Below are 68,318 nucleotides of genomic sequence, written 5' to 3'. Positions count from 1 at the left end.
CAAAGGGCCTCAGATGTGCCCCAGCCTGTGTCGGTGATTCTGCCCTGAACATTGCTGTGTGCATGCAGTGCCTCTGATGTCTGTGTCAGCCCAGGCCCGGAGTCAGAGAAGACTCCGGGTAAAGGGAACTTGCAAAGGCATGTGGTCCAACAGCTTAGGAGAAAAGGGTTTTCACCTCCTGTGTGAACATCCCTATGCATTGCAGGCCCTGCCCGTGACTTGGGGGCCAGGGCTATCATCCAATTGTAAATTGGTGTGAAGATGCTTTTGGAGGCATTAATGGTGGGTGGTCAGCAGCCTCCAGAACCTGGTGCTCTGGGGTTCTCACCACTTCCCTGCTCACACAGAAGGCTGGTATCTCCATCACATGTCTAAGAAGTGACTTGCCTAGCCAACTCCAGAGCAGAAAGCATTGAGGCTCCCAGACCCTGGATAGAGCCCTCTGCTAACCAGGATACCCAGGCTTTTAGGTGACAGTGCTTGAGAGTGGGAGCTCCTCTGGTGGCTTCGTATAGAAGGGATTGGCTTCAGGTTCCTTGCAAAAATTCAGGCTCTAATCAGTAGAAGGTATGTGGATGACTGCCAGGAAAAAGTCACCAGGTCTGTGGTAGCCATGGAGACACACAGCTGTTTCCTCCAAAGAACCTTTGGAGCTCCCCTGACATTTATGCTAAGACCACACTTTCCCCAGACTGCTCCCACACTATCACGGAGCACAGTTGCGCAGCTAGAGCTGGGCCATTTCTGCTCATTGGACGATTCCTTTGATCTTTGCTTGTACTCTCCATTGGCCTGGTACAGACTTTCTCCTTATTGCACTACAGTCTGGGACTCTTTCTGCCTAATCCTCCCTCCTTACTTCTCTTTTCACAGGTGTGAGATAGACCTGACAGTCTAAAGGCTCTCCCCATCTCCTGCTCCTTCTCCTTGTATCTTTCATAGGTGTTTCCCCCAATAAATCTCTTGTATGTCAACTCTTGTCTTGGTATTTGCTTCCAGGAGGGCCTGAACTGGTGACAGGGTCAGGGTCCTTTCACAGATGAGATTTCAAGTTTCACATTTCTCAATAGTTGTACTATTTTTCCAAGAGGCAGGCTAGTATAATAAAGAGCTTAACTAACTGTGCTTGAGTCCCAGGTCTACCACTTTTAGCTCTGTGTCCTTGGCTTCTGTGCCCCTTTTCTTAAAAGAGTATAATCACATTACTTTCTCTTAGGGTTGTTGTGAGGTTTACGTGATTTATTATACAGACCACTTAGTGTCTCTCACATATTAAATAACATCAGCTGTTTTACATCTTTGATTGATTAAGGCAGAAGAGGGGAAGGGTATTACCAGGTCCTATAGCTATTGATGAGTTTGGCACTGAACTCTCAATCTAAAGTTCTGGAGCTCGAAGTATGTATGCTTTATTGATTTTCAACCTAGAAGTTAAAATTCAGGTTCAGGAAAACACATGAACCAGTTCAATGACATGATTATGTCCCCTACCTTCAACTGCATTAGATGGGTAACTCCCAAAATGAGAATGGTATGATCATATTGTCCCTTTTCCTATACCGTATCCATTAGACAGCTTACTCTGGAATACAGAAATGGCACTGAAGAGCATACCTGTATCTCCCCTTGTTACATTTACAAATGTTCTTTATGGTAGAGAGTGTCAAAGCTATGTTTTTCAAGAAAGGGAAAAGGCAAGATGGGAAGGAACCTAACATTTGCTTGAGTGCCCACTAAGGGCCTGATGCAGTGTTTGGAGTTTTGGTTTGAGTCTCTTAAAACCCTATAAGAGGGACGCCTGGGTGGCTCAGTTGGTTGAGTGTCTGCCTTCAGCTCAGGTCATGATCCCGGGGTCCTGGGATCGAGCCCCATGTCAGGCTCCCTGCTCAGTGGGGAGCCTGCTTCTCCCTCTCCCTCTGCCTCCGCCCGCAGCTCGTGTTCCTTCCCCACCCCTCTCAAATAAATAAATAAAATCTTAAAAAAAAAACCCCTAAGAACCCTGTAAGGCAGGTAGCAGTATTTCCTTACATGAAGAAGAAACAACTCGGGGAGTGTATTTTCCAAGGCCCTAAATCTAGTAAGTTGTGGAGCCTATATTCTAACCTAGGTTCATTATACTCCAAAACCCATACTCCTACCATTTAAATTTTTTTAAACTTTAGATGGTAACCTTCCAGGACTGGGAGATTGGTTGGTGTAAATATGCATGAGGAATGTTAAGTTGGAAGTTTCCTCTTTTGCACCAAGATTTAACAGATAGGAAAGTCTAAAGCCAGGTTTTCAAAGAAAATAACGAAGCAGCTCTAAAACTTACAAGGAGGACTAAAAGGGTCAAGAGAGAGGAGATATGGAGAAGGAATTTTTGTGAGGAGGATTTCTTTGGAGTGGGTGTCCAAGGGGGAAGAGTTGGGGTGCTTTCTCCTTCATCCCAAGGCTTTCGGCTGGGCCCCAAGAAGCTTGATATGTATCTCCTGGAGTTTGGAGGCACAGTGAAATGGGATCCGAATCCAGCATGAGAAATCTTAAGGGCTAAAGAATGCCACTGTGGTGATGGTGGGAGCAAAGGAGAGGTGACTGTATTAGGATGTCTATACTACCAATTTGTTGGGGGCAAAAGATATATGGGCGTTTCTCATGTATCAAAAGTGGGTCATGCAGGAGTATAATGTTTAGTATTGAGGGGCCTGCTGAAGAAAACTGTTTGGGGGTGCTAAGGATTCCATCAGAGAAACTGTATGGAATGGACAGCTGGAAAACCCAGAGCTGAAGAGGAAACAGCAATAGAATGTTTAGCTTTTGACACAAAAGTTGCAGTGGGGGAGCCTCACATAAGAGTCTGCTTTAAATGTCAGCTAGACCCAGAAAGCATGAAGCCAACTTACTACACAACCATAGCTTTCTGTTTACTCCCTCCCTTCAACCCTAGACAGGCCTGAAGTCAAAATTAGCAAGCTGGGGAGGATGGGGAAAGAGAAGAAACCCAACACATCCCTTACTCCAAAGGTGGGAGGTCCACCTGAATTTGATGCTAGCTGAGTGAGGAGAGGTTTAACTTTGAGTTCAGAGGGTTCTTCTTCTTCTTTTTTTTTTTTTTAGGGACTGGGGGTTCTAGTCACTGAAACGAAGCTAGATTTATTATTTAAAGTGACTGTAGGGCTCTTTGGAGTGAGCAGCAAAGCCATGGGGCCTGGGCAAAGCTTAAAGTATTAGACAAAAGTAAAGTTGCATTTTGGTTATATCTCACAGTTGTTCTTGCTCAGTAGATTGACTACCTCTGCTTGGTATGATGTTTGTGATGTGCCATGCTACTGTGTTTTTGTATCAATTTTCCTACACCAGCTTTCTTTTGCTTAGTATTTACCTAATACATATTCTTCCATCCTTTTATTTTGAACTTTTCTGGATAATTTTAAGGGCATCTTTGAGAAAAAGCATAAAACTAGATTCTGTGCCTTGAAAAAAAATCCAATCTGAGATTTTCTTTTACTATGAGTTTAATCTATCTGCATTTATTATTATTGATGTAGATGTACTTCTGCCTTCCTATTTTGTGTTTTCTGTTTATCGTGTTTTTTTCTTTGCATTTTCCCCTTTCTCTCTTTTCCTGCCTTCTCTTGGACCAAGGGAGTTTTCTTTGGAAATTTGGAATTTACACATTCTATTTTTATTTTTTAATTTGATAAACACATTCTATTTTTAATCTTTTCATGCTTATCCTAAGACTTTTTCTAAATTGGGGCGCCTGGGTGGCTCAGTCATTAAGCGTCTGCCTTCGGCTCAGGTCATGATTCCAGGGTCCTGGGATCGAGCCCCGCATTGGGCTCCCTGCTCCGCGGGAGGCCTGCTTCTCCTTCTCCCACTCCCCCTGCTTGTGTTCCCTCTCTCGCTGTGTCTCTATCGAATAAATAAATAAAATCTTTAAAAAAAAGACTTTCTAAATTGTTTAATTATATTTTTAACAAAATATAGACTGTCTCCAACTTCTGTCCTCTTCCTTAAACACTTTTATATTTTGAATTTTTTTCACAAAAACATAGGCACAATTACTAATAACTGAAATTTCTATATACAGACTGTTAACCATTATCATTCATAGCTCATGATGCACGTTTAAATATATTATCTCATTTGATTCTAGAGAAAGCTCAGCTAAGTGTTATCTTCATAATGAATTAATGAATTAAGAAAAAAAGAAGAAAGTCAAGAAAAGAGCTCTTCAATTCCTTTTTTTTTGAGAGAGAGAGAGAGAGAGCAGGGGGAAGGGCGGGGGGAGAGAGAGAATCTTTTTTTAAGATTTTTATTTATTTGACAGAGAGAGAGGGAGAGACAGCGGAAGTGCGAGCTTGAGCACAAGCAGAGGGAGCAGCAGGCAGAGGGAGAAGCAGGCTCCCCACTGAGCAGGAAGCCCCATGCGGGGGAGCTCAGGACCCTGGGATCATGACCTGAGCTGAAGGCAGACGCCACCCAGGCGTCTCATGAGGTCTTCAATTCTTTTTTTTTTTTTTAAAGATTTTATTTATTTATTTGAGAGAGAGTGAGAGCTAGAGAGAGAGCACACACAGAAGGAGAGGGAGAGGGAGAAGCAGACTCCCCGCGGAGCAGGGAGCCCGATGCGGGACTTGATCCCAGGACCCTGGGATCATGACCTGAGCCGAAAGCAGACACTTAACCGGCTGAGCCACCCAGGCGCCCCGAGGTCTTCAATTCTTAATGGTATCCTTAAAGTCCCTTAGAAGTCTGGAGACAAAAAAAAAAAAAAAAAGTCTGGAGACCTCAGGTTGAGAACCACAGATCTTAGGAATATAGTCTTCACCCTTTCCTTTTGGGAAGGGAGAGAGGAGAGAGAATTACTATCCTTGAACTTTTATGCTGTGCCAGAAATTTGTCTTAGGCAAAACAAGCCTTCTATTTAATGGCTACCTTCTTTGCTTTCTAGGTGTTTGATGGGTGTCATGAGAGTCATTTCACAACATGCTTCCGTACCAATCTGCATACATTCTCCTGGGTGGGAAACGGGCCTATTTATGTTGATAATGATATTGATGAAAACAATAAATAACAATTATAATAACTATTTATTATGGAACCACCACTTTAGCTAGGTGCTGAATCTCATGGGAGAAATAAACTCTCAGATCCACCCTTCAGTTTCAGAAGGAAGCCATTTAGTCATCAAGATGGCTAGATGAAACTACATCACCTGTGTGGCTTCAAAATAGAGACACTTGCTAAATCAACAGAGATTCTGGTAATAGTTTGCATACATTTATTATAATTGCCCTCTGTTTTTTTTAATCAATGAGATGGCCTGTTTTAGGTCCTAATAAAGTACTTTAGGCCTCTCCTGAATATTCCTAAGGTGTTGTCTTTAAAAAAATAAAGCAATTAACAAGAAGAAATCAGCTAAAGTAAAAAGAAACCACATATGAACTTAACTGGAAATGACTGAATTATCGGTCATTGGGATATTAACATGTGTGTTGGGTTCTTAAATTTTTCTCTCCTCCCATTTCTTACAGAGATCCAGGAGAGGGAGATTTGTGGCAGAGCTGGAAGTAGAAGCTGCTTGAAGCCGGTGGCTTTTATGTCTTGAAAAGAATTGTATTACTTGATAACATCAAGCCAGATGTCTCTGGATGGGAATGGAGGGCATTTGAAGGCAACAAGAGAAGAGAGGTCAGGGTTTGTGGGTCCTTCCAGTAGTGGGGACATGAGTAGTTTTCCGAATCAGGATCCAAGGAAGACTATGGTGGGCTCAGGAAAGCTGCGCACCTAGTCTTACCAAAGATTCCCCTAATCCAGAGGCCCGGATAGAAGCGGCAGGAGCAATGGATCTGAAGAAATCATGCCAATTCAGTAAATGAACATCTGATCCCTAACCAATGTGATCAGGTATCTGATGACAGTGGGAATCTCATGCTAGATCAGACCATAGCATGTTTGTACAACTAATGGAGATAGGGAATCCCTAGTAACAACTTAAGTGGGCATCCCAGCAACGTGCTACATTTGAATCTCAGGATCTTATTTATGTTCATTTATTTATTTATTTTTTTTTTAAAGATTTTATTTATTTATTTGAGAGAGAGAGAATGAGAGACAGAGAGCACGAGAGGGAAGAGGGAGAAGCAGACCCCCTGCTGAGCAGGGAGCCTGATGCGGGACTCGATCCCGGGACTCCAGGATCATGACCTGAGCCGAAGGCAGTCGCTTAACCAACTGAGCCACCCAGGCGCCCCTTATTTATGTTCATTTAAAGGCAATTTATTTTTTTAGAGATTTATTTACTTGAGAGTGTGAGTGCACATGCATGCACGTGCAGGGGGGAGGGCAGAAGGTGAGAATCTTCCAGCAGACTCCCTGCTGAGTGCAGAGCACAGATGTAGGACTTGATCCCACAACCCGTAAGATCATGACTTGGGCCAAAACCAAGAGTCGGACGCTTAACCAACTGAGCCACCCAGGTGCCCCTAAAGGCAATTTTAAAATGTGGTATTTCTAACATGTTCAAGTGTGTAAGCTAAGCTCCATCTGTTTGCTAGGCCTCCTATTCAAAGTTTCAAAGAACGAAGGAAACAAACTCTTATACAGTGTTTTCTGAGTGTTATGAACTATTACACAACTGTCCTCTGAATGTATGAGTCCTTAAGAACTTTTCTAGTTGGCCAGGCCCTAGGTCCCTCAGAGGGCATAATAGTTCTAAGACTATATGGCAAAGTATGAACTATGGTTATTTCAGGTGTGCGTATGCTAGAAATCTTAGCTGTCCTCTCTGATCCATTTTTCCTCCCTGCTCTGTGTCCCCCAAGCTTACCAAGGTAGATTACATCAAATGTTTTCCATGCCCTTTGGCTTCCAGTTTGGTTAAAGGGTAATGCCCAGAAGCATTAATTCAGGTATTTTTTATGCCCTCATCCTGGATTCTCTGAGGTCTCTGTGAGCTAACTGCATCCTGAAGATCACAGTTGTCAGGTGGCCCTTTCCATATAGTTGTCTACCAACCAGTAACCACTCCCTCCTCCCTCCCCCTTCTCACTGCTCCTACTTCCTCCCCTCCCCGTTCCTCTCCCACCCCTCCTCCACACTCTCCCCTTCCACTCCTTCCCCTCACCCTGCTCCCTACCCTCCTACTCTACTTTTCTTTGCTTATAGGTAACACCATATGGCAGGCTCAATTGTGAAATCTTAACCCCCCAGTACCTCAGAATGGGACTTCGTTTGGAGATGGAATCTTTACAGAGGTAGTTAAGTTAAAATGGGGTTATTAGGCCTCCTTAGAAGAAGCGATTAGGACACAGGTGCAGAGGTAAAGACCATGTGAAGTCATAGGAAGGCAGCCAACTACATGCCAAGGAGAGGCCTCAGAAGAAACCAACCCTGCCAATACCTTGATTTGGGATTTCTAGACTCCAGAACTATGAGAAAAGAAATTTCTGTTAAGTCACCTAGTTTGTGGTACTTTGATGTGGCAGCCCTGGCAAACTAATACACGCCATGATTTTACTCCTCTGCTGACAACTTGGGAAAAAAATTTCTCTATTAAACTTCTCAAATCATCTTATTTTGAGTCCCGTTTATTTCCTGCTGGGACCCTGACTGATCCAGTAGGATTATACAGGACTTTTTTTTTTTTTTTAAGATTTTATTTGAGAGTGAGTGAGAGCAGGGTGAAGGGCAGAACAGGGTGAAGGGCAGACGGAGAAGCAGACCCCCTGCTGAGCAGGGGGCTCCATGCGGGCTCGATCCCGGAACTCCGGGATGCTGACCTGAGCTGAAGGCAGATGCTTAACTGACTGAGCCACCCAGGTGCCCCTATACAGGACTCTCATTTCTAGATTTGTTCTTACTGTATTTTCCAAAATTTCTGCAGTAACATGGAATACTTTTTTTTTTTTTTTTTTGCACACTAAAGAAGTAAAAAACACTATCATGGGACAAAACCTGGTTTGGGAAATTTCCATATAGAATGGATTTATAATTATAGGCCTCCAACATCAACCCTCCTCCACAAATCCCCTACTCTGGATTCCCACTGTTATGTCTAAGGGATTATGAAAACAGAACAGGACCTCAATGTTGCAACCAGGGAAAGTGGCCATCCTTGGTCCAAAATCTCTAAGTATTTCTGATAGTGGTATTTCTACAAGTATTTCTGAAGGTGGCTGTCCATGCTTCCTTTTGTGGGAAAGAGCAAAGCTCTGCACAAGTGTAAGGGACTGTTAGAGTACCCACTAAATATTCTGTTATACCAGCCCAACTTACATAGGGGCAAGGTGCATCAGGAACAAAACCGCCTCTTCTAAGCAGCACTAGAAAGCGATCACACTTTGAGAAGCCACAGTGAGAGGGCAGGGGAGGGGAACTGGCATGACAGCATACTCCTGGCTGCCACACCCAACAGAAAAAGGAATTCTTTCACTGGAAGTCAGAACTCTCTGATACCATCTAGACCTTTCCTGAGCCTGCTGACTTGTCAGCCTCAGTAATATTAAAGGCACGCTGCAAAATACTTGCTTTGAAATTTAGAAACAAATTTTATTTAAGATCTGAAATACAATTCCTAAAATATCAACTTCTCCAGAAAACCGTGGCTACACAATAATGCATTGCCTCTATCATGTTAGAACGTGCATTAGACTCAAATACAAAAACCATGAAACAAATCACCATCCTTCAACAATTTGAGCAAAGATAGAATGCCTAAGGAACAACATAGATGGACTTGCAGAGGATGGGCTGTTTTACTTCAAGCACCATAAAAAAAAAAAGAGCACAAATGCATGGGTTTTCAGGTATATACATTAAGTTGAACCTTTGGCACTAGGAATCAGGGCATTTTGTCACGTAGCATTAACACATATTAGAAAATTGTGTAGTGTCAAAGGGATAGAACCACCAGCATTCAAGCAATGTTGTCAACTAGGCAATAAAATGTTCTACTGAATGTTTCTTCTTTGTCTAATTACTGCGTACACTGGTAGCAACTTTGAAATGAGAAAAGGAGCTTGTACTCCTTTCATTTTCTGTTTAAAACGAAACAGAAAACAAACTGAAACATAAGCCCTGTTATACATTAACAATTTTAAAGAACATCAATTATACAAGAAAAAGACTAAGAACAAAAAGAGTGTTTACAGATACCAGACGTTAACAGTGAGTGGTCAGTAGACCCTCACAGGGCTTTGCGGTGGTACTCAGCCGAAGCCACTTTGTAATCACTGGCAGTAAACAGAGATGCAGCATTCTTTGCCAGATATTTTAGGAAATCATGCAAATAGCCCAACAATAATGCAAGGCTCTTCTCATCAAGGGGCGTATATGCCAACATTGCTCCAATTCTCACAAATAATCTCAGTAGGTGTGGGGCTCCATAAACCTGGGACATTGGCGCATCAGGGTGAGCCAAGAGGATTTCTGCATACTGGGGCCTCTCAAATTTGTAGAGCAGCTGAGTGCCCAACATCACATTGAAATATTCTTTTATTCCGGCCACAACTTCATTAACCGCATATTCCTTATTATCAACATTTCCCTGCGACTTCTTACAATTTGCATACTCTTCCAGAATGGCATCTACATTTTTCTTAGCAGGGAGCTGAAACAGCTGCTTCTGCCTGGTAACTAAGTCCCAGTCCTCAACAAGCCATGGTTTTAATTCTTCAGGAATCTTCACTTTAACTTCCATTCTATTCTTAAATGCCTCCTCACTTTCAACAGTGGGATCTGCCCGGGCCCTTTTCTTCCGAGGTGGCTGGGGTGCTTCGCTGGTACTGCCACCATCTCCGTTTCCAGGAGTCTTCTGCTTGTTCTTTCTTGTCTTCCTCACAGATCCCGAAGGGGGGTTCTCTGCAGAGCGACCCCCCCATCTGCCTGGGAGAGCCGGTTCCAGATTCTTCTGCTGTGGACCAGCAGTCTTCTTTCCTGAGGAGGCCCCTCTCATCTTACTTCTTTGCATATTGCTTCTAGTTGGTTTTTTGAAGTTGTCTTCTTCTGCAGATTGTTGTCCACGAGTTTGAGACCCCTGCTTTCTGGAACTCATTCAACCCTTTTTTTTTCCAACCACTGTAATATATAAAGGATTTTACTTGGTTGTTTTCTCTTGTGACCTTTAACACACACTGCTTCTTAAAGGCCCACCAAAGTAAAACAGAAACTATTCTCTGAGAATTTGGATTTCAAATCCTAGTTCAGGATCATCTGTAAGTGACTTACTACTTCCACCCTCTCTTTGATCGTCACTACCAACCACTACTCTCACGCCCCCATCCGATCACTCATTGGACTTGCCCATTAAGTTAGTTTTTTGGTGCCACTCAAAAGACAGGAATATAATTTTAGAAAAAGAATGAATTAAATGGAATAAAACTGCAGAAGGCAGCAAAATTGAAATTAAAGACTCTGAACAGGAGAAATGACAAGATGAAAGAAATAAGAAAGATTGGTTGACTGGAGGCAAAATGAGTAACAGTAAATGCTTTTGTAGGAGTCCAGGTAGGCCTGAACTAGGGTGATGACAGAGTCAAGAGAAACCGAATACAGAACTTGGTAAATGAAGAGGGAGAAGTCAAAGGTGGCTCTGTAATTTTAAACCTAGGTAATTAATGAATTAATAAAAACACTGATTTTAATGGTTAGTTTAGAATCAGCAATAAAGTAATAGGAAAGAAATAATTCATCCATTCAATTAGTCATCATACATTAATGCATATTTGTTTTGGGACAGGTACTATGCTAGGTGCTAGGGATTCAAATATCTAAAGTGGCAATTAAAAAAATAAGGTTAGTACAATGACAGTTATAAGCACAGAGTACTTTGGAGCAAATGAGAAATGGTACATGACACCGCTTTCAGTATTAGCTTGTTGGAGGAGGTGATAAATCAGTGAGGGAGAAGTCAGTGATGATTCCCAGGTTTTGAGAATGGGTGATTAGGTCATTAGTATATCAACAAATGAGAGTGCATCTAAAGAAGGAGGAAGTGGATTAGAGAGGAAAGAAGTTCAGTACTGGATCTACGAAGTGTGAGGTATACAGTTAGACATTTAACTTTAAAGCTCAGGTGAGGGTCAGAGCCAGAAATGGAGATCTGAGAGTAATCATCATACAGCTGCTACTGGAAGCTATGAAAGTCATCAAAATCATTCATGGAGAGAAGAGGAAGAAAAACTGCACCAAAGTATGAAATTCTGGAAAAACCTAAAAAGAATGATATTTAAGGGGTGAGCAGAGAGACCAAGAACAAAACAAAAATGGTCAGAGCACCCATAGAAGCATTAGGAGAATGTTGTTTTGGAAGCCAAAGAAGTTGAGAGTTTTAAGATGGGCAAGGAATAATAGTATAAAATGCAGCAGAGAGAACTGTGAGATAAAGATGAAAAAATAGTGTTCTATGATTCTTATAGTGTGACAGATGAAGCAATTTTTTTTGACTTACATAATCCTCTTCCTTCTTTCCCTTCCAAGAACTCCTAGTGTTTTCCCAGATGGAACCTCCTAGATCTCCTGGGATGGTCTGGAAGGATGAGGTGGGAGACACAACCTAGAAAGGAAAACAGGTTCTGCAATGAAGATGAACTTTTATGAAATAATACAGAAAAAAAACCCCCGTACTTTTTTGACTGTAATATCAGAGAAATTATATATCTGAGAAATTAATATCAGAGAAAATATATGAGCTCCACTGTTAGACATACTTCTACTTCAGTTAGGCTCTGCCATTTATGAATTGTGAGGACTTGGGCAAGGTATGTAAGCTCTCTTAGCCTTTTTTTCCTCATCTATGGAATGAGGCAAAACTATCCCTTGACTTCACAGGTTCTTCTTAAAAACTTTATAAATACAATTTGGCTAAACAGCACAGTGTCTTGCAGGAATACGTGTGAATATGGACACAAAGATGTTCACTGCAGTGGTGCTCTTAATATTGAAGAACTGGAAACACCTATATATTCATAATACAGATTATGTATGCACACTCTGGAAGAACATTCAAATGAATTAAGCAGAGAACCACGAATGAATATGGAAAGATGCTTGAGTCTACATTATTAGGTAAACAGGCATAAGGCATAATATGTACAATAGGATACTGAAGAGATAGAACAGGTCGAGAAATAACTATCAGTCCTATACAGTTCTTACGTAGAGTGAGTGTGATCAAACTCCTGTTTTAAACTGATACGTATAAATGCATAGGAAAAGTATCTAGATGAATCAATACCACACTGTTAAAATCAGGGTAACCGCTGGGAAAAAATGAGGGATGGTGGTGGATCAGACTTAAACCAGGTTTCTCTGATAACTATGACTTTCACCCACATAAAAAGCTCCTCAGCCAATCCTTAGCCCTTAAAACGATGTAAGCAGGTGTCAGGGAAGCCCTAGGGGGGGGAAATAAGAGGTAAGAAATGCTAGACAACCAGAGCCTTGAATCAGAGAAAGCAGTTACTAGGGAGAGAGGCCTGAGTGCCAGAGCTTTCACTAACCAAATGAGATCCTCTCACTAAAAGGACACAAAGATCTGAGTAAAAAATAAAAGGGCAAAGGGCTCTCTCCCTCAAGAGAGCATCAAAATCTGTGAATACGGATACTGACCCTGTGGGAATCAGACACCTGCCTGAGAGGGATAAACAGACACATCCTGTGAAGGATCAGTGGCCAGTGTGTCATGGCATTACATTGTAAGCTATCGAAGCTTACAAAAAGGATGTTTCTAAACGAACATTCATTGTGCCCCCGACAGAGGGGACATGGTATATGAGGGTATCAGAGAATTAAGTAATATAGGCAAAATTCAGAAAACCCACCTCAGAGTTAATACAGTGCAGAGCTTCCACTAGGATAGTTAAAATACCAACTAAAGAAACCAAGATGGCTCAGTGCCAGCCAGACTGTGTATAACAGAAGTGAGGCCAGGCTGGATGGGAAGTATTTTGGAAGTCTTACAGTCATCAGCAATTCCTTACTGAGAAGGAACTTGAAAATGATAGCTGAACCTACTGTACATCCTTGGCATTGATCTCATATATTCATTCATAGGAAAACTACAAAAAGGAATTCTACCTGGTTCTAATTAACTGGGTGAGTTTTGTCATTCTCTACAAATTCTTCTATCACTCTTATAAAGTCTCCATGAAATATCTGACATTATACAGAAAAATACCTGCACGAGTCAAGGTTTGTGACCAGTGAATAAAGCCACGGAAACAGCCTTTATAGAAGTTGTCTCAGTACCTTTATTTTCATCTGAGTATCCTACAGATCAAACAAGCAACTATTACTACCTGGAAGTCAGAAACCAGACATCAAAAGAAGGGAATACCTGTCCTTTTGATGTTTGGCTCCTACTTGTAACACAAGTTTCTGGATAGCTTTCCACTTTGTACCTCCCTTCCCAGCTTAACACTGCTCCAAGATCAGTGACCGTGAAGTTTGCACTATAGATTACTTAATTTGGGGCCATTTTAAACTTTGAGTTTGCCAGCTTGTCTTCAGTTTCAGGCTTTTATAATGGTTGTTTACTGGCTTAGTATACCTACTCTTTGCTCCCATCATGCTCTCTCCCTTGTCTCCATCTAAATACCACAGAAGTCTTCTTTCCTCCTTAAATCTCCAACCCTAATCCATGTTTCTCTCCCATCTCCAATACCATACGAAGCGGATGTTACTTCAGAGTCCAATATTTAAATGTCTCATGTTAGTTTTGCTTATAGAACCACACCATTAATCTATTTGCCACAGGTCTTGTGTTACACATATAGCATATATTTTGGAGCAGCACTTAGGTCCCTGGTGGGTATACAATAGCGATTCAAAGTGAGGAAGTGATTCAACATATGAAGAAAATGGAGGCACAAATTAGGGACGAGTCATCAAGTATTTTCCCACTTGTCTTCTACAGGTCAGCTCTAGGGGTAGGCCAGACACTGAGAAAACACATTCGTAGGTTTGCCCTAGTTTTCTAAATTTCTGTGTAAATGCTTAAACAGAGGTGAGCTTATACTGGTTATCAAATCTTAACCTTCCCTTTTAAAAAACGTGGTATCACAACTAGTTATTTTTCCCATGTAACATAATATACGTAGATCTTGAGAGCTGTGTATTTCATCAATGGTCATACCTTAATCTAAACACCCTTAATGGAAAGTGATTCCTCTTCAATTTACCCTGCAGAAACTATTACAGCATTTTTGTCATTTCCTTTTATTATTTCCAGATGCAGATTTAGTGGGTCAAGAGATAATAACACGTTGCCAAATAACTTCCTCCCAAGCTGTACCAGTTTTGAACCTTACAAGTAGTGTGTAAAACTATCACTTGTACTCTGGTCAGCAGTGGCTAGGCTCATTTACAGAATTTGATAAAATGTTTAGTTGTTTTATTAGAGATGTTTAACATTTAAAAAGCTTCTATTGGCAACATACGCTTTTGTCCTGTGCCCATTCAGTTGATTCTTAGTGATTTCAACATCTATAGGAGCTCTTTATATACCAAGAGTTGTATTTCCCCTAGTGTTTTTTATAGTGCCTGATGTTAAGATTTTAAAGTTTTATATAATGAAATGTTAGTTTCCCCTTCCACTGTTAAAAGATGTCATTTTAATGGAGGTTTTATATTTTCTTAATCCACCCAGAATTTATTTTCTAAGTTACAAACTGAAAATCTGCATTATTTTCCCCAACTAGTTAATTCTGTGGTACCATTTACGGGTAATCTTTACATATGTATAAATTCCAAAATACATAAAGATGGGGGAATTCTCCCTTTACCTCCCCTCCCCAATCCCAGAATGACTGTGTAAGCTTTCAAATCCTATGTGCATATTCACACCATATACAACCTTTAAAACTAAATGTGTATTCTGTATTTGATTTGGTGAGACATATTGCCCCACACCTTTTCTCGTTTTGTCATGGGCATCTTTCTGTCCACACATACCTAGCTCATTCTTTTTAATATCCACATTACTCTATAATCTCTATGTGCCAGAATTTAGCCAGTCCCTTATTAACATTTAGGTTGTTCCCAATACTTCATTTTTACAGAAATGCTGTAATAGTCATAAGTGTACAAATATATTAGAGCATTAGGGATTTCAGGACTATTCTCAGAAGTGGAACTGTTCAAAGGATTGATATACTTATAACTTTGATGAGATAGAGGCAAATTCAATTTGTAAAGAACCACTTTAATTTGTACTCCCAGCAAAAATGTTAAAGTTCATTCACCTACACCTTCAGCAACATGGGATAAACATCTTCTGGAAAAAAATTTTTTGCTTACCTAGTATGTAGTTAATATCACTGAGCATCTTTCACACATTCATGTATATGTTTTGCTTATGTGAATATTTTTGTTCTTTTTTATACTAGGTTGTTTGCTTCCTTTACTGATTTCTAAGAATTAAATCCTAAGTATTCTTGGGTATGTTGGAAACATTTTTTCCAAACTCATTTTCCTTCTCTGGGTCTGTGTGTGTGTGTGTGTGTGTGTGTGTGTGTGTATAATCACACAAGTATGTCAACCTTTTCCTTTGTGAACTTTGGCATTTATGTCACATCCAGGGAAAATGCTCCCAAATCAATATTCTAAATATGATTTCCTGTATTTCTTGGTATTTCTATAGTTTCTTCCAAATATGTGACTTTTCCTAATATTAATTATTAAAGCGGTCATCCTTTCCCCACTGATTTGAAATGCTATTATAGAACATTCTAAATTCCTAGATGTACATGGGTCTTTTAAGGTACTCTCTTCCCAATGATTTCTGATTATTCAATTGTTAAAGGTTATCACTATTTCTAGGTCACCTGGTCTGTCATAGTGGTATCTGTTCTCACACCAGTATCACTTTGGTTTAATTATCATAAAGACATAAATGTTGCCCTAGAATAACACTTGTAAATGGTTTCCAAGGATGTTTGATGCATTATTTGAAGTAGCAAACACTGGAGTCAACCTGGAGGTCTATCACTAGTGATTTGGTGGAAAGATAAAATGTGGTTTATCCATAATATGGATTATCATGCTAGTTAAAACAATGCCACTGCAAAAGGAATCAAAAAGAACACTCTGAATGGACATGAAGACATCCAAGATAATTCGCTGAATAAAAACAGCAAGTTGCAAAAACAATACCTATAGCGTGATACCATATTTGTGTAAAAGAAAACACAAAACGTATTTTATATATATATATCCATGTATGTTTTTAAACAGGTACATAATTTAGAGATCTAGAAGGAAATAGAACTGAGAATAGTGGTTAACTCTGGAAAGAGTAAGAGATTGGAGGCGAAGAAATTGAAACCTGAGCCTACTCTGTAATATTTACACCTTTCATTATAAGGATAATATATTCACATACCAATTACATGACAAAATCTGTATTAAAATACACATATTCAATGATTTTCTAATCTATTCTTATGCTTAGATCTCACACATAGCTGGACTTTTCAGTAAATTATCAGTGTATAATACATTTTGTAGGCATACCATTCAGACTGGTTTCCCTCCCCCCTCCTAGGTTCTGCCCATTCTTGGAGGTGCAGGTCAAGGTCCTTTTCCTCTCTGAGGCTTTCTCCATTTCAGGATACCCTGGACCTTGCCTTCTCTGAGCTTCTACTGGCCTAACAGCCCCACTCCCTCCCTTTTGCCCTTAATCATTCTCCAAATGGCCTCCTGTAAAGGGGTTTTGTGCCTACCCATCTACTGCATCTTTTCCGCCAGGGCAGCGCCCTCCTCTGCAACCCAGCTTTCAGAAGAGAAAAAAAAAAAATTAGAAGGAAAATATAGTGACTCCATTGGAAAATGAAGCTCTCAAGTCACTGAAAAAACCTTCCTTCATCCCCTCATGCAAGTGATGGGCTACTTAGGAATGGAGACTCCAAAGGCTAACATTTTGGTATGGGTGTGTCACAAATGAAGTGTGAACAACATCTCCTATGGTTTGTTGGAATAAACCTTTAAATACACATATACCATGCCAGTTACATTTATATCCATTCTCTTCTGGATCTTGGAACACTTCCTTTATGTTTAACATATTTTTTGAGTCTGAGACAAAGGAGGAATGACACAAAAGCTGTTAGCAGACTGAATATGGTTATGATTTCCTAGTTAAAATTATAGCTCCTGGAAATTCCCTTGTAAATAAATACGATCAATATACTCAGTATCTTTCTAGATTGTTAGGACAAGCCAGAAGTCATAATTTCAGAATTCAGTTCTAGTGGTAACTGCTGCTTCTGGAAAAATCAGGAAAAAAACCAACAGTATTAATTTTTTTACATTTCCGAACAGAAGAATCCACTGCTTTTAGAAGTTTAAGAGTGTATGTGTGGGTAGGTAAACCAGGATGTACCACAAGGACTAACAGAACCATAATCATTATTAAAGCAAACACTTATATGTGCCAAGCACTGTCCTGGTACTTTACACGTAATCCCTTCAAAAATCCTATGAAGGAACTATTATCATCTTTATTTTACACATGAGGAAATTTAGGGACAAAAGGAGGTAAGTATCTTGCCCAGGATCACATAGTAAGTGGCAAAGATAGAATTCAAATTAAGGAAGTCAGTATTTGCTTTCAACCACTAAATTATGCTGTACATGAGATGCCACAATTTTTTTAAAAAAAAAAGAATTATACATATATATACACATATATATGGAACTAACTCTAGGGTATCAATTGTAGCATCTTTTATCAAAGAATGTAAGATTATACAGTCCTCTGTTGTTTGGGCACTTGCTATACTGGAAGCACCCATCCTTTCCTTCTTAGAATTTAGAGTGCTTTCCCAGATAGCCGCTTATTAATCTTCAAAATATTCCTGGACAGTTAGGAAGGTTATGTGGAATTATCTTGTTTGAGAATTGAGGCCAGGAGAAGGGAGGCACTTACCCAGATTCTGTAATCAGGGATGGTTCTGCAACCTGGATCAGATCTTCTGATCCTTACTATACAGCAAACTTAGCTTTTCTGATGATGGCCTGGAAGGTCAAAGAAGGGGACAGAAAAGGACATAAAGTAAAAAGATATGAGATCCTTTTTTTTCCTCCATTAACCAATGCATTTTATCACACACAAAGGACACCACAGCTGATAAACAATGTACAAATGTTTCTTTTTCCTTTCTTGTGGTTTTATTTTCAAAATTACTGTATTGTGCATTTATCTTTATTTTTGATAAAGTAACTGTCTTTTTTATACTTTTTATGAAGGATAATTTCAAATGAATAAAAATGTAGAAGAAGAGTATTATAAACCTATACCAATCACCCAGCTTCAACAATTACCAACTGAAGGCCATCTTGTTTCATCTATAACCCCACCCACTGCTCCCCCCCACTCCGATTTTTTTAGGCTCACCGAATAGCTGATTTTCTGCATTTTATTATGGAAAATGTCAAACATATACCAAGGAAGACGGAATAATATAAGGAACCCCATATGCCCCATCACTCAGCTCAAACAATTATTAACTTAGGGCCAGTTTTGTTTCATCTATACCCCTCCCCACTTCCCCCTACCGCTGAGATTATTTTGAAGCAAATCCCAGTCATCAACGTATCTTAAGTCATTCCCAGACATTTTATTACTTAATCCGCAAATATTTTCCTATCTCTACAAGATAATTTGAAAACATAACCATTAATGCCATTATACGTCTAAAATATCGACATCAATTCCTTAAAAAACCATCAAACCCGTCTTCAAATTTTCCCGACGCATCTTAGTTTTTTTTTTTTAGTTGGTGTGTTCGAATGAGGATCCAAACAAGGCCTACTCATCGCATGTGGTTCATCTCTTGATCGCTCTCGTTCTCCATCGCCCCCCAACCCCCGCCTTTTAAACTTTTCAATATGGAAAATTCCAATCCCCGCTATTTCGAGCTAATTCTCAAGTAGTAAATTATTTCACCGGCAAAGACTGGTGTGTCTCTTTTATAGGTCGAATTTCTTATAGGAAAGAATTTGATGGGCAGGAAAAACACTATAATGAACGATTTTACATAATTTATGTTTTTTTCTCATTCTGTTACGCGGGTTTTTCACTCCACAATAACAGCGAATAGCTTTCGGAACCAGGATTGGTATTAAGTGCCTTATACGCACTAACACACAGTACGAGCCTCTGAGGTACACGTCTCTGAGGTAGATACTATTATTATCACCATTTTACAAACATGGAAACCGAGACGCTGAAAGAACAGGAGCCAGCCCAAGCTGGGCGTTGGCGAGGAGGAATTTGAATGCAGCTCTGCCCAACTGTGAAACCATTAGTTAATCCTGTCAATATATGCGACGATAAAAAGAAATCGTCAACCCTTTCACCCCACCCCCACCCCGAAACCTGAAACGAGAATCCAGTTCTTTCCAGCAGCCGACGTGTGATCACTGCCGTCCCTCCAACCGCCATAGTAAAGCCAGGTTTCTCTGGCAACTGATATCCATAGGCAGACACGTCACCATGGAGGCGGGCTTATAGCCTCCAGCCAATCACAATCGTCTTGCCTAAGTTTTAGAATGTTCCATAACCAAATGATTGGACGAGGCCTAACACGTCAGCGATGACACTTCGCCGCAGTAAAGGCGGGTGCTAGCAACCTGCTTCTTCACGGTTAAGGCTTGAAGCAAGCCAATCATCTTTCTCCTTTAGTGCGGGCTCTGGCCAATGACGCTCGCCCTCTTAGGTTCTTAGCCCGCCCTCCAAAAGCGCGACAGCCGTTGGGTCATAAGTCTATAGGGCAGGGTGTTCACGTGGCCTATTTTCACGACCCAGAGTTCCCCTGACCAGAGGTTTTTTTTTTTTTTCTTTTTTTCCTGCACGGAGGCATTATGGGTTTTTTTTTTTCCACTGGGAAAGGAAGTGTCTACGTGGCCTGCGGAAACAGGATGGGCGGAAATGAGCTAAGGTTCCCGCGAGTGGGGAAGCGCGAGGTCAAATTTGGGGCCACGCCCCCCAACCTCTTGCGCAACTGTCGGAGTAAAGAAAAATAAAAGCGGAGCGGGGGTTTTAATGTGTGTGTGAGTTGGGGTGGTGGGTGTGTGGGGGCGTGGTGTTGGGGCCTGTCTGTGTGCGGGCGAGCTCGCGTAGCCTTGGGGTTGCGATGTATGCGCGGCAGCCCTCGTGGCGTCGGTGGTGGTGGGTGTGCGCAGGCGTGCGCCCCTAGCGTTGGGACACAGCGTTGGGGCCGGTGTGTGTCCCAGACGGGGGCGTGTATGTGTGTGCGCGCACATGTGTATGTGAGTGTGTGCGTGCACGCGCGCTGTGTACGGAATGGTCTCTACTTTTGTATAAGTTTGAAAATTGTTCTAATGAAAAGGAAAATAAGTCAAGGCGACCATAACCAATAAAGAGGCTTTGCCAGAAATATTTTGGCCTCTCCTAGCGGTTTAATTTCAGACCCTAAAAATACTCTTTCTTCCCACGTTTTTCTCTGTTGCCAAAATCCTGTTCTAAACCATAGCCCTCCAATAGTTAAGAGCCAAACGCTCCCATCCCCATGTTAGCAATTCCAAGGTGCAGCTTCTTTCCTGTTCCCTGGTATCCTCCCCCCCCCCCAAAGTGGCCTGCCATTCTCTTGGCACAAACACAATTTTCTGCCGGTAATATAATGTGATAGCTTTCCCCTCCAGTCTCTTTCTCTCTCTCTTTACACACACACACACACACACACAGACTCCGAATTTCTGTAGGGGCTTAGGCTCTCTTACCTTTTTGTCCTGATCTCCAAGCACAGTGTCCTTCAGGCAAGTACGCACACAGCTAGTTTTCCAGAAAGTTCTCTGGCTGAGGTTTATACCTCTTGAGTCTGCCAGTAGATGCCACCAAATCCCAGCAAAGGATTGGCTGTTTAGTCCCTGGAATTATGGGATTTTGTTTCCCCTCTTCCTGATTTGTTGAACTCCACAAACAATGTATAGGGATCATGTATACCTTTCATTGCTAAGGAAAAAATCAAATCAACTTTTGAAAATAGCCCAACCAGGCAGAGGACTATGGCCCTAGATCCAAATGTTTTTCCTTGCTTCTTCTTAAGAAAAAAATTCCCCCCTCCAGTCCTCTCCTTGCCTTTTTTGGGGGGTCAGAATTGATGAATGACCCCAGGCCCTGTTGCTGATGATCTGAATCCTTTCTGTGCATCTTCTTTTCCAATGCTAACAACATTCCCCAGTGGAAAATATAGGTGGCTGTTTAGTCAATAAAGACAGATAAAAACTTGGACCCTGATATGTAAAACTGATCTTTTTCTCTTGAAATTTTTATTAAATATGTGTGTTTGCACCCTATTTTTTGTAGTGGTACGGCTACACTTTGTTATGTCTTTGGAGTTAGAGACCTAATTTTGATTCCCCACTTATTAGCTGTGAGACCTTGGGCAAACGATTTATGTTCTGTGATACTCCATTTTCTTGCATGCTTTCTATATTTTAGATGCTGTGTTATATCCTTTACATGGATATTTTTTTATTCCTCAAAATCCTTATTAGATGGGTATGAATAAAATTCAAAAAACAACAATTAGTATATCTTTCAATTGCCAATCATACACATTTGTGTGCCTGCATATGTGCTCATGCACACACAGAGGGGAGGGGCGAGATCTGGAGCTGTGGTTCTCAAAGAGTGTTTTCGAGACACACCGCTAGCATTACTATCACTTTGGGGGAAGTTTTCAGAAATTCAGATGCTCAGGCCCCGCCTCAAGCCTAATGAATAAGAAATCCTATGGTTTGGTGATCTGTGTTACACTCTTCTGGTGATTCCAATGTACGCTGAAGTTAAAACCACGGTTTTGGAAGGCAGAAATGCCATGCTGATTTTTGTACACTCCACTAGAGGGTGCTACAGAATGTAAAGCGAGGTAATAAATGATATGTTTATTGAGACACCCTGCATATTTTATCAAAAATTTTTGTCCTTTCTCATTGATGTATAGTTGGCATACAATGTTATATTAGTTTCAGGTATACAACATCCTGCATGTTATCAGACCCATTTTAAGATTAAAAAACTAACGTATAGAGGTGTTCAGTTGTTTTCTTGGTGTGTACAAGAATGGGAGTCAGGATTTGAACTTTACCTGCTTCTCAAGCCCAGGCCCCTGACAGTACTCTGTTTTTCAGCTATAATAGCTTGTCTTTCTGGGCCTCAAAATATGTAACAGATACCTTGTTCCCTGCTTTGGATAACATTGACTAGAGCGCCAAGAACAGGGCAGGAAAGCAAACCAAATAAGTGGAAATATTTTGATGATTTCATACCCTCCCACATATCTGTTCTATAATAAGATATCATGTAAAGCTCATGAGTATTTTCCTTCTTGCTTTTATATTTCCCAAATGCTCTCTCTACTCTACACTTCTCTTTGTTAGTTTATGTCTGAACCTTATCTAAGTGTGGGAGAGAAATCAAGGTGGTGAGGAAACACAGTTGTTGAAAGCCTATTATGGGCCACACTGTATAGCTCTATACACATTAATCCCAACAATAGGCCTGTAAATTAGGTGATGATTATCATCATTTTATAGATGATGAAAGTGAGTTCTAGAGACTATAATTATTTTTCTTTGGTCATACAACTTGTAAGTGGTGGAGTCTGGGTAATTCCTTGTATATCTGACAGTATTACCTTGCTAAACTTTCTACTGCTCAGTTTTGAATCTTGTTTAGTTACTGTTTATGTAACTTTCATGTTATTTAATTTTTCTGAGCCTCAGTTTTACCATAAATTAAGTGGGAGCAAATATTCCTGCTTCATAATGTTAGAGTTGCAGTATCCAAAACAGTAGCCACTAGACACGTGGGTATTTAAATTTGAATTAAAGTTAAGTAAAATTAAAAATTCAGTTCCTCAGTTGTACTAACCACATTTCAAGGGCTCAATAGCTACTTAAGGCTAGTATTAGTACCATCTTGGACATCCACAGATACAAAACATCCCCACCATCCCAGAAAGCTCTATGGTACAGTGCTGATTTAGAGTATATAAAGTATGTAAAAGGACTTAGCATAATGTATAATTCATGGCAGGTGCCCAAGAAAAGTGATTTCCTTTGCTCTTTCCTTTCAGCATTAGGGCTAGGTATGTTCTGTTTTATTGACGGAGTCAGGAGAAGGGAGTAACTTACCCAATGTACTATAACAGAGGATATGTCTGGCATTGGGACCTACATCTCCTAACTCTCACTCCAATATTCTCTCTAACGGACCCATCCTTATGTGCTACTCTGTTGAATGAGATCTCAAGGCTGAGGATGTGAATAATGTGAATTAAGTTTGGAGTCAGGGTAGTAGCAGAAAAAGACAGGAGCTGAATGCCTTCTATGTGCCAGTCAGCACTGTGCTCAGTTCTTTACATTTATTATCTTAGGGAATCTTCACTGAAGCCCAGAGAAGTTAAATACTCACTTCAAGTTTCCAACTAGTAAATGGCAGAGCAAGCATTCACAAGCATTCAGACTTCTTTCTGACTCCAAAGCCCATGTTTTGTTTTGTTTTGTTTTCATTATGCAATGCTACCCTCTGCAATGTGAAAACTCTCCTGCCCCTTCCACTTACTAAGTAGGATAAAGCTTCAGCAGATTCCTGCTTCTTAGTGGGTCCTCAGAAAATGCAAGTTACTCTTCTTCCTTTTGCATTTATAGCTGAACCATTGTCTTCACAATCCGTTTCAACTGGAAGGGAAAGATAGCTGAAATTACTTTTTGTTTGGCTTCAAGACCCAAGTCCAGACAGAGAGTTTACAGTCCCAGCCTTCAGAGAAAATACCAAATGGCTCCAAGATCTCTCTCCGTTAATTTTCAAGATCCCCATTTGCTCATACAGTGCCTTTGTGCTCATTAGAAACCTGAGCCACCTGGGGGCAGACAAATTGTAGGGAAGTGTCCACTCCAGTGAAACAATGAGAAAAATATCTCTCTTTCTCAGGGGTGTTGGAGATAAAATATCTCTCTTTCTCAGGGGTGGTGCCCCACCAGGGCAGTGGAAGAATGAATTTCAGCCTCTGCGTGTTCCCTCTCATTGGGTACCCTTGTGCAGGGGGCACCCTGCCCTGCCTAACGGTATCTGTTGCCCTTACCTGGTGGCTAAGAGCCTTCCTAGGTCTGGAAGGTAGTGTCAGTCTTTTCTGGAGAGAGTAGATAGGGTCACCAGTATCCTCTCATGGCTTCTGGATAGTAGATGAAATTGTTGCATTCTTAGGTTATTTTGATATTTTTTCATTTGGTTCTTACTAGTTTATTGGATGATTTTTAAAAGACTTTGGTTAATTTATTTATTAATTTTTTTTTAAAGATTTTATTTATTTATTTGACAGAGACAGAGACAGCGAGAGCAGGAACACAAGCAGGGGGAGTGGGAGAGGGAGAAGCAGACCCCCCACCGAGCAGGGAGCCTGATGCGGGACTCGATCCCAGGACCCTGGGATCATGACCTGAGCCGACGGCAGTCGCTTAACCAACTGAGCCACCCAGGCGCCCAGACTTTGGTTAATTTAAAAGTTAAAAAAACTTAATATTTCAAGGCTAAGCAAAATGGTATTTCTTTAATAATAATGTTTTTCTATCTATTTATACCTGCCTCATTCCATAGGGATTTCACAAACCAGTTCAGCAAATTACTCTGCATCAGTCTAGTTTGCTAGCCTATGACAGGGCAAAGGATGGAAATAGTCATGGGAAAGTTTTATCCTTTTAAGGTATTCTCTTCTAGCTCTTGTCTCCTCCTACAATCAACCCACCCCTGCTTCCACTGACCCATCCATTTAGTAGAAAGAGGTTACTTCAAGTGACTGAGACCCTAAATCTAACCAATGTAGTCCTTGGGTGACCCTAAACATAATGCCTTGGTTTCCCCTTCCTGAGTCAGTAGTTTAGCATGCAATATACTGAAATTTGTGATTTTGTGAACCACAGGCTTTACTTGGAATCATCATGTTAAGTTATCCGTGTTACACATCAACCAACAGAGATGAGGACTGATTATCACCAGTGTATGTTGACTCCTACAATCTGATCATTGCCTCAAGAGGATGCCTTGAGCCAGTTTTCCAGAGATAACTTGTTTATGCTTATAACCTGCACCCACAGTCCCCATTTTATTGGGAATGAAGAAAGCTATGTCTTTTGAAAACTTCAGCTGCCATATTATTAAGGAGGACAAACCAGTAGTACTTAAAGTGCTGCATCTTCAAATTGTTGAAGCTTTATGATGTGTACATGGGGGTTCGTTATACTATTATTTCTATTTCTGTGTATTTTTTGAAGTCTTCCATAATAAAACATTTAAAAACAACAACAAAAAAGTGCTCCATCATTCAGGAGGAGGAGAACACACATAGGTTTCTCTTTAGAAGAGTACTAATTAACCTAGGGGTGGGGTGGAATGTACACCCCATTGGTAGTGATGTGCCATGTAAAAATCTGGGGAGGGGAGATTTTAAATTGAAAAGGCCTGTGCATCAGACACTCCGATAAGATCTTCAAGAAGGAGAATCTCCTCTGGCCCGTAGTCCCCCTCCACCAGACCCCTGAAGAAGCTGCTGTAATCAGCCACTATTAGTGAAAGAAGTGTATCATATCCCTTGGGCATTTGGGAGTAGGGGGAGTTTGAAAACCATGGAAAACCAGGCATCAGGTAATTGATGGAAGCTGTGTTAGCCAGCAGGCAGAGAATCACAGGCAAAGGGAACCTGGGGGCAAGAGACAGCTAGTAGTATAAAAAGGCTTCATTCTCATCCCAGGTGAGTGCTGGAGAGGGCAAACCTACCAAGAAAGGAGGGGCCCAGGGAGCAGAATATGTGGCAAAGAAGACCCCACTTAGAATCTCAAAAGGTATTCTTTGAAGACTCCAGAGTACACACACACACACACACAGACACATATGTGCACGCACGCATACATGCACTCATACCCAAGGACCTGGAACCTGTCTGCTGAGCTTGGAAAGGTAGGCTCCATAAAGTACAGATTGAAAACTATGTGGTTTGGTTCTTGTCGTTGTACTTTTACTGTGCCACTGAGCAAAGAAGGGTATTGGTACACTGCTGGGAGTGAGACATGGTTGGAGAGGTGGGGCATTGTTAAGGTGTGGGGACCTAGGAGGACATGTTCTTTCAAGGCCCTGAATGTTGAGGTAACATGATTAGAAACTGGGGACAGAGAAGAGAGCAAGGGCAGTTCCTAAAAAGGTACAAAGCCGAGATTCACCCAGCGGCTCCTAGGCCAGAGTTGTGGGTGGGACGTCAGTGAGACCCAGGCGGGTGCCGCCAGCTTTCAATAGAGCTGGTCTGTGAAACTTGGCTGGGAGGACAGAGGAAGATTGATGTTTGCTTCAGAGTGGGGCTGTCAGCTGTGCTCACCACCTCACCATGGTCCCAGCTGTAAACAAAAGTCCTGGCCCTTCATGGCACTGCAGAGCCGTCCAGGCTGGCGTAAGTCTCTGAGGACAGCTAGACCATTTTCTCATCCTGGCTGACAACCAGAAGACAGAAGAAACAATAGAAGGTGGTGGTGGTGGTGAGAGGGGGGCAGGATTGGAAGGGGGTGAGAAGCAGTGACCAGTGGGAAGGAGCTGTCGATTTCAAATCTTAGGTCTTTGGATGCAAGTAACAGAAATCTTTCAGAGAAAGCAGACCCCTTTCGATGTCAGCTTCACAGATAATAGTGAGTTACTAAAGGAGCCCTGCAGGGACTACAGTGCCTCATTCACTCATTCATTCATTCATTCATTCTTTTTTTTTCCAGTAGGCTCCACACCCAATATGGGGCTTGAATTCATGACCCTGAGATCAAGAGTTGCATGCTCCACTGACTGAGCCAGCCATTCATTCATTTAATAAGAGTAACTTAATGTACCCATCACTGGGCTAGGTACCCAGGATGATGCCAAAGTAATAGAAGACAGTTCATAAATTCAAGGATCTTACAGGGAGTTGGGGATATGTGAAAAGTTAAGTAAAAATACTAAATAGTGTATCTTTAAATGCTAAGTGACAAACATGGGATAGGAGTTTAGAAGCAAGAGAAGCCATATCTGGGCATGATCAGAGAAGGTGGGATTTGAGATGGCCTTAGAATGATAGACGTGATTTGCCTAGAAGGAAAAGGAAGTTGGCATTCCAGGCTGGGGCCAGAGCATTACAAAAATGAGGACTGCTTTGGCTAAAGCAAAAAGTTATTGTGTCAGAGACTTTCTTCAACTCCTCACCCCCGAACTCATCACCATAGCTAACCCAGACTTTGGGTACTCGAAATGTCACATCTTCAGGAAGATTTCCTTGATTTCCAGGTTAAGTACCCTTGCTTTATGTTCCTCTAGCACCCACTACTTTCCACTTTTTAAGCTATGACTATTTCCAACTAATGACTTACTCTTGTCTCCCTACAATTTTTTTCCCACACTGCACTCAGAATGTTCTTTGCAAAATGCAAATCTGTTACAACACTTCCTTCTTTAAAACTCTCTTCCTCGACCCTTTCATTCTCCTTTGCCTCCCTTTATGTCCTTCCTGCTTCCATTCCTCTTACTTTCCCTTTAGGTCATATCTTAAATGTCTCTGTCTCAGGGAAGCCTTCCAGGACATCCCTTCCCCAAAATTCAACCACAACTAGTTCAAGTCCCTCTCTTAAATATTTCCATAATACTTCCACATTTTCTCCATTTTATTATTCTCTAATAACAGTCCAAGTTTGTCTCCCCCACCAGAATATAAGCCCTCTGAGGCCAGGGCTATGTTTCTTCTTCATAGTGTGTTGCCCTATATTTAGTACAATGCCTGGCATATTGTGGTAGGTGCTCCACAAAAATTTATGAATGAATCCAAGGGAGATGAGGCAATATTGGTAGGTGAAAGCCAGCCTGAAGAGATTGTTCTTACATCTAGGGGCAAAGAGAACGCTTTAAAAGTTTTTGATTATGGAATGAAGAAATAATTACATAACACTGACTTTTAAAAAACAACAAAAAAACTATTCAAACAAAACCCAAAGAGCTCCAACCTCAGCTTACCCCAAGCCCTAGCCTCCTGATTATCTTGTGACTCATATTCTCTCATACCTGGTCCTGATACCACTTACTCCTCCAAAAACACAAGAAAACTTACTCATTGATTATTCCAACCAGAGAGATTTGGCACTAGAACCAAAAGCACTTACTTTAACACTTGCGTTTGTTCATTCAGCTGATATTTATTGTCCACCTCCATTGTTTTAAGCACTGTGCTCTTAGTTACAGAAGAAGAAGATATTCCTACCTTAATGGAGTTCACAACTGAGTGCACTCTTCATACTGATCACTCATTTCATAGCTTCAAATTTCTAGTGAGGGATTTTGCCTTACCTGGGCTCGATTAGGGAGACTTTTCAGGGCATTAAGAGCCTGAATCTCCGGGTTAGATCCTCTGTAAAACCAGGAGTCAGACTCAGAGAATGGATGCTTATGCCGACCTACACTAGACTTTTACCCTTCCATGAGGAGACTAAATGGCAGGGTGGAGAATGTCTGTAAGGGCATCCAGGGAATAGCCATTCCTTAACCTTATGAGGCTGGGCCTAATAAAGCAAACAGGTCTCCAAGGTGTACCCCTTGAGTGAACCAGAGTGGAGGAACTCAAGGAATGACAGGAAAAAGAATTAGATTTTCCCATAAAAATTGAAGAGTTGTTCTGTCCCCTGAGGGGATCTGAAACAAAAATATGGCTCCAAGAAACCTTCCAAAGATAATCAGAAAGTACCCACCGTCACCCTGGGGTAGATATGAATGCCAGGGGATGGCTGCTTTTCATCTTAGATTCATTTCCCAAATGGTTAGGAAGATAGCAAATGGGGATGTTGGAAAGGCAGTGCACCTCTGCCCTGCTCCAAGGAAGAGTAAAGGGAAGAAATGGAAACTGTTTTGTAGTTGTAGTCCTAACTGATTATCTCTTGGTTGAGGGATAATATCAAAAAATGGTATTAGTAACATTTTGAAAATACGTTCATTGGTTTTGACTCTCTCTCCCTTAAATCCTTTACCCTGAATATGAATCCATCACCAGGCTATCAGGGAGAGAGAATACGGAAGTAGCAGATAGACATGAATGAGATAAATGTCCATAATTCATTGCTCTTCTCTGTTAGGTGGCCTTGGATAAAGAGGGTTCATACATCTGGAATTTGAAATCCTAAGAGATGGGCAGGAAGAAGTCAGTAGAGTATATTTCATAGAAGGATAACAATGTATTCTGAAACCATATTGTATCCTTCCTTAAAGGACAAACCTGAAGCTTAAGCCACTCAAGTGGTCATAACAGGTTATGTTTCTTCTACGGAAAGGCTAAAAGAAGTATAAGCCTAAGGGATTCACAAATAAATTCACAAGGGAACCCCGGAAGACAATGAGTTTGTAGAATTTGGAGCTTGGCATGACCATTTTTAAAAATAATTTTATTTTTAGGTAATATCTACACCCAACGTGGGGCTCAAACTTAGAGCCCTAAGATCAAGAGTCACATGCTCTACCAACTGAGCCAGCCAGGCACCCCTTGGCATGACAATTTTATACCTGTCATATCCTAACAGGTGCCAAGATTTGAGCTATCCTCTTTCTATGGGGACTGTGGATATCTAATATGGGTATCAGCCAATGATTAACATGGCAGAGATTGAGGATTGAATGGTCATCACAAAGGCCATTTCTTCAGCTACAGATTACCTTTGGCCTTTATTTTTTATTTTTTTAAAGATTTTATTTATTTATTTGAGAGAGAGACTGAGAGAGAGAGCACATGAGAGGGGGGAGGGTCGGGAGGGTCAGAGGGAGAAGCAGACTCCCTGCTGAGCAGGGAGCCTGATGCGGGACTCCATCCAGGGACTCCAGGATCATGACCTGAGCCAAAGGCAGTCACTTAACCAACTGAGCCACCCAGGCGCCCTACCTTTGGCCTTTAAATCGTCTGTAGTCTATGTGTCACAGCAGTCTCAGAAATGTGCCTCTGAAGCTGATATGATATGACACACTTCGGTCCTTCGCTTTCTATTCCATTCTTTCCCTTTATAACTTAATTAAGTTGGGAAAAAAAAGGAATTACACCTAGGGCCTGGGGGCCCTCAGTGTCCCCATGTTGTCTGATAAGCAGACCAGACTAAATGATCTGAGAAGGCCCTTCAAGCTCTGTTGTGCCAGGTTCTGGGATTCCAAGACATTGTGATCCATTGACCCAGTTGCATTATGGGGAATCCCATGAGAGATTAGTTTTCTAAAAGAGCCAATTGTTTGTTTCTCTGTGTGGGAATAGTGGTAAATGCAGTCAAGATAGCAAATGTGCTGCTGTGACCAAAGTTCCCAAGCATTCTTGCCCTTCTGATGGTCAGGGCTGTCTTTATAATAATGATTCTCACTGCCTGAAGTAGTTAGGATTAATGCTAAATTGAAGACTGATAAGACTATGATCAGTCAGCAAAACATTATCAGTAAGTGAAAGGGGAGGGAGGCTAATAAAAATTCAGGACTTCTGTGGGTTGATAATTTGAAGGACAGCGTAGAATCAGAAAGATGCCCAATTGCTAGATTCCTTTGTCATGACTGTCTTTCATTTTGGACTATTCTCAAAAAAATAAGTCTTCCTATATACTATTATTCAAATAATACAGTTCTAACACCCCTTGACCTGTTAAATGAATTACCTCTGAAAGTTGTAGATGACGTAGTTTTGTTTCTCATATTTTTATAAGCAGGAGTAACCTCTCTTCTTGCTTCCCCTATCCCTACCCCAAACAAAATATTATGGTGAACTAAATATATCAGCCGAAAGTAGAGTTAGTCTGACTAAAATGTGTGTATAGTGTGTGGCGGGAGGAGAAGAGGGACTTCCTGTTCTTTTTTTTTAAAGATTTTATTTATTTCTTTGAGAGAGAGAACACAGAGGGAGAGTGAGAGGGAGAATAGACTCCCTGCTGAACAGAGAGCCCGATGGGGGGCTTGATCCCAGGACCCTGAAATCACGACCTGAGCCGAAGGCAGCCACTTAACTGACTGAGCCACCCAGGTGCTCCTGGGACTGCCTGTTCTAAGGTTTCTTGAAGCTGACTTTGAAAATCCCTTGCCCAGTAAATGGGGGCATTGAACTGAAAAATGGGAAACCTGTGTTTTGGTTTTGCCACTGTCACTAACTCATCGTGAGACTTGGGTAAGTCACTTGGCCTCTCTGAGCCTCATTTCTTCATCTCTTGCATGGATACATGGTTATTTTACCTCAAAGGTTTACTTTGAGAATGACATACCACCTAACTTCTTTGAAAAGAAAAAAACTACAAGCATGCTTGTTACCTTGATAGTATAGTCCCTCATGACAACCTGTGCAAAGTAAGTATAGTTGGTGAGAACTGATGCTGCAATTGGGTGCTTGAAAATTTTTTTTTTGAAGAACCACAGTGCTCACTACTTAAAAGAAATTATCTAGCAAACACTAATTCATTTCATGCTGTGAGCTTGGTGTGGGGAATTCAAAAATAAGTACATGATAATCCTTGACCTCAAACTCATATATATGTGTGAGGGAAACAGACAAGTAATATATAATCTTACAAGTATAAATAAATAGCTATGTACAGAGTGTTATTGGAGAACCCAAATTTGTCTGGGTGTGGAGGTGACAAGGGTTTGAGACGCTTCACAGAAAATGTGTATCTGGTTAGTCTTGACAGATGAGTAGGGATCTCAGGTGGAAGAGGTCATAGGAGGGCATTTAAAAGCCTAGGGAACAGCAAAGGCACAGAACATTAAACAGGATGAATTACTGAGTTCAAATAATTGTGGGTGAACTGGCATGGCCAAATGCAGGGTGCATTTAGGGAGCAAGGGGATTGATGAGAGAAGAGGCTGGAGGAACTGGCAGGGGCCAGAGCAAAAAAATCTCTTGGAGGTCAATTTAAGGAATGTGGACTTTTTTCCTGAGGACAATAGGGAGCTATTGATGGATTCAAAGTAAGGAAGTGTCATAAATAGATTTATGTTTTAGAAAGGTCAAGTTGGCAATAGTGTGAAGGATACAAAGTAATATTGGAATCAAGAGTTGAACCAAGATGAGTCAGGAGAATAGAGAAGGAGGGACAGACTTCAAAATATTTGAAAGGTAGACTCAACAGGACTTGGTGATTGATTTGATCTGAGGGCTATGGAAGAGGGGGTTGTCAAGGATAACTCCCAAGTTTCTGGCTTAGGTGACTGGGTAGTCCCACTGATCAAGATTGGAAGGATTGGGAGAGGAGTCGAGGAGGAAGTTTGAAGGAAATTGTGAATTGTTTGGCTGTAGACATGTTGAATTTGAAGTATTTGCGGGATATCCAGTAGAAAGATTAAATAGAGAATTGGAAAATAGGACTAGATTGATGGAGAGTCTGAACTGAAGGCAGAAATTCAAGAATCATTTGCATACAGGTTATCACAGCCATGGAAATAGTTGAGAACAGCCAAGCAGTAAGTGGGCAACAAGGAGAGGTGAAAGTCAAAGATAAAATCCTGGAGAATAAGGAACACCAAGAAGCAATGGCCAGAGGAGCAAGAGAAGAAACTGGAGAATGAAAGCCAAGGAAGAAGAGAATTTCAAAGAAGCCGTGACAGCTCTGACAAATCTTACAGGAAGTCATGAAACATTAGGACAGAGAAGTATTGACTTGACATAGCAATTAAGAAGGCAGAGTGAAGAACATGGGAAAAGCATTTTCAGGAGGGAGTTAAGGGGAGGAAGCAGAGGATAGATTACAGTGTGTTAAGGAGTAAATGGTAGTCATGAGCATGTGGAAACATCTAATAAGGATAACCCTTTTAAGAAACTTGGTGATGAATGGAAAGACAGCAATAGATCAATGGGTATAGGGAAACTCAGGGTCAAATGAAGGGTGGTTTTGATTTTATTTTTCATTTTTTAAAAAGATTTTGTTTTTAAGTAATCTCTACACCCAATGTGAGGTTCAAATCCACAACCCTGAAATCAAGAGTTGGATGCTCTACTGACTAAGCCATGCCCAGTGTGGAGCCCAACATGGGGCTTGCACTCAGAACATTGAGATCAAGACCTGAGCTGAGATGGAGAGTCAGACGCTTGGGGCACCTGGTTTTGGCTCAGGTCATGATCTCAGGGTTGTGAGATCGAGCCCTGTGTCGGGCTCTGAACTCAACACAGAGTCTGCTTGTGTTTATCTCTCCCTCTGCCCTGTTGTGCACCACCCCCCGCACCTCAAATAATTAAATTTTTTAAAAAGTCGGATGCTTAACTGACTGAGCCACCCAGGTGCCCCGATTTTTAATTTCATTATATTTTTAAAAGATTTTTTATTTTTATTTATTTTTAGAGAGAGAGAGCAGGGGGAAGGGCAGAGGGAGAGAGAGAATCTCAAGCAGACTCTCGCTGAGTGGGGAGCCCAAGTCGGGGCTGAATCCCTTGACCCTGAGAACAGGACCGGAGTCAAAATCAAGAATTGGATGCTTAACCGACTAAGCCAGCCAGACACCCCCCTATTTTTCATTTTAAATGGGAGAGATTTTCCCTCTTTCTCTTCCCTCCCTCCCCTTCCCTCCCCTCCCCTCTCATTCCTACTTTTCTCCCCGCTTTGCTCCTTCTTCTTTTCTTCCACCTCCTCTTCCTTCTTCTTCTCTCTCTTTGAAAAAGCTAAGGCTCAGAAAGAGATTAAGCAACTTGTCATGGTTACATAATTTGTAAGCCTGTTATATGCTAGCAGGAAGAACCCAGTGACAGTAGAGATTGAAAATATAAAAGAGAGGTGATTTTAACTTGACCCTTTTTGTGAGTGTGGACTCAGCAAAATGAGACACACAAAATGGAAATCTGAAGTTCCAATCTGGTCCATATGCTAGGAATTTGACAGGTATAAAAGAGAAACTATGATGATGTGGCCTGCTCATATAATAGCTAATCTTTATTAAGCGCTTACTATGTGCCAAGCACTGAGTTAAACACTTCGCCTGAGTTATCTCATTTTTATTCCCACAACATCCCTATGAGGCAGATACTATTAATCACCTTCATTTAACAGATGTGGACATTGATTAACAGAATGTTCAATGATTTGCTCAAGGCCACATAGTTACTGTGTGCTGGATCTTTCAGAGCCTTCAAATGACCTTCTAGAAGAGGAAACTGAGGCTGAGGGAGGTGAAGTCATTTGCTCAAGAGCCCTGTATCTAGTGAGGATTGGACCTGTATTGCAAACCCAGGCTCTGTCTGGTACCAAAACCATGCTTTTAATCACTTCACTGTCATGAATGGAAGCTATTAAAATAAAGAATATGTGCATATTTTTCTAGATCCAGATCTGTAAGGCAAAATGTTCCTTGAATTTAAGTGGTCCTAAGAATTGCCCTTATTCCAGGGAATTGATAGTGAGAGTAAGTACTTCCTTGTAATGTACCACACAGTATAATGCAGGCTGGGCATTTGTAGAAAGCCTCATGCTGAAAGCAGAGACTGAAAAAAACCAGAACTACTTAGGCAGAGTGGCAACAGCTGAGTTCTCATGTGACTTTTTCAGGTGGCCTTTTCAGCAGCCATACTTCTGTCCTTCCGTGCAGAGAATACTCTGAATGAGAAAGCTCCTGGCTCAGGTGTCTTTCCTCCTCCTGGCCTAAGATTTGCTAACAAGCTGTTCTGATGCCACTAGCCCAAGTCTATAGACTGTAAATGTTATCCTAGATGTGAAGTATAATAGAGCAAGCAGTGTGGGGCTGGGAAGAACATCCCTTTAGGGATGACTGGCTCTCTGGTGGGAACAGCATGTGGATCAGGAGAGGCATATTGTTGTACTGCCCAAATCCCCACTTCTGTACTCACTTGTCACTGCCAGAGTTTTCATTTGTTGGTTGGTTTTTGAAACATAGCTTGACACTAGTTTTCATATTTGGAATAGTATTTTTTTTTTAAATATTTTATTTATTTATTTGCATGAGAGAGAATGAGAGAGAGCACATGAGAGGGGGGAGGGTCAGAGGGAGAAGCAGACTCCCCGCCGAGCAGGGAGCCCGATGTGGGACTCGATCCCAGGACTCCAGGATCATGACCTGAGCTGAAGGCAGTCGCTTAACCAACTGAGCCACCCAGGCGCCCGATATTTGGAATAGTATTAATGTTTAATCAGATCATTATCATTCTTTATTCAACAATGCAATTTACCAGGTTTTGATGTTTTCTTAACTTTGGTTCTGTTATATCCAAGGACCAGCTTGGGTGTGTGTGCATGCACATGTGTGTGTGAATTCTCTCTGTTTTGATAAGTCCCCTTCCAGGTCTATTTTTTCTGTAATCAATAGGTTAATGGAAAGGGAATGAATAGAAATGTGGTCTCTAATAAACCGCGTGAGAAGTCATGTTTTCATTCTATATATACATATTGAGCATGCTATGTATCAGGAGCTGTGTGAACTAAAAAGCTGTATAAAATGCAGTCCCTGCTGTCAAAGACCTTATTCTACATTTCTTCCATTCAGCAAGTGATAATACTACCTGGGTTCCTAATCCCTTATTGTTCTCCTGGTTGGCTGATTTGTCTTTCATCAGCAGTGGAGCCTAGGAAGATCTTTAATCTCAACATAGTGGATTTGAATTTAAGATTTTGATAGCCAGAAATAAGATAATAATAATTACAATGTTGATAATAGTAAATTGAGAATGAAGAAAGGAAAGTGGGGACACATATAAAGATTCCCAGGAGGTGATAGGTTCTGGACAAAGTTGGGATATTTGCATGGCTCAGTGAAAAGAGAATATAATTTCAAGAGTCAACTTAATATTTCAACTAGAAGAGTATCAGTTCTTTGGTGATAGATGGGGGGAAAGGCTTATGGGAGAAAGTAAAAGGAATAAATTGTATTCACTACCTTTCTTCCACATGAAAAGCTCTTTTTGATTTGACTGTGAATTCTGGGAGAGCAAGAGGCCTTGCTAGTGGATTGAGGGGAAAGAGAAAGACAGAACACTGGTTTTCCAAAGAGTGGAGCAAACTGAAGGGAAGATGGAGGTGCAGATAGCCATAATAACAACTGAATAAAGTCTCTTCTCTGAAAAAATATATGCATAAAATATTTAACTGACATTAAAGATTAACAATGAATTAGTGAAAACACCCAAAACACTTTATTTATGTAGGAAGTTTTTTTTCCCCTTTAGAAAATATGCTGTTTTGGGGTGCCTGGCTGGCTCAGTCAGTGGAGCATGATTTTTGAACTCAGGGTCATGAGTTCAGGCCCCATGTTAGGTGGGAAGCCTACTTAAAAAAAAGAAAAAAATGTTTTAAAACTTAAAATCACTTTTATATGTGACTCAGTCAGAAAGTAGGTTCCAGTAGTTCCTCCAGGTCTCTGGAGGGGTAAGTACTATGAGGGTAAATGGAAGTGACCTTCAGGTGAGTCTCTTCTATCACCTCCTGCCAACTCACTGTGGTGAAAAGGGTCCAAGTTCAAGAATGTCACGATTGAATGGATTGCTAGGTGTCAGATGTTTCCAGTGGGACCCAGCTTTCCCATCTCCCCCCATGCATGTGTGGGAAGGAGGAGGAAAATGAAAGCCATTTGCACCTGATTCTGACGCCATGTGTCTCCCTTCTCCCCTTGGGGGCTCTGATGGGAAGGGACAGTACCTTCCACCTGGCATTGCCTCTGAGTAGCTTTGTGGACTCCTTTGGGCTATTATGTTGGTTGGTACTTTGGCTTCTTTGGCTCCCAGCACCAGCTGATGCCCTGATCTGAGTCCCAGTTGGGCAGGCTCTATTGCTCCGTGCTGTAGCTGTCTCCAGGGCATTGTTCTTGAGACTTCCAACAGGGCAGATTTGTGCAGTTTGGCCCATCTGGACAAGATCTATAACAAGTAGAGCTCTGTGCAGTAAGCTCATCTCCATAGTCCACCCCCCACTACCCCCGCCTTCGGGCTGCAGCAGCCTGACACTCCAGCCCTGCCATGGAGAGTATCAAAGAGATACTCTCTGCTCCTTTCAAAGGGGTATTGCTTGTAGCCTCTCATTGATTGGCACTACCTGGGCAGAAATGGGAAAACAGGGACTCTCTGCCCTCTTAATTTAATCTCCTCCCTTAAGCCAGTCCTTTAGTTTTGAATCTCATTGGCACCAGAGTTATAATTAATATCATCAGCAAGGTTAACTCCTGGTCCAGCTACCCTGGTCAGCCCAGAATTCTCTCCTCAAAGCCAAGAGATAGACAAGAGGAGTATCTCAGTGAACAGGAAAGAGCAGACAAGCTCAATAGGACAAAGGGGAAAGAAAGGTGAATGCTTGCTTTGACTACAGAATTTGCTTTGGTCATTGGATTTATTTACTTTCAACTTAGAACACAATTTTGAGGATGAGAGGGAGGAAATGGGAGGGAGGAATGAAGCAGAGGGAGAGAGGGAGAGAGGGAGGGAGAGAGATTGGACTCACATAGTTAATTATTCTAGGTCCAGAGAAAAGGGCAAGATATTTAAGAGATAATTTGATCACCTGTCTTCCAGCTGTTAGCCCTGTACTTTAATATTCCCTTTTTGAGTTCTTCATAGTTGGGTCACTTCAAAAGATTCAGCATACCAGACCCATGCTTCCCCATGTCCCAGTGGTATTTTAGGCCTGAAATGGGCTCTTCCACACCCTCTCTATTCTGACATTTCTGGTAGCTTCAACTGACTGCCACCCTTCTTCACTGTGGAATGAGAAGGGAAACAAGGGAAGGGTAAAGAAATAACTCCAACTTATGGCTCTTTAACTTCTACAACTACTGCCCTGAGGTTGGTCAAGCCAATGTTTGTCCAGGATAGGGGTCCTCTATATGCCTAGTTCCTTTCTGGGAAGCTTGAAACCCACTTTATCCTGGACAAGGTTGAATGGCACTATTATTTGCTCACTAAAAGAAGGTTACAGAGCAAGTTAAAAATGAGGGGCCCTGGGAAATAAGGAGACTTTGGAGAAAAAGAAAAAACAAACGAAAGTCCAGCCAACAAAAGATTCTCCAAGGATAGTTTCTATATTTTACTCCTCCTGGGTCCTACTACCTTGGATCTCACTTTTCTTGAAAGTTTTATAGCATTGTTGAGAAGTTTCTTAAAGAGTAAGCATTTTTCTCTTTTTACACTCCCCAACAGCCAAACACACTTTGTCACCATATTAGGTAGGGAACAAAACAAATATTTCTGAGACCTGGAAGTTCAGATGGATGTGGAAGGGTGGCTTTTTTGAGAGTCCAAGATTCCTGCCCCCATTCTGACAGTGTTGAGTATCCTATGAGATCTGAAGACCTCTCTGTTGAGTCATATACCAATGCCCTACCTCAGTGCAGCTCATGACTGTTCCAACCTTGCTGAGAGGTGGGGAACCTGTCACCTTGCCTTCCTCCCACAGTCAAGGAAAACTGACTGGGTCACACAGGGCAGCACTTGTGGATGGGAAAGACTCCCTATTTGAGCCTGTGGTAGTAGTGACAGAGAGCAGAGTAAAGCCAGGCTCTGGGTGGGGGTGGCAGGGCAAAGAATGGTGCAGGTTAAGATAACAAATGGCAGGATATAGTAGCAATGATCTGAATATTCTCCACTGGAGAGAATTGGAAAACAGAGAGGCCCCAGCAAGGGAAGAAGGTCATCCTTGCCCCAGGAACATGGCCAAACCTTACTCTCAGGAGAAATGGGATAGCATGGAGAAAAACCAGATTAGAGCAGAGGAGCCATCTTTCTAAGTACAGCCACCACTGAGGTTCTGAGTGGGAGATCAGAAATGAATTGTCCAAGCCCCTGATGGAATCTAATGGAGGGAGAAGGCCCACCCAGGAGGAAGCAGGAAGCCAACATCTGGACTCCCTAGCCCTCACCCTATTCACAGTGCCTGGTGAATATCTTCTGACCGTAGCACTTTATAGACAACCCAGTAGAAGATGTTGAAGATGAGGAAAGTGAAAGGGAAGACAGCCCGGGAGATGGTGTCAATCCTCTTGGCTTGGTCCACGTAGAGTTTCCGCATGGTTTCTCCTTTCCTTAGAAGAGGGGCTGGAGGTTGGGGGGTATAAATGCCAGAACCTTCCATTGGACCTCCATCCCTTGCCTGCAGGCAGTGGCCCAGGCCATAGCCATGGAAATAGAAGCGACTTTCTTGGATGATATCTTCCTCCTGAAATTAAATGGAAGAAAAGACAGAATTTGAGGTTACAGCTCTATCTAAGGATAGAGACCAGGCCACACACATATATCTCATAGGTGATGCTATGCAGACTGGTGGTTAGGTCACAGGCCCACTGCATGCTTTCTTATGGCCACAAAACTATTCATTCGATAGATGTATGCTAAGCAGCTATACATGGTACATATAGTATATATTATGATTTCATTTGCAGATAAGCCCCGGGCTGCCTTTTTAAAATGCATAACATCATTTACAGCCATCTAAAACCCAGTGAAGTGCCAACCCACTGTCAGAAAGATATCTCAATTCAAATTATCTCTGACTGGTAACCAACAGAGTAAACAGAACAATAAAACCTTTAGAATGCACAGCTTAGTTATTTAGACTTGGTGAACTTGACTTTAATGACTTTCAAAAGCTGCAGAATTAATTCTCCTTGTATACAGTATCTTTTAAAAAATTGTTTATCTCAACTCAAAGCTGAAAATTACAGAAGTTTTAAATAACCTAGTGGGTCATCCAAATTAGGGTAAAGCTGATTAATCTATTGCAAATACATGTGCTTCTCTGCAAATTAGCAGATTTTGACAAAGGGGTCAGTACATCTAAGGTAACATTTATTACCCAATACACATTCCATTTATGTACAATATATGCATTATAATGAACACATTCACACTGGGGAAGTAAATTTTATATCAGCATTAAGAAATGTAGCAGACTACACAAAGTTCATTTATCCAGTAGTCAGCTGACAACCTTAAGTAGCTATAACAGCTGGAGAGCCAGGAAGTAAGGACAGAAAGACAGAGACAGAGATAGAAATAGAGGGAACGGGAGACATAGAAATAAAGAGAGGAAAAAAAGGATCAAAGCCCCTGAGTGATCAATAGAGAGAGCTTTACTCATATGAGAGCCTTCAGGCCCCCACTCAGAGCCTATTTACTCTTAGTTTATATACAAACCAGACATGCCTAATTTTGTCTACTTCTAAAGCACACATTGCCATCAGAAGTGATGGTTCACAGCCTGGAAATTAGACATAGGACAGGTAAATATATACCAGAACCTAAAAATACTTCATTCAAAGATGGTTACAATTTTTGAAAGTGTTGATGTTTACAGTAGTAAAAGCTTCAGCTAGCTAAGAAATCACCTGAAGTGAAATGCCACCTTGTGGGATGATACCAACTACCTTCTTGATTTGCCCAGGACTGAGTGCTTCCTGAGACTCAGGATATTCAGCCCTAAAACAGAATGGTATACATGTATATTGAATAGATATGCCATAGATACACATAAAATGTGGATAAAGTAGGTTTTACACACATTGTGCAGTTGGAAGGACATCATAGGGTCTTTATAATGGGACCTCTGCAACGATGGTAACACACTGAAAAGTGACTTCGTAGGTGAGATATTGATGTTGGTGGGTCCCAGTAGCCCTTGATTATTATATCGCTAGAAGGTTGAGCCTGTCACTAGGCATCAGGGGGCAGGCAAGCTCAGGCCACAGATTCACCAACAGATCCCATCTCTTTCTCTGCTTCCTGTGGGCTCATAGGACAAACCTGGGAAAGGGCATTGGTCTTGTTCACTGCCATGTCCCCAGCACAGTGCCTGGCATCTAGTAGGCACCCAGTAGATATCAGTTGAATGAATGAATGGACTGATGAGCCACATGCTTCAGAATATAGGACAGGGAATGGCTTTGTTCTCATGAAGCCAGCATCCTTTCAGGGTCTCAAACTGAAGAGTCTACTCAGAAGAGAGTCTTACTCAGTTACAAAGTGCTTGGCAGGAAAAACGATCACTCCTTGCCCCACCCCTGCACAATGGCCTGATGCCCGTTAGCCTCTAGAAAAAGTGGCACTTTTGGCATAGGAAAGGATCTAAGTCAGCCAACCAGAGAGCTTTGCTACCCGATCTTTAATTTTGCCAATCTCTGTGGAGACAGTTGTATGTGTGTAGATCAGAGGCAATTCATTACTGTGGTTGTGCTTTGACCCTGAGTTGTGGTTGGGGCAGCCTTAGCTCTCTGCTCAAAATTACTTCCATAATCTGTCACCAGAGGCCTTGGCTCATCTCACCTGGTTTTTCTAGTTAATTTTCACACTTTTCCTACATAGTTTGTGCTGGACCCATTTTAGAAATGAAGAACCAGAGGTAAACAAGATATCTTCCAAGTAATTGAAAAATGAGGGATTAGGGGCACCTGGGTGGCTCAGTTGGTTAAGCGTCTGCCTTCAGCTCAGGTCATGATCTCAGGGTCCTGGGATGGAGCCCTGTCGGACTCCCTGCTCAGTGGGGAGCCTGCTTCTCCCTCTCCCTCTGCCATTCCCCCTGCTTGTGTTTTCTCTCTCTGTCAAATAAATAAATAAAATCTTTAAAAAAAAGAAAAATGAGGGAGTAAATAAAATGATTTCCTCTTTTGTTTTCCATTTCAGGGTCCCTCACACCCCCAGTTCCCCACTGCTCATTCTGATCTCCTCAGCCCCTCAGCTAGAGGATAAAAGTGTGGAATATATTTGTTTGCAAAAGGCTCTGAAAGAGAAAGTTGAATCCAACTGCTGTTTCTGTTTCTATAGATTTAATTACTTTTCCTTTTCTCCAATCATAGTAAATCTAAAGGGAATTATTTGGAAATATTTCCCAGGCTGAAAAAAAGCTATTTCACATGGGAGAAAAAATGTGACCACTAGAGTAAGCTGCCTTTGGCTTTTTTTTTTTTATTTTAACATATTGTACCATTTGCAGTTGGGAGAGCAAAGACAAGTGGCCTGAAATCCAAGGGTGGGGGTTCTGGATATGAGTATTATCTATTTAAGCCAAATTCTGAGGGGTGTGTGTGTGTGTGTGTGTGTGTGTTTGTTGGGGAGAGACAATGGAGACTTAAACACCACTTTGTGGCTTCCATGGCTGTTGAAATAGAATATTTTTGTTGCAGCTATCTATAGGGAGGAGGGCTGGGGAACTAGAGAGTAAAGATAGTCCAAAGCCAAGTCGGGGAAGGAATGCACAGTGTGGGAGGTAAGGTGTGGAGATGGGAAAGGGTGATAGGTATTCAGTGATATGTATTGAAGTGAATGAAAAGAACAGATTGAAGAATGGGGGGTGCTGGGGGGATGGAGAGAGGCAAGCAGGGTTCTGGGACCAAACCCCTGAGAGGACTCGGCAGTATTTTGAAATTTCTTCCATTTCTCAAGTTATTCTGTTGATAATGGCAAGGCTTCCTCTCTGTCCAGCTTGAAAGAGAGCCTTCGCCAATGAGCCTGCAAAGATTGGTGGAGTAGGTAACGTGGCTGCTATGTTCAGAGCCTGGTGCAAAGGCCTGCTGAGGTTATAAAAAAAAGAGAGACCCCTCCCTGTGAAGCATATAGGCTAGCTGGGAAGACAAAGCAGATATATATGGAAAAGAAATTAAACTACTTTAGACAGTGACATGGAGGGAAACCACCATGCGGTGGAGATGGGTGGTTGAGGAGAGATTAGAGAAGAACATGATTAAACCTGGAGCTGGGTGAATAGCTGGCTGGCTCCTAAAATACTCCTAATTTGCTCTTGGCTAAAGGCTCCCTGAAAATCATATGGATGTTCTCCCCTTCCCTAAGAGGGCTCTTCTCAGACCAAAGACTTGCTTTTCTAGCTGGAATGGCAGGGCGCAGAGAGAGGTTCTAGAAATAGATGAACTCTGCATCAACTTTTCCAGCTTGCTCAGTGACCTCCAGGACTCCTGCTCCAGTTCCACTGGGATGGAAATGGCTTTAAAGAAACTCGAAAAGGGACATGGGCTAATGGCACAGGTTTTGATTTTCAGGTTGTATTTACGTTAATAATAAGCCCAGCCCACTTTTTGGCAGGATCCAAGAGCCTAAGCAGGGCCTAGGCCGCTGCTACAACTTTGCAATAATTGAGCACTGCTTATGACAGACTCCATTATGATATCAGGATCAGCTTATTTATATATGACCAGGAGGGGATGAACTGTAGGCAGTTGGGGGTTGGAGAGGTGCGGGGAGGGGGCGAGACTAGTGTCAACCTGGAGTAGCTCTACAGTAACTGCAACAGCCTGCTGTTGCTGGAACACCCACACAGGCAATTTAGCTGGCAAAGGGACACTGGAGACTGGTTGGCAGCCTGCTCTTCTTTTTCAAGGTAGGCATTGAGAAGGCATCAAGATCAGAACCCCTATCAAGAGAAGATTTTGGTACCTGCAGGCAGGTTTAACACAGCTAAAGAGGGGGTGGAGAGTTAGCTTAGAAAAGGGAGCATTCTCTTTTCTTTCCCTTCTGTCAAGTCTGTGTATATTTTTTGTAACCCTCAGCATGGGATAAGAAAGCCTTTATTTAATAGGCTCTTGAAGGAGTCCTACTCAAGGAGATGCCATTGTGGATCAATCCACTAGAGGGCGTGTTTCACAGAGCCTGACTAAGGTCCGGGCAAGAATTGATATATTCCGACAAACCAATAGATGAGACAGGAGCCCTGCTCTCACCAGAAAGGCATCTTAGCCAGGGACATGAGTTCCCGGAGGTAGTTTTAAAGATATTTTTAGTGTGGACATATGGTCAGGGCACCCCAGGAGCAGCTGAGGTGGGAGGTGTGTGTTAGGAAGAGAGAAAAGTTTTAGTGCTAGAGTGGCCCCAGCTGGAGCCAGCAGGGTCAGATCATCATTTTCTCTACCTCCCAGAAGTCATAGTGCATCTCCTCTGGCTTGACAGCCTCCAGGTTGGGCAGAAAACAAGGAGTCAGAGCTCAAGGTAGACCAGAACTGTGTCTGATGATTAAGGGGCCAGTATGTAGCTCAGCAAAGGCTTTTGACTTTGCTTATAATTGGGCACTTGCTTCTAGGTGAGTGGCCCAGGCACCTCTGTTGTCATGACAACATACCTAGCACCCATTGTCTGGGTAATGGGGAGGGGCCAACTGCCTGTTGTTCAGGGCATCAAGCTCTCTATTTCCCCAGGTGATCATTCTACTGTAGAAGAAATGGGGTTAACAAACAAGAGTGAGGGAGAACAACAACTCACACCCAACAACTCTGATACACCCAACAACTCTGATGTGCCCAATGAAGAACAAGGCGAAGAAATCCAACAGCCAGAAGAGGCAAGTAGTGGTTTTCCAATTCCAGCTTAACTGTAGGGACCCTTTTATAATGCTCCCCTAGAAAGGTCCCCGTGCCTGACTCTTGAATTCTTAACCACCAATCAGTGTATGGCAACCTGGGGTATCTTCCTCCTGGGTAAGGGGAGAGCCAGGAACAACCATTACTAATTCTCAAAATAATCTCATATTGACTAACTTGATAAGGCTCTAATGTGAGCTAACCTTTTTTTCAGTGCTTACTATGTGCCGGGCACTGTGCCCATGCTCTCTCTGTTTTTAAAAGTCTATTTATTTATTTTTAAGTAATCCCTACACCCAACATGGGGCTCAAACTCATGACCCCGAGATCAAGAGTCGAATACTCTTCTGACTGAGCCAGCCAGGGCCTCTGTTTGTCCATGCTCTTAATCACTTTACCAGACTGCCCTACAGGGATTAATGTCCCATTGGACAGATAAAGAAATGGAATCGAAGAGGTTGAAGTACTTAGTTTATCTATGACCAACCTAGGACTAGAATCCAGGGTTCCTGATTGCCTTTTTAGTCCTTGTAGCCCTATATAGAGTCTTGGTTTGTGGGAGGAGTAGTAGGGAGGAAGGAGTCCAAAGGAGAAAGGAAGTGGGCCCCTCCCTAGTTATATTTACCATGCGTTGGCGCCTCTGCCTTCTTCGAAGTCGTATGAATTCCTTATGCTGACGAGAGACAAAATTGACAGCAGCGTACTCCAGTAGTGCAGCGAACACGAAGAGCAGGCACACAGCCATCCAGATGTCAATTGCCTTCACGTAGGACACCTGCAACATCCACCAACAGAGCAATCAACCTTCTTGGAGCCCTTCCATGGCCCATCCAGTGGTTCGCCAGCCCATACCAACCGCCTGCTATTCTTCAGTTTTACCCTGAATTTCTTCTGGTGTTCAAAGAAGCTTTCCACGATATGTCCCATTGCCTGAAGGCCCATGTCAGAGATTGGGCTACCCATCATCCTTCACCTCTCTGCACTCTCCACCCTCCACTTCTATCTGCCTTTCCTCCCTATACTTCTTTTCCTTTCTTTCTTTGTTCTTTTCATACTTCTGTCCCTGCTTCTGCTTCTTATTATTCTTTTCATTCTTTTCTTCTTCTGATTCTCTTCTTTCAATAAACAGCAACGAACATGAACACTGCATTTGTTTGCCTTCTGTTATCTCCTAGGGTCCTCACAGCTCTGATGGAAATTGGGCGGGGTTTGTTATTCCCATGTGAAACATGTGAGGACACTTGAAGCCTATAGAGGAAAAGTCTTAGCCGAGATTACCCAGTGAGGAGGTGGCACTAGGATTTGGGGGCTCTGGGCTTTCAATTTAGTGGCACTGACATTCACCTAGGCTGCAGTCTCAGTATCAGACTAGGAACTCCTTCCTTTCCCTCCTCCACCCCCATTATTCTCTTGACTGTGGCTTTTCCTTCTGATCTTTATGAGAGGCCCTGCTGAAGAATTGAACTCAGTGGCCCAAGGGAGTGCCATCCAACCCCCGGCTATGGACACTTCTCTAATTTCAAGGCACTGTTAGCATCTACCTATCTGGTTCTTAGGGCTCTCCTCCCACTACCTGCCTTGGAAGCCTTTAAATACTTTTATCTCCCATTTCCCTCATGAAGATTGAACACCTACCTCTCCTAGAATGGGGCTTCAGCTGGATGGGGCTGGGAGGGGTACAGAACTTAGATTTATGAAGTCCTTTCACCTCCTCAGCCAGATGGACTCCCTATATAGTTTTGAGCTGCTGAGCCCACCTCATAGGGCTCCCCAGTAGGAGTTGGTTTCATGACAGACAACCTCTTTCACCAGCTATGTTGGGCAGTGAGGGTGCTCCAGGCTCCAGGTAAGGAGCAGGTCTCACTGGATAACACTTCCACCTTAGTGGTTCTTAACCTGCGATGCCCCCCTACTCCGCCTCCTCACCTGAGTGGCATTTGGCAATGTTTGGAAACATCTTTGGTTGCACAATTTTGGGAAGGGTTACTACTGGCATCTAGTGGGTGGAGGCCAGGGACAATGCTAAACATCCTATAATGCACAGGACTCCCCCCTGACACACACACACACACACACATACACATACATACACACAACAATTATAAGGTCTAAAATGGCAATAGTGCTAAGGATGAGAAAACCTGCTCTATCTCCTTTAAGGCAGTTCCGCTAAGGTGGTAGTGGTGGGTTGCTAGGCACCCCTGATTAAGTATCCCTTGGTGTTTCCACTTTGCCACCTAGTAAGAGGGCAACCTATTTCATTCATCATCTCCCAGTCTCACTGTGTTGAGTAAGTGCTATGAAAATCCATAATGAGGTAATGACAAGGGAGGTCCACAAAGGGCTTTGGACCATCAAAAGAAAAGGACACCTTAAGCAGTAGAAATAAAATCTTATTAGTAATGAGTGTGTCAATAATGGAGTTGTATGGGGAGTGAAATTGCTGTGCCTTTCAGAAGCCTCTGAATTTGTCCCATCTCTTTCCTTAGGGCTCCCACTAAATCTAATGTACAAACTCAAGGGAGCAGAAGCTCCCTGACTTACTCAGTCCCTTGCTTTCTGGGCTGGCCAACGAGTCTATTTAGTTTGGGGTGAATGCCTACGTATTTTGCTTACTGGCCAATGAGGCCACAAAAAGGTCATCAAAATCTGATGAGAAGGCACCAAATACTGCAAACAAACAACCCTCCAACAAAGTCCATTTTTTTCCGAATGAGGAAACTAAGTGAGTCCTAGGAGCAGACAGATTGTGCTTGTTCACAGGAGGGGACTGGAAAAGGAAGTTCTCTTGGCAAGAATAAGGCACTAATTGCAACCTCCCCGGGTTAGAGAAGAATCTCCTTCTTGCGTGGCAGCTGCAATAAACTAGGACACATTTCTAAGATCTGAACTACTTTTCTGCCTCTAGTCTTCCTACAAGGCTACTACCACACCACGGCCATCACAGCCCCTCCTGGTCCTTTGGTCCTTGCCTAAGCCCCATCTGTCTTTCAGAGCCTCTTCAATAACCCTGTCCATTTAGGAAACACATTTATAAGAAATACTTTCCGACAACTTCCCCTGAGACACCTGATCCTAATCTGAGCTTTGTCATCGTTTATTACTAGAGGCTTTGGATTACCTCAAAATTTTCCCAGCAACTCAAAAATAATTGGGAACTTCACTGGCTGCTCTAGCCCTAGGTCCACCACTCCATTCTTTTCACCCAAACACCTAACAATTATAACAATATCGAACATTTATTGAGTGGTTATTAGGTGCTAAACACTGCTGTCTGTGTTAATACAATATCTTATTTATTTCTTGCAATAACCCTATGGAAGAGATAATATTCTTATTCCCGTGTCACAGGTAAAAAGACTGAGACGTTAAGGAATTTACTTAAGATTGCCATTGGTAAATGTTGAGGCTGGGACTTAAACCAAAATCTGCTTGACTCCAATCTCCTACTCTTAACCACTACACCACCCCCGTGGCAAATTTGTAAATTCACCATGGATGCCCAGATTACCCCCTGTTTAAGTCCCCCGTAAATATCTTCTTAGGAATAAGCACTGGGAGATGGGAGATCACAGGGCCTGGTTCCCATCAAATCAAAATGAGAGGGCATATGTTCACAGTAAGATCCACAAGGAACTATGTTGTTTTTGCTTCCCATTATTTCTCCATGGCCTAGAACAGTGCCTGGTACATAGTACATGCTCAATAAATATTTATTGAATGAATGAATAAGCTTACTCCCTGATTTCTCAGAGCCTTGCTGAGTGTAAGGACATTGACGTGACCCCTAAATTTCCTACATGAAGGCACAAAGCAGGAAGAACCTGGGCCCAGTCTCATAAGCACAAATCTCTCTGTGGCCACAGATGTTCAGAGTCCACTGACTTTAACTGCTATTTGCTACCTCAAAATTTCCCCACCCTAAAAGAATGGACATTATCTCTAGAGGTCTTTGTAATCGTGTCCAGCTTCTGACATAGTAAGAGACAGATGTTGGTTTAAAATCCTTATATATATATATTTTTCTTATGGGGCATGACCTTGAAAAGGTCGTTCTATCTCTCTGGGCTGTATTTACCTCATCTGTACCATGAGGGAGTGGGACTCTCTACTCGCTAAGGGTCTTTTGATTTTGGACATGCTAGTATTTCCTGATGAAATTCAGAGTAAGTCAGGCACTGTCTCTACTCATTTCTTAGCCAGACAACACCCACAACCCCAGCTTCCACATCTTTAGCAATATCATTAGCTGTATGTTGTAGGGGAAGAGAAAACTCTGGCCACCTGTTCTTGCTCAATGGCTCTCGTCTACCTTAAATCTAAGGCAAATAGTGAGCAGAAGAGAACAGGGGATGAAAGGGAAATGGGGAGTTCTATGGCAAGCAAGTTCCCTTGCATCTTTCTTCACCTTAGGCAAAGAGGCCCGGGAGCCAGAGCTCTGAGTGGTCATGGTGAGCACAGTGGTGATGCCTAGGCCCACACGGGCAGGGGCGGCATCCATGTTGATCCAGAAGGAGACCCAGGACAGGATGACGATGAGTAGGCTGGGGATGTACATCTGAATCAGATAGTAGCCCATCTGCCGCTCCAGGTGAAACTTTACCTCAATGCAGGTGAATTTCCCTGCAAGGAAAGAGGTGATGTATCAGGCCTCAGGTCCCCAGCCTGGAGCTGAGCCTGAGGGGCAGGACTAGGGCATCCCATAGGGTTGCATCCCATAGCAAATAAATGAGCTTTCCAAGATGGCCCCACGGAGCACCAGATGCATGTTCTGAGGAAGTTCTCGGAGCAGCCATCAGACTTGACCTCTTGCTCTAAGCACTAGTTTCCAGCAGAGGGCCTTCCATTTGACCACACTGCAAGAGGATTAAGAACAAAAGGGCTCCAGAGCCAGACTGCCTAGGTTTGAATCCCGAACCTTCCACTCACTAGCTGTGTGACCTCAGGCAAAACACCCAAGCTATTTGAGCTTCAGTTTCCTTGTCTGTAAAATGGAGTAACAACAATATCAATTCCATCATGTAGGAATTAAATTAAATAATGTATCTGGGGAGTTGAGCTATAGGTAGTTGGCACTATCATCATTATTAACAAAGCAATGAGTTTAGACTCTGCCCAAATCTCAGCAGCCTTGCTTGAGCTTGCTGGTACCCCAGAAGCTCTCTAGCAACAATGATTCACTGAAATAAACATTGCCTGTGTCTCAAGCAAGTGATAAGAGCTGGATAGGAAATATCTGGAAACAGTGTCCAACAGAGACCAGCCCTGGACAGTGGGCAGTGGGTACCCAGAGAACATCAGGCAGCAGCATTCTATCCCGCCAACAAAAAGTACATTGGTCCAAAGCACATGTACCTGTGCTCTGTCTACTCTGCCAGCCATCTTCATTCTGCCCAGCTTCCCATGCCCTCAGGCTAAGAAAACCTAGCTCAGAGCTTTTCCCCATGGCAGAGGTATAGGATAACCAAAGCAAAAAGCAGAGGATGTGTATATTGCTATTTTATTCTGGACGAGGCTTGCTCTTATCAGACCTGATTCCTCAAGGCTAGTAATTTCATCAATGATTGATTATGGCTTTGACATACTGTGTGATGCTGTGATCTCCTACCGTTCCCTGAGTCCACCTCACCCCAGGCTTCTTGTTATGACAGTATCCATATTTTCTTTGCTTCCTTCCTTCCCTCATTTTCTATCTATCTATCATCTATCTATCTATCTATCTATCATCTATCTATCTATCTATCTATCATCTCTCTATCTATCTGTATCTATTTTTGGTAGTGGTGGTTTTATTTTAATTGCAAAATTAACACTTGTTTAGTACAAGAAAAAAGTGAGAAGTAGAGAAAAATAATAATATTTATAAGCTCAGTAATATTTGTAAGCTCACATTTATCAAGCCCCTACTAAGTGCCCTGACTTTATATAGTTTATCTCATTTAAATTCCATAGCAACTATTTGGGGCAGGTAAAATTATTATTTCCCATTTTACATAGGGATACTGAGGCTCAAAGAGATTAACTTATGTTTCTCAAGGGCACCCAACTAGTAGATAATGGAGCCATAATTCAAACTCAGCTCTGACTCGAAAGTTCTTGGTTTTATCCATTGTATCACTCTACGTTAGAAACATTTAGTACTATTTCTTCCCAGGATTTTTAAACACACGCTTTTGGTTTGTTTCTTTTACCACAATATAATGATCCTGTGTATACAACTTTGAATCTTAGCCTTTTCCACTTGTACTTTCCATGTTGATATAAGCAACTTGCAGGCATCCTTTTTAACATCTGGATAATATTCCACCAAACAGACACACTGTGTAATTTATTTAACCTCTGTCCTATTGGTGGATATCTAGAAGAGTGCCAAGTTTTTGCTAGTATAAGCACTGACCCAGTGATATTTGGAATATTTCCTTATAATAAATTCCAAGGAGTGGGATTCCTGGATCAACATGTAGGGGAAAAGAATTTTAGCTTTTACAGTTTCTCAGAGTATGCCCCCTGGACCATCTGCAACTGAATCCTCAGGATGCTTGTTCAAATGCAGATTTCTGGGCATCACTCCAAGTGCACATAATCAGAATCTCTGAGAGGCAGTGCCCAGGAATCAACATTTTAACAGGCTCCCCAGGGAAATATAATGCACACGAGAGTTTGAAAACCACTGACCTATATACAAATTGCCAGTTTTCTCCCCAGTAAAGGTTCTACCAATTTCCACTCCCACCAGCGTTTTCTAAATTCAATGGCTTGTTCCTCTCCCTATTTTGCACACCCTACATACACAAACACACATATTCACAGGGTGGCACCCAAAGCATGTCAGCCCACCATAGGAGGTATCCAGGATCTCTCCTCTTTAGCCTCTGGCCTCTATATCAGGGTCATAGCACTTTGTATCCAAATTGCCAGGGGAACTAAGGAACAAGTAGCTCCTAGGGAAGCTGCAGGGAGCAGATGCTCAGGCTGGAAAAGCAACCTTTCTCCACTTCCTGGCCCACATTTCACACCTGGGAAAATAAGCCAGTTCAAGAGTTGGGCAGTGGTGGCTGTGGGATGAGGTGTGGATGGTAAGCCTGCCAGTTCCTTAAAGTCTAGTGCTTTCTGGTTCAGCACAGCCATTGGCTGCTCCCAGATGTAGATTCCCCACCTTCCACACAAAGTTGGCCCCAGAACAGGTGGGACACTCCTGCCCCTCACTGGCACAGGCACATCTCCTCTGCAGCATGTGACAGGGACAAAAATATGGGCTTTGGAGTTAGATCTGGATTTGAATTCTAAGTCAGCCATTTTCTAGGTGTGTGACTTGGACAATTGATTTAAAATGGGGCTGATGATTTCTTACCATAATGAGATAAGGCATATGAAACAGCACATCTGGTACAGATCGGACTTTCAATAAAAGCTGGCTGCCTTGCCCCCTTCCCTCCCATCTGGAGGCCCTTCTGTGACTCACAGTCAGTAAAGATCCTGGTTTTTACCTGTGTTGTAGTGCTTGGTACAGTAGCCTAGATCCTTCTCATCTCGCAAGATGAACTGGGGCAGAGTCAGCCCCTCAGCCACTTGGACAGCAGGAGCATCTTCCAGCCACTCAAACACGAGGTCATTCATGGTGTAGCCAACTAAAAGTGACAGAGATGGCAGAGGGCTGCAGAGTGTGGTGCTGGGTGAGGGTAGGGAGAGAGTTAGAACTAGCAGGAAAGAACAGATGAGGAGGTAAGGCCTGGGTTTTAGGAGCTTCGTGTTCATCTTGGAAAGGGAAACCTTTCTGAAGAGGGTACTTGGTCAACTGTCTCATGGACCCATCCTCACTAGGTAAATCAGAAAGATTCCAAACTCCTCTTCTACCTAGTTCTCAAGCTTTAGAAAGGCACAGAGAGAAATTATTCTGGCAGACCTAGAAAGCAGGTCAAAAGGGGTGGAATGATATCAAGGAACCCAGCTGGGAACCTCCTGCCATATCTTAAACCCAGGGGAGTAACCATGTGTACCGGCCACATGTCTTGAGCTGAGCCAGCCTCAGAGCTAGGGCTTCTGCCACCTCACCCCAGGGAGAAAAGAGCTATTTATACCCTGCCAGTCATGCATGGGACAATGTACACACCACAAACTCCTAGCCAGGGCTCTGAACTGGGGCAGATTGAGAGTTAACATCTGAACATGACAAGTTGCTCACAGATAGTTAGCAGTTTGTGAAAACTCCTGCCATATATATGACCATATTCACACATGTCAAGTACAAATGGGAGAAGAATCACTGAGGCTCACAGATGTCCAATGTAAGACCTTGACTCAAAGTAGCTATGTGACTTTGGGCAAGTAATTTCCCTTTCTGTAAAATGCTCCACCTACTTTTCAGAGTTGTTGTGAGGGGGTAATAAGAACGTGGATGTGAAAGTGGTTTATGAACTCTAAAGAGCTGACCACATAGGACACATTCTATCCATCACCGTTATTATATGCTGGAAACAGCCTGACAAACCTTCTTCTCTGAGGATTAACTTGGTGTGTATTGATCTCACAGTCTCACCTTGCCCAGGAGATGGCAAAGGAGTGCACATAGGTGATGGTCCAGCCTTGTTGTCCTTTGACTTTTCTGCAATTGGGGTAGCCCCTATAAGCTGGCACCCCTGTCACAGAGGTCAAACCCAGTGGAATAAGCATGTGTACCGGCCACATGTCTTGAGCTGAGCCAACCTCAGAGCTAGGGCTTCTGCCACCTCACCCCAGGGAGAAAAGAGCTATTTATACTCTGCCAGTCATACATGGGACAATGTACACACCACAAACTCCTAGCCAGGGCTCTGAACTGGGGCAGATTGAGAGTTAATATCTGAACATGCCAAGTTGCTCACAGATAGTTAGCCCTTGGCTGACCTTGCCACCCTGGGCGCTGTCCTATACTAGAACGGTCTTCTCCCACTTCTCTACAAAAGTTATCTGTGTTCATGCAGAATCAGGGTTCAAGAGTACTCCCTCTGCCAACTCTGGCATTTTTATAGGTATCTTGAATGTCTTAACTCAGGTGGAGTAAAGGTAGAATTACCTCAGGCTCTGTGAGAGGAATATCTTTGGGCAGAGGAGGTGTCCTTCAAATGCTCCCCCCACCAAAACCAACACAAGCACATTTGTATGTAAAGCTAGTGCCTTCCCATTCCCCAGCCCTGTGGAAGAGCCAAACCAGTAAATAGTGTGAGGAAGGAAAAACACACTGGGTTGGGTGTTAGTGAGTCCTGGCTCTTAGTCTCATCTGTGCCAACAACTGATAGTGTGTGCTTGGGTAAGTCCCCACTCTGGGTTGCCTTTTTCTCATTTGGAATATCATGGGAGGGGGTTAACTACCTGGTATTCCAGGCCTTGTTCTGTGACTCTCTAGAGACACTTACAGCTCTCCAGCTGCATGGTGCATGTCTGGATGTCCATGGGGAAGTTCTTGAGGTCCATTGGGCAGGACAAAATGAGGGTCAGCCTGGCAGGGACAGTAGAAAGAAGTGACATCAACTTACTGGGGCCTGGAACAGCACAGAGGACCCTCTTCCCACCCCTCAGCCTCCATTCTGGCTTCTTCCCCTTGACCCAAAGTCTCCTGGCTGTTCACCAGGTGCACCTGATGCTGTAGAGCACATTCCCGTTCTTGAAGATGCGCAGTAACTTGTTGTCTGTGGTCACCTCATGGAAGTTGGCCCCTTTCTCATTGGCAAAGAACAGGTCTGGCTTCCAGATAGAATCCAGCATAGAGGGATCAAGGTCCAAAGAGTCATCAGAATATTCTCGGTAAGCTAGGCGCGGGTCATTCCACTGTTGCCGCAAGAAGACATTCACCCGATAGTCCTGAGAGGGTGCACAGATGGGCCCATCAGAGGCAATGCTATTCCAGGGGCCCAGCAAGCTTACATGGGCAGGAGGGCCATGAGGAGGAAATGCTGGGAGCACATCTCAGGGGCATTGGGCATTTTCCACTGGAGAAGGAGCCTGCTTTGGGCTGATATGGCAAAGATGGGAAGGGAAAAAACATTTATTAACCACTTACTATTAGCTGGGCGCTCTGCTAAGTGCTTTCTTTATATGCATCGTCTCATTTAAATCTCACACCAACACTGTGAGGAGGGTACTGTTATGATTCCCACTTTATAGATGAGGAAATGGAAATAAGGAGATATTTAAATAACCTGTCATGTAGCTATTAGATGATAGAGTCAGGATTTGAACACAGGTTTGTCTGATTCCAAAGTCTGTGCTCTGTACCAAGCTACCTCCCATGCTTGACCATTTGTTCCTTAGGCTAGTCTGCCTTTGGCCACTGAAACCCAGGCTGGGGAAAGATATCTCCCAGTGACCAACTTCAGACATCCTATGGCTTTAGCCATGACCACAAGACAGGGAGAGGACAGCACAGGGAGGAAAGGCTCAATATCTGGTGGGCTTCTCTCATTCATACTAGAATGGAAGCAGGGAACAGGGAGACTCCTTACCATAGTAGTCTTGGTGACAGAGCCAAAACTGTTGATGAAGATGTTACAAGTCACGTTCACAGGTGGGCCTAGGGGTGGCAAAATACAACCATATTGGCAGGGCATTCCAGGAGGCTGGGCGCAGTTTCCAGGACTTCCTCCCTGTGCTTGAGGCCAGGGCACTGCTAGAAGGAAGTGCCAGCTACATAGACCCATAAGCAATAGGGAGGGGAAGCTCCTTCTGAACTGTAAGAGTTAGCCCTGTACCTCCAGCCTCCTGTCAATGGGGTAGGCAGTTCCCAAATTGCCAAAGCCAACTTCCCAAAAGGAGTGGGGAAGAAAGGGTTTTTGTAGGATGAATGCTTCTTACCTTTAAAATTGGGTCGAATCCTAGCATCATACCCAGATGTTCGCCCCATAAGCTTATCCAGGAAATCAGAGGGGGACATGGGCTGGGACCCCTCGGTCCCAGATTTGACTTCCTCTATTGCCAAGGCCACCCTGGACAGGAGAGATAAAGAAGTCTGAAGCCAGTTGTATTCTACATTTATCACAGACCCTCTCCTTTCCTGTCCCCACACACCTCTGGCTGGTCTCCCCATCAGGCAGGAAGATAGGAGAAGATGGATCTCTGGGTACCCATTTGCAAAACTAGGAAAACAGAAACAGCCATAAGCCAACACTGCAGCTCAGTTGTTAGTCCTAAAAATGTGCTTTCACATATATGAGATCTTTTTTACCCTCAAAATTCTCAGTGTGATGGGGGCAAAGACAGATGAGAAAAATGACTTGTGGGATTATAAATTGGAACAGCCACTCTAGAAAATAGTATGGAGTTTCCTCAAAAAAATAAAACTAGAACTACCATATAATCCAGAAATTCCACTTCTGAGAATATGTCCAAGGAAAATTAAAGCACTAATTTGAAAAGATATATGCACCCCCATGCTTATTGCAACATTATTTACAATAGCCAAGATAAGAAAACAATCTAAGTGTCCTTCAATGGATAAATGGATAAAGAAAATGTAAGATATAATATAGATATAGATACACACACATACATATACACAGTGGAATACTATTCAGCCAGGAAAAGAAGGAAATCCTGGCATTTGCAACAACATGGATCTTGAGGGCATTATGCTACGTGCAATAAGTCAGACAAAGACAGACAAATACCGTGTGATCTCACTGATATGTGAAATCTAATAAACAAACAATCCAAAAGAGGAGTGACCTTCCCAAAGTCTCAAGGCTGGTGAGTGACAGGATCAGGGATCAAACCCAAGGGGCTGAAGCCTCATCCAGTATTCTCTTTCTGAAGGTGCTTTAAAAGCACTCAAAGAAGAATGACAACTCCCTGCAAATAATGTGGCTGTTTCAATGTTTTGGCTTAACCAAGGATGGGAAGGACTCAAGGACAATCTGCATCTCTGAGAGCTGGTTTCAGTTGCTTGGCCTTCATGCGGAACTGCTCAGGAGCTGGGGAGCCAGCTTCTAGAGAGGGAGCCTTGGCTTCTGGTGTTTGCTCCAGTAGGAAACTATGTTTTGAGCAGGACCTCAGTTCACTGTTGGGGCAGTAGCAGGCTTGTAAACTCGCTGTGGCAACAAAACAGGTGAGGAAGCAGGGCTCTAGGAGCATGAGAAGGACTCCCAAGTAGGATGGCCATGCTGAGAAGGTCAACTTCCACCTTTTCCCTCTAGCAGCTTGATTTTGAGGAAGCGACCAGTGTGCTTTGGCCTAATCTAGAGGCTGGCCTCTTCTCCCCTGACAAGTTTCCTTCTAAGAGCAGCAAAACCCCTTCCACATGCTTGCTTATCTGCTTACCAGCCAACAACTAGACTTGGGACCAGGAGCTCAGCCTTGAAGGGCGGCGTAGGTCTCAGGGCTGGGCGCAGGCTGGACTGCTGGCTGGGCCTGGTCCTCCTACTCCATCCTGCCATCGCCAGTGTGCTAGCCACCAGAGCTAGCTCCCCCACTGCCACTGCTGTTGCCAAACTCTGGGGCTGGGAAGCAGGGTGACTGCTGTCCTTCTGGGTCCAGCCCTCTTTGAGCCAACAGGCCCCTGTTTACCGGTACATCTATGTACCATGCTAGGCCATATAGATCATATGCATTATGAGCCATTAAATAATAATAGCTGAGGCACCATGCTACGCACTTTACTTACCTTATCTAGTTTAGTTCTCATATCAGTCCTCCCAGATAAGGTTATTATTATCCCTCTTATATAGATGAGGAGACTGAGGATCAGCAAGGAAAGCAACTTATTCGTGATCATATGGCTAGTAAATGGCAAAGCCAAGATTCTAACCCAGAGCCACTGACTTCAAAACTAAGTCCATCTACCACAGCGCCATGACGCAAGCAGCCCAGGGTAGGCTGCCAAGGAATCAGAGTGGAGGGAAGGTGGGTGGAAGCCACATCCTGACCTCCTAGAATCCTGCCTCCTTGACTCCTCTGAACAGGAGGAAGCCCTTACCCTGGGAACAGAGGCCACTGTGGCCCCAAGCAGGGGCTGCCAGAGCAGGTGGCTTAAGCAGGCTCTGAAAATCCGAGGAGGCTGGTAGTGGTGCTGAGCAGCAGAAGTCTGTGGCCTCACCACAGGGTGTCCTTGCTGGCCAGGTGCTGCTCCTGGCTGCCTGCCACCTGCCTGCTGGGAAGCCACATGGCCCTGTTCATGGGGCAGCTAGACCCTTGCCGCCATGTTCAACCCCACTCTCAGGTCACCTCTCCCAGTTGTCCCAGCCCCAGGACCCTGTGACAGGCTGTGGGCTCAGCTGTCTTGGACCCCAACTCCTGTCATAGACCTTCTTTTCTGGGGCTGACTTGTCTCTGGGCTTGAGAGCAGAGTCACTGTGTGCAGCCACTTTTTCCTCCCTTTCATTCCTGGAAAGTCCCAAATACTGGCAGGACCCAGGAGGTTCTGGAGCTGAAAAATCTGGCTCATGCAAGGCCCTGGGGGTGGGGTGGGAGAGAACTCTGATTCTGCTACTGGGTGCCCGAGTGACTTTGGTCAGGTCACCCCCCATCTCTAGGACTCAGTTTCCATAGATACAGTGAAGGAGTCGGACTCAAGACTTCCTAAGGTCCTGTCTTGCCCTAGCTGCTCAAGCGGGAATGCTGCCACCAAAGCTTGGGCCGTGAGGCAGTCTCCCCTCCAGGAGGGCCAATGAGTGCCCCCGCCCCCCGCATTCCCCCTCCTGCCTGCGTCCTCCTACCAACTCCAGCTGAGCTGCCATTCTACTTTGGGCTACTTTTCACTCTTAGGGAGTTTGCCGCCCCACACATATTGCATCCCTACCTTCCTCCCAGCCAGGGTGTCTGCAAGCTGTGAGGTGGGAGGCGCCTCAGAGACAAGCAGTCCTGGTGTACTCCTGGAGGTAAGAGGAGGAGGTCTATTGCAGTGGCACCCGGCCCCTCCACCTTGGGAGGCACTCTTCTTAGGACCAGGTCAGCCCAAGCCACAGTCATCTTTCCTCCTCAACTCACCCGGTCCGCCTCGCCTGGCTCCTGGTCTCATGAGAAAGTGGGAACGGGGAGGGGGACATTTACAGGGAGCCCAAAGCATGTCTTGCCCTCAGAAACCCAGGAAATGACAGCTACTGAGTGCCCCTTCGGGACAGGAAGCTGCCATGTGTGCACAGGCTGGGTGACTGCAGAGGGCCAAGGTTTGCTCAGCCCAGCTTCATTCTGATATGGTTCAGGGCAAACCCCTGCTACCTGAAGCCTCTTTGGTGGGCAGCTGACAGATGTTGGTGTCATTTTTAGGAATCTGAGCAGTGTGTGACCATGCTGGTAGGAAGACAGGACAGGATGGCAGGACAGATGGCCTCCATTCTGGGGCTCAGCTACCTAGCCCCTACCGAGGCCCAGGAAGCTCTCCCCCATGCAGAAGGCTTCCCACCAGCTCTGGGGCTTCAGCATGCCTCTTGAAAGGCTCCTGGGACCCCGTTAAGGGAGGGCGTGTCCTTCCCTGGAGCCCTCCGGACTGTGGGCTTTTTGTAAACTTAGAGGAAACTGTTCCAGAAGCCCCTGCTGCCCCCGGCCAGGGTTTGCATGCACTTCCTTCTCACCCCGACGCAGCTCACCTGAGGAGGACCTGCCCTGGCAGGGTCCAGAGGAGAAGGAAGGAGAAGGTTGCAGGAACGAGAGTTGTCATTCCGCAGGGACCCTGGAGCCCTTTCTCAGTCTGGCTGCCAAGGTGAGAGGGATAGCCCAGCAGGGGGGAACGCTGCAGAAAGTACAGAGCCTTCCTCCAACTTGGTCTGTTCACAAGGAGCCCGTGGGGCTGGGCTAGGAGTTGTGCGCTCTCTTTCCTCTTCTGCTCTCTTCTCCTCTGCCCTGTCGTTACCAGTCAGGGGCCAGAACTGGCCCCCTGGAAATGATCCTGACACAGATAACCTTTCGGGCTCCTGCTCTGGCTCGCCTGGGGTTCCAGAGGGCCTCAGCCCGCCTGCCAGGGAGCTGAAGGAGATTCTCTTTGGGCAGCAATCACTCTCCAAACCCTGGAGAGTCTTGGAGGGGAGGGAGGAGGGAGACTGGTAGGAAGATGTTTCCCTCCCTCCCACCTCCCCCTGGATGCACCCTCCGAAAGCAGCAATTTAAAGGCACAGTCGCCGGCAGCTGGAGTGGGGTTCGGAGCGTGTCCGTGTGCCAGGGAGGAGCTTGGGCTGCCGCTGCCGCTGGGAGAGGGCTGGAGGTGGTCTGTCCAGCTTCTAACTCTCCAGCTGGAGGAGCGCATGCAGGCTGCGCTGTTCCCAGCTCCCCAGCAGCATCCCTTTTGGCCTGGGGCTCTTGACGTCCTAATGATTCTTATAAGGGGGGGAAAAAACCTGAGAGGGTTTAGGCAGAGCCACTGGGTTTTCTCAAGCTGACAGCTTCAGGTTTGAGAGGAGATGAGAGGGAGGCCGAGGGCAGGGGCGGCTTTTCCTCAACCCTCTGGATGGAGGCACAGGGCATGGATGACACAGAGGAACTTTGGAATCTTCTTCATATGGGGTCTGCCTCCTTGTCAGTCTGTCCGTCTGTCTGCCTGCCCCATCTCCTTCATCCTTGCAGTTGTACATCCTTTTCCCTGCCTACTTTCTTCCCTCAGGTTGAGCTTGGCCAGCCCTCCGTAGCTCTTGGAAACCCCCTTTCCTTGATACCCTTCCCGAAGACAAGCTTGGCTGTAGGATGGGATAGGTGTCCCTGGCAGGGCCAGACCGGGCCTGGCACACGGCAAGCTTTGCAAGCTTCAGAGGAGTCAAGGGGGCCGAGAGCAGTGACCTGGCCACCCAGCCCTGGATGGATGAGAGAGGACGGGAGGGTGAGTCTATCCCCTTCCTGGCCTCTGCCCATTTGCTTACAGCATCCAGGTGCTCTAGCAGCCACATGTCTCTTGCTAGACCCTTCCCCAAACTTTCCCAGGCAGCAGCTCAACTGCTCTGGGACTTCCCCCAGTGCCTCTCCCTCTCTCTTTTCCTTCACTCTCTTCCCCACTCTCCCTGATGCTTTCCTCCATCTTTCCTCTCTCCATCTCCACCTCCTTCCTTGTTTCTTCTCTGGGTCTCACCTTCGGATTCTGTCTCTCCCTCTTCTTTGGCCCTCACTTTCTCTCCATCCTCGGTTTCTCTCTCCACCTCCCTGTTATCTCCATTCTCTTACTCTCTTCTAAATCGCAACAGTGAGAAGCCAAGGTGTTTCATTTCTTCTTCAACGGAAACTCTCACACCAGCTCTGCTGAGTTCTGAGTGTGTATAGGGGAAGGGTCGGTGCCTCTTTACAGGGGTCAATTCTAGAGTTGACTGCAGCATGCTCCCCCCCAGCATCACCAGATAGGGGTTTGTGGGGATTTCAAGCTGTCTAGGGGCCCGTTGTGTTGTTAGAGGGAGTAATGATGACAAGGTAACAATGGGTGGAACTTGCACTCTATCTCCTTTGGTTTGGGTTATTATTCAAGAGGAGGGATTTTTAAATCACAAATGACAGGGAAAGATCATTTTAAACAATATACACTGAAATGTTGATGGGAGGGGCGCTGGGCTTTTGGAATTGAGACTAGGGACATTACAAGCCTCAACTAACGTTTATATGGCCAGTAAGTACAAAAAACGCCAAAGTACTAATTTTCCTAAAAACCTCTTTAGCAGCCCCTTTACCTGTTCACCCTCCCTCTTTGTTGCTGGTAAGCACCACAATGCCCACTTGCAGACTACAGGCCAGAAGCAAGAACCTTTCCTGGCAGAGCTCCTGAGGAGGGAGCTAAGGGCAAGTAGGGGTGTGGGGAGGCACTTGTCTCCTCTGTGTAATTCACTCCTTGTGCCAAACCTCATCATGTCGTTTCCCCTGCCTCAACGGTTCCCTCTTGCTCTCAGGCTGAAGTTCAAGGTGCCACATGATCTGGTCACTCTGTTTGTCCCACTGATGTGTCTAGAGTCACAAGTCTCTCCAGCTTCTGGGTAGTTTCACATGTTCCTTCTACCAAAGCAATTTTCCTGCCGCTCCTACCAAGTCCTGTAAACTAAGCTTTATTGTCACTTTCTCAAAAAAGACTTCTTGAAGTGCCCTCACCACCCCCCCGCCCCCCGCTCAAGTCTGGGTTGGGAGACCCTCCAATGTGTTCCAACAAGACCCTGGCCTTTCCCCTTCACAGCATCCATCACACTTAGCTACAGTCGCCTGCTTACTTACCTCTCTCCCCTGCTGTACCATGAGCGCCCTGAGGGCAGAGACATATTATCCACCAACTCCCTGGGGCCCAGCCCAGAGCATGGCACATTATAGGCAATTAGTGTGTGTTTCTTAAAAGATGCATCCTGGGCTCTCAGAAATGGTTCCCTGAGCCCAGTGCCTCTGCATCTTTGTCAAGCTGGGATGATAAGTGTGACACTCCAGACAGAAGACCAGCATGAGGTAATGGTACTAAGGAGAAATGAGGAAACCGTTTTTATTCTCTTGCCCCTTAGGCCTGTGGCCTCATACTCAGTCATCTGAAATTCTTGGCTAATGGAAGTCATAGGCCCCTGGGGACTGGTGCACTGTCTCAGTCTCACCTCTTTTGTGCCCCCATGGGATCCCTGAGTGGTAAGAGCATTAGCAGGGTCAGCTTGCTGGGAGGAAAGATCCTTTCCTAGGAGAGGCTGCAGTGATGACCAAATGTGTGGCTGGCATGATGAACGGGTAACAGCTTTCCTAGGATTCTGGAAATAAACTTTTTGGGAGCAGAAGGGAGGGGGAGGTGGCAAAGAACTGGGTAATTTCTCCTAGGAATTGACAAGAGGCAGGGGAGATGCCCACTCAAGAGTTCCTGTGCTAACAGGAAGCCACACTCTCTGAAGATGACCTTAGCATTTTCTGACCTGGGAAGAAGGGTACAAAGTTGTGTTCAGCCTTGCCCCATAACCCTTCTGTCTTCTTATCGTCAAACTATGATGGATATGATTCTCCACGTTCCAAATGTATAACACCCTTTTTCTGTTTTGCAACTGACGGTGACACTGGCCCAGAGAACTGACTGTATTGCGATGTTGAGGTTGTGTAGAGGCTACGATAGGCAAAATGTTTTTCAGGATGCAAAATATTATTTCATCGTGAAAAAACTACTGAGCTGCTAAAAATGGATTAAGCACATTTTCATAAATGTTTCATTCCAGGAGTCTGTCACATTTCAGCCCTATGCAAGGAAAATTGCAATTGTGCCCTCGTGACAAGCAGGCTTCCCAAAACTTCAATCTGAGGGGCAGCATATCTGTCGGGGTGGGTATTATTTGGTTAATTCTGTGATTTCTAGGGCTTACTTTTGGGGACTAGTTTGGAGAATCATTTGGCATACCTTCCTGGACCCAACTCCCTCATATTGCATATCCCACTTATTGAAGTAGAAACTGGTTTGAGGGGTACCTCAGAAGGCAAGATCTGTCCCCAGTCTGATGGAACTCACAGAACATTAGGTACTTCTCAGAAGCATTGAGGTAAGGAGTTTTTTTTTGGTGGTGGTGGTGAGGGGAGTGAAATAAAAGACAAATGCCTTTTTAAAAATCTGCTGACAAGGACCAGGGTGTTTCAGTTGGATCTCCAAGGAGCAAGGCTGCATCTTTTTACCGTGTGTGAGTTTTTCTTTTCAGGGTCATTTGCAACCTCCATGGATGTGACAGTTTACTCGAAAGTGGAGGCTCAAATTTTGGTGCTAAGGGAGCACTGCGGGTAGAGGTGGGAAGCCCCTTGGCCCTCAGGCTCAAGGAGACATGCACAGTGTGTGCGGGTAGTAGTGGCACTAGGAGTTTCACAGTCCTCGACTCAGCTGGAGGAAGGTAGAACAAAATGGTGGATGTGTTAGGCCTGTTCTGTGCTCTCCTAAGGCCTTTGGAGAGTGACGGGTTTAAGTCTGATGTTTCAAAGATTAGCCTTTCTTCTTTTTATGGAATATCTCAGGCATGGGTTTTACAGACAAAGCCTGAGGTATCTGAACTTGGGGGGAGCCTGTTAGAGAGGTTTACCGAGCTCTTCCCAGTCCTCAAAGACAAACTAGGTATCAACACCAAGATAGCACCATTGAGCAATGGTACCACCTCTGTTGCTAGGCTTTCTGTTTAGTCTCCAGGGGACAACAGAGATGTGGGGCTCCAGCCAGGGAAGGTGTATTGACTCCCACCCACGTATGCACCATTTATCCCCTGCTGGACCCTCAGAATCATTCCTCATCCAATCGGCCACTTGAGAGCAATTCTGTAGGCATGCAAGAGATTTTCATTAAGGTTTCCACAGAGTTTGCCTTGACTCTCCTTCTCTCTTGGCTCTTATAACTCTGAAACATTCTTTTTTAGGAACAATAGGACCATGTCATGCCTCTCCTTGAAAGTAAATTGGTTTTTACTTGTGATCAAGCTCATGAATATCTTATTTCACTCATTTGGAAATTGTGATCATCCAAGCCATGTAAGGTGTGAAGCCCTTACATAACATAAAAGCAACAGAACTTGGAAAGATGAATAAATATTTACTGTTTGGAATGGATCACATTCCCACCAATTCACATATATGCTCAACAAATATTTATTGAGGGCAAATCATATGCCAGATGTTCTAGGTGCTGGACATATAGCAGTGAACAAAGCAGATGAAGTCCATGCCCTTATGTAGCTTACATTCCAGTGAGGTAGTAATATAATTCCTTCCCAAAGAAGGTTCTGCATGGGTCATCAGCAGTGCCTCAGGGCCTGAGTATCTCTCACAGCATTTGAGTTGGGCATTTATTCCATGTCCTGGGAAAAAGAGAGACTACAGGAATGATCTTCATTTCCATCCATCCCAGAATTGGTCTGCTAGTAACATCACACAAGTCATCACCTGCTAGACACCCCCTCCTCCCCACCAAGAAGCTTATCCTCCAATAATCCAACCCTAAACAGAATACACATGTCCAAGTCCCATGAGTATCTCTGGTGGTGCATACATATTTATTTGTGACTACTAATAAATGCACTCCTTGCTAGGAGAGTTAGGGGACAACACACTTAGGACTCTTGCTGTGGTGCTTCTCTTAGTAGCCTTCAATTATTTAGGATTCTCTCTCTTTCCTGCCTCTCTTCGGTCTTTGTCTTCCCTTTCTTTCTTTCAGCCTGTTTTTGTGTCTGTCTTCCTGTCTTTTCATTTGTCTTTCCTTTTTTGGTTTTACCATGAATAATTTCAATGTCTGCTGCAATAGGACATTGGACACTGAAGTAATGAAAAGTTTATTTGGTGACTACATAGATTTAGGCAAAAAGCTGAATTTGCCTTAATGATACCAATCATATAGTCATAGTTAAATTAGCAAATTTTATAAGGCAAGACTTAGAAATTTAACATTAGAAAAGTGCACTAGCTTAGTCTTGCACTCCTATCTGAATATATACACCTGTGTGCATGCAGATGAACACACATTTACACAGAGCTCTTCTTGATAATCTGAAGACAATGCCCTTGCAACCAGCAATTATTATCCAAGAGTGTGACTGTGGGGTATGATGAAGTCAGGGTGTGATAAGTAGTCCTTTTCATCCTGAGTGCAGGTGGATCTTGTTCTTTGGTTTGTGGCCATGGCTTCTACATATACTGTACTACTGAAGCCCGTTTAGCCACAGTCACTTATGCAGAATACTTGGAATCTCTAGGTAAGGTGCCAAATTGAACTACATGTCTTTGTACAGGGTGGGTTAATTCATTTTGCAAAATTTATGCTGCATATGGCTCAAAGCGACAATTCTAATCAATGACAGTCACTCTCAAAGAATCCCCAGAGGGGCGCCTGGGTGGCTCATTCTTTAAGCGTCTGCCTTCAGCTCAGGTCATGATCCCAGGGTCCTGGGATCGAGCCCCGCATCAGGCTCCCTGCTCCGCGGGAAGCCTGCTTCTCCCTCTCCCACTCCCCCTGCTTGTGTTCCCTCTCTCGCTGTCTCTCTCTCTGTCAAATAAATAAATAAAATCTTAAAAGAAAAGATTCACCAGAGACGCTAATCAGAAGTCTACTCTAAACCTCAGCAGGTCACATACACCAGCTTTTGCTGCCACCCACTCCTGCACTGTCAGAAACATCATCGTCCGACACCGAGAGTGCAGTGCTTTGAGAACTCCGACTTCTCTTTCCTGCCCATTGTCAGTTTCTGTAACCTTCACATTGCCTTTCTACCATGCATTACATCCCACGTGTTCTATAATCCCCTCACTTTCCACAGCGGTATGCCCACTGTTGAGTCAAAGGCAGGTGCTGTTTCACAACTGCAAACCCAGTACAACCAGCCTCAATTATGGTCCAGTTTCAGGAGAGACAAATAGGATGCTGAGGTCTTGACATTTTCAGGCAAACAGTGGCACAGAGCCAGGGAAGTCACCTCGGTTGCATCACCTTAAGCAAAAGCACTTGAGAGACCAAATTACTTTCCATGCTCAGAACCAGGTCTATGAAATGGTAGAATGGAATAGAAGAGGACCATTTAGAAGGTTTACCGAATAAGGATGAACATTTTTGTGCTTTAGGGAAGCATCCAGAAGGAAACCAAAGCATGGGCAGGGGAACTCAGATCATCCTGAGCTACTAGAGGGAAAGAATTTGAAGTGGCTCTTTTTTCGGTGGCTCAGATCCTGGCAAAAAGTTTGCTGAGATTCCATTCAAGATCAAGTAGTAACCAGCAGTAGTCAGAAGATTCCTAGAGAAAGCTAAACTAAAGAGATATGCCTCAGACCAGAGATCATATCCTGGAGAAGCTGTTAATCAGTGCTAAAAAAAAGAAAGAAAGAAAGGAAGGAAGAAAAAAGGCCAATGCCTGGGGAGTCTTAGCTCAAGTTAATTGCATTGATTGAATCCTAGGATAGAACTGAGTCCACCATATGGGGCGCCTGGGTGGCTCAGTCGTTAAGTGTCTGCCTTCGGCTCAGGTCATGATCTCAGGGTCCTGGGATTGGGCCCCACATCAGGCTCCCTGCTCTGTGGGAAGCCTGTTTCCCCCTCTCCCACTCCCCCTGCTTGTGTTCCTGCTCTCACTATCTCTCTGTCAAATAAATAAATAAAATCTTAAAAAAAAAAAAGAACTGAGTCCACCATAAACTCTAATGACACCAAAGGGCCCTCTTCATCTCCTTATTCTCCTTACTATGAGAGGGTTCTTTTGTCCCCATGGAGACTGGAAAAAAGTTCTCATTGTTGTGGGAGAGAAGTGTCTGGCATTCAAGTGCTTCCAACTTGTCAGAGGTAGAGAAGATGCTTTGTTCCAAGTTGGTGAGATTCATAACTATAATTAGGTACATTGCAGTGCCTTTAACTGTTAGTTTCAATCTGATCTGCTGTTATTGGTCTTTCCTAGATCCATTTTACAGATGGGAAAATGAAGACCCACGATACTGTTCATCTCTGTCTTCTCTGCCTCACATCCTGCACCCATACTCTCATCCTGCCTCTACTTTCCCAACGTAACTATATTATGTTTACAAGTTGGTAAAAATCAAGCCAACCAATAAGACAGACTGAAGCAGAGATAACACTGGGCTTCTTTTTGTAGTTAGTAGCCAGGAAATGTTTAGATGCCTATCTCACGTCTAATTCTATATTTAGTCTCAGGCCTCTCCAGTGCTCCACACCTACTCAAACCTCTACTCACCTGCACGTTCAGAGTGTCTTCTTCCAGAGATGAACTGAAGTTTACTGATACCTGGTGAGGATCAGGGTAGGTCTCTTCATTTGAAGAAGGGGGGAATAGGAAGTACAGTAATTAATTCATCATAGGACTCAATTCTGCCATGCAGATCCCCCCCAGTCACTGGAGGTGAGTAGAGAGTGGAGAAACGACAAGTGTCTTGCTTTCCTGGGAATCAAAGGATACTCTGGAGGCTTTTGTAGGAAAGAACTGCACTTTTTCCAGTCTGCCTTTCACAGAGCTTGGCCATGGAATAGGCCCCTTTTCTCAAAGGTCAAACAAATTTGCTACGAAGCCAGGAGACAAAGCCAGGCAGGCCTATCCCCCAACTGGCTGCTCTAGTCAAGTGAGAGCAAACTGGATCCTTAAAACATTAAGGAACAGTGGACAATCAACCCACAATCAATACTTCCTCCCAAATCAAACTTTGCTGTGGTTAGTGATGAAGTGGTCTCCAAGTGGTAAGGGAATCTTTTCAGCCACCAGAAGAATCATGGATGAAATTAACACAACAGCTATTTCTTTTCCCAAAGGGCTTGGTTCTTCTCTGCTCTGCTCCACTGCCTCCTGCCCCCTACCACCTATCCTCTTCACCCTTGCTCTGTGTCTGAATTGAGTAGAAGGAAAATGCATTTGACACCCAAGTTCCTTCTTTTTTTTTTTTTTTTTAAGATTTTATTTATTTATTCGACAGATAGAGAGAGAGCACAAGTAGGCAGAGTGGCAGGCAGAGGGAGAGGGAGAAGCAGGCTCTCCGCTGAGCAGGGAGCCCGATGCAGGGCTCGATCCCAGGACCCCAGGATCATGACCTGAGCCGAAGGCAGACACTTAACTGACTGAGCCACCCAGGTGCCCCCACCCAAGTTCCTTCTAATGTTTTCATGCAGAAGCTTGGTTCAGCCTGCCATGAGTAGAGATGGTAGCAACCTTGACTGCCTTCTCAGGTGGTTTAGAAGTCCCTTGTGGCGTCCATTTGGTGCTTGAAACATATTAATGTGGTGAGAAATGGGGAAGGGAGACTAAAATTCAACAAGAGAGCCTTGCATGGTGCAAATGAAGAAGGGCTGGAATTCTCCTCAAAATCTCACGCACAACCACCAAGTCATTGAATGTTAGAAGTAGCTAGGATAAGGGGATGGGGTGGCTGGGTGATGGATATTGGGGAGGGTATGGGCTTTGGTGAGAGCTGTGAATTGTGTAAGACTGATGAATCACAGACCTGTACTCCTGAAACAAATAATACTTTATATGTTAATAATAAAAAAAACCAAATAGAAATTTTAGAACTGAAAAAAAAAAACCAAAAAAAATAAAATGATTTTATAACAGGTGTATTTTTTAAAAAAGAAGTAGTTAGGATAGGGCACCTGGGTGGCTCAGTCATTTGAGTGTCTGACTCTTGATTTCGGCTTAGGTCA

General features: G+C 43.7%; 2 protein-coding genes across 3 annotated transcripts; both read right to left on the bottom strand.

Annotated features, from left to right (window-relative positions):
* Positions 1–8,510: 8,510 nt before the first annotated feature.
* MORF4L2 (mortality factor 4 like 2) lies at positions 8,511–20,862 on the bottom strand. 2 transcript variants are annotated; one of them, XM_006736590.2, is made up of 4 exons: positions 20,728–20,862; positions 17,912–18,000; positions 11,435–11,539; positions 8,511–10,062 (listed from the first exon to the last, which is right to left on the bottom strand). In XM_006736590.2, exon 4 carries the CDS (start codon positions 10,037–10,039, stop codon positions 9,173–9,175), a length of 867 nt encoding a protein of 288 aa, XP_006736653.1. In that variant the 5' UTR covers positions 10,040–10,062; positions 11,435–11,539; positions 17,912–18,000; positions 20,728–20,862; the 3' UTR covers positions 8,511–9,172. The 2 variants fall into 2 exon arrangements, with proteins under 2 accessions (XP_006736653.1, XP_006736652.1); XM_006736589.3 differs by lacking the exon at positions 20,728–20,862 and adding an exon at positions 19,364–19,518.
* A 17,873-nt stretch (positions 20,863–38,735) lies between these two features.
* On the bottom strand, positions 38,736–58,910 carry GLRA4 (glycine receptor alpha 4). The gene is made up of 9 exons (XM_006749061.2): positions 58,840–58,910; positions 55,115–55,245; positions 54,766–54,833; positions 53,901–54,124; positions 53,680–53,762; positions 51,775–51,915; positions 48,696–48,910; positions 44,913–45,062; positions 38,736–39,147 (listed from the first exon to the last, which is right to left on the bottom strand). The coding sequence occupies exons 1-9, from the start codon at positions 58,908–58,910 to the stop codon at positions 38,857–38,859; spliced, it is 1,374 nt and encodes a 457-aa protein (XP_006749124.1). The 3' UTR covers positions 38,736–38,856.
* Between the last annotated feature and the right edge of the window lie 9,408 nt (positions 58,911–68,318).

The sequence above is a fragment of the Leptonychotes weddellii genome, chromosome X, assembly GCF_054177405.1.
Source record: "Leptonychotes weddellii isolate Sample4059 chromosome X, ASM5417740v2, whole genome shotgun sequence".
NCBI lineage: Eukaryota > Metazoa > Chordata > Mammalia > Carnivora > Phocidae > Leptonychotes > Leptonychotes weddellii.
This window is presented reverse-complemented; position numbering and strand designations above follow the sequence as displayed.

Excerpts from the sequence above, each read along its gene's own strand:
- MORF4L2 (XM_006736590.2), bottom strand. The coding sequence starts at position 10,039 with ATGAGTTCCAGAAAGCAGGGGTCTCAAACTCGTGGACAACAATCTGCA.
- GLRA4 (XM_006749061.2), bottom strand. The coding sequence starts at position 58,910 with ATGACAACTCTCGTTCCTGCAACCTTCTCCTTCCTTCTCCTCTGGACC. Across the intron at positions 54,834-55,114 it reads GATTCGACCCAATTTTAAAG|GCCCACCTGTGAACGTGACT; the intron begins GTAAGAAGCATT and ends TGCCACCCCTAG. Across the intron at positions 39,148-44,912 it reads GGCAGAGGCGCCAACGCATG|GAGGAAGATATCATCCAAGA; the intron begins GTAAATATAACT and ends ATTTAATTTCAG.